The 72,089-nt window shown below is 42.4% G+C and overlaps 1 protein-coding gene across 1 annotated transcript; it reads right to left on the bottom strand.

Moving 5' to 3' along the window:
- Window positions 1-33,151: 33,151 nt before the first annotated feature.
- ORC5 (origin recognition complex protein 5) lies at window positions 33,152-59,612 on the bottom strand. The gene is made up of 5 exons (XM_086777242.1): window positions 58,944-59,612; window positions 58,501-58,835; window positions 33,912-34,313; window positions 33,478-33,793; window positions 33,152-33,386 (listed from the first exon to the last, which is right to left on the bottom strand). Exons 1-5 carry the CDS (start codon window positions 59,580-59,582, stop codon window positions 33,336-33,338), a joined length of 1,743 nt encoding a protein of 580 aa, XP_086633368.1. The 5' UTR covers window positions 59,583-59,612; the 3' UTR covers window positions 33,152-33,335.
- Window positions 59,613-72,089: the final 12,477 nt, after the last annotated feature.

Below are 72,089 nucleotides of genomic sequence, written 5' to 3' on the forward strand. Positions count from 1 at the left end.
AAACTAAGCATATTCCCTAGCGGATAAAGACTCTTAGAAATCTAAGTAGCATATCTAGCTATACCCTTTTTCTCTGTAATCTAAATAAAATTTCACATAATATCCACGCAAGGCCTAAGTGTTTAGGGGAGATAAGAGAGTAAGCACAAATAATACGAGGAATACAATTTTCATTAAAACTAAAGTAGCTTATCTTTTAGTGCAACCAAACTCAAATTATTTGCTTTACTAGAATTACCATGCATAACTATTTATTATCAACATGGAAAGCTTCACCACTAACATGATGTTGTCTATTCAAAATTAAGTACAATAGTCATAACCACCACTAGGATGGAGAGCATTAAAAAGACCCTATACAAAGATAAATATAAACTTGTCTATAAATCTCGTCTCCTAGTAGCTAGTTTGTCTTTACATTCAATTCACGATGATGCAAATTCATATTTGTGAAAAAAAAACTTTTGTGAACTTGTAAAATTACTACTTACACTCAATACATAATTGAAGACAAATTAGATGTGTTTGCATGCCATGTAGACCTTCAATTGACCAAAAAGGGCTAAATAAGAGTAAGTGTCCCCTTTGTTCTCATGCCCCCCTCATATGAGGAGTCACATCCTCATGCAAAACAAACCCCAAAATGAGCATCTTCGCTCTCTAATTATGTAGATCTTAACTTCTTTATGATATTCTAAAAGCAACAAGATCCATTCCCAAAGTTGAATGGTCCAAAATCCAAAATCCAAGTGTGACAAAATAAGCTATTACGTAAAGTCCTCCAATCTCAATCCATTGTGATGTTATCTTCTACCTTTAAGGCATGACATGGCTAGCATGCCTTGTGCTGCCTTTTTCCAAGTACTATTATTGAAGTTCCATAAGGAGCATTGGTTTGAGCCAAGTAACCTAGTTACGTAATCATTTTATTGGACTCTAGCCTTCTTATAGCCTAATTAGAATCATTTTCTCCTATCATTCATACATGCCACATTCGTGAATGCCTTTTTATCTTATTGAAGAAAGTTTCCTTTTATCAAATGGCCCCCTTTTTTGTCTTTATTTTAATACTTCTATCATCAAATAGTTTCTTCTTTATCTCAAGGGACTCCATGTAAACTTCTTCAATCATCACCATGTGTGTCAAGTCTACCAATTTATTTCTTGAAGAATTTAAGAATTACCAATCTGAGCTTGAAAGAGAGCCCCCAACTCAAGAAGACTCTAGAATACCTTCCCCACAGCCAACAAACTTGACCCAGTCTCCAGTAGTTGGATCCTCGCGCGTGGCCCCAAAACCATCCACACCACTGTCATGAGTGCCACAATCACACCAAGAGCATACATCTACATCGTCTCAAGTGCAACGTGAGAGGCGAACAAAGAGACGTCTTGACATTATGCATGATGTTCAAGAGGGAGACCCCACAAATGAAGATAAAGACAGAGACCCTCCAGAGCATCTTCAAGAGGGGGAGGTGTCAGGAAAACGTGACATCATGGACATGACTAGTAAGAGTACTTTCCATCGCAAATTTATTTTGAGAAGTGTGTGCTTTCGAAATACATCTCATTTTTTGTCTTGTTTACTTGCACGTGAGAGATGTTCTTCACACATATTGCTGGTAGATGTCCACACTCTTTCGGAGGGCTCAGATAGGTAAAAAGAATAATTTCACCATATAATTAGTTTTCCAAGTTATACTTACCAAAACCAAACATCATAAATCTTTTTTGTAGTGTGGAAGGATTCTTGATGAAGATTCCCAAGGCTCTATCTCATAGAGGTGCTCCCTCAGATACAGTGGCTTGTCTCGTAATAACGGGCTGACTTTCCTACAGGTTTACAGGTTGTTGATGTAGATACAGATGGGTGTCCCTCATGGAATCAAGTTTCTTCATCATTGATACGTGCCACACTCAGTTTTGTTGGTTTGTTTGTGGCTGATGAGGGTTGGTTTGTGTGTTTGAGTCTAATGGATCAACTTCCTAAAATATTCCATGGGAAAGAAAGTTGGATTTGTCATGCATCGAACAATGTCTGTTCATGTGGAATCAAGTTATTTGTATGAGAATGGAGAACGGGTAAGTCATAATCTCTCAAATATTTCCCTTTATGTATACATGTTATGTGGTATGGATATCCAAACATAATGTTTTCTCGTTATGGTAGGTGGATACATTGGCACTTAGTATGTTCTATTGATTTTGAGTAAATTGCCATGTCCCTATTATTGATCGTGAGGCTGGGCAAAATGTTTCAAAGAAGTTATTCAACGCTCAACAAAATTTCATTTTTGAGAAGAATAAGAAGCATCCATTCCAATGCATGATGGTCTTGGAGCGCTACATTCAAGGTGGTGCAGAAAGATCTCCTATGTTCTTTAGGTGAGACAATTTTCATTATGTTCATTTTCATAGCTACTTTTTCAAAATACTTAGATGCACGTTTATGATTGCATTTCACTGTAGGTGGCTAGTGGAGACCTTCTCAAGTGAAGGAGATGGTTTCTTGGACGTTTTTGGGAGATGTGGAGGCTTGGGACGTGCATGCCAAGAGTTAAAAAGGCACTATATGGGGATAGAGAATGACATGGAGGTAGCCAAAGCATGTCTGGGAGATTTCTCATTAGGTCGGGATGACACGTAGTTATAATTTGTGGATCAAAAGACTTTGTAATCGAGATTGTCATGGTTTGGAAGTTTAAAGATCAATATATACATTTTTTATCTTTAAAAGATTGTGTTATATATTTAAGTAAGTAATAAAGTATGTATGTAATGTATGTATATATGTTAGTGCTGCGTAGGTAGCTCTTGTATGTATGTATGTATATGTATATGTACGAGGTGTATGAATTTAGGTAGATATATGTATATATATAATTATATCAATAAGTATGTATATATGTATGTATGTATATGTATATGTACGAGGTGTATGAATTTAGGTAGATATATGTATATATATAATTATATCAATAAGTGATGTGAATCAAAAGACTTTGTAATCGAGATTTTCATGGTTTAAAGGATTGTTTTTTATATTTAAGTAAGTAAGAAAGTATGTATGTATGTATGTATGTATATATGTTAGTATGTAGGTAGCTCTTGCATGTATGTATGTATATGTATATTTTGTATGTGTATATGTATGAGGTGCATGAATTTAGATAAGTATATGTCTATGTATATTTTATATGTTGATCTTTCAAAGCTTGTTATTTATATGTAAGTAAGTTCTTGGTCCTTTACAAAGCTCATAGTAAGTTCATGGTCCTTTGCAAAGCTCCGGACTCCTTGTTCATTGCTCCAAAAAGCTCGGCAACGCAAAAAAAAATCCCCCTAATAATGATCACATGACATATGCAGAATGTAAAAAACGAGCTAAAGAGTGCATGCTTAGCATGGTTGAATGTCTTATAGGGTCACCAGTTATGATTGAGCCCCATAATGCCAAACCTAAACCAGTAACCAAGATACAAAACCTAGAGAAGTACCGCTTTCCCTTTCAAGAGGAAGACATACTCTCTACAGAAGAGTTAATTGACACAGACTATCCAAACTATAGGCTTGAGAAAGCACGTAAGGAATTCGATAATTTCCTTTACAAGATTAAAACAATCTCTCAAAACCTCAACGCTCTTCTCTGATGAATGATAAAGCCAAAATCACATCAACACTTGCACCTTTAATGGCTCAATCTGAGTTATACAAGGACATAACGAACTACATAAAACATGACTGTCAAGATTAACAAGTTTCCAAATAGCCCTCATTAAGAATTGTCAGAGGGCCAAGTGTGCCATTGTATGCATTGGTACTCTTGAAAAAGCTGAGACCCAAACAGAGGATGAAAGTGAATGGGAAGATGAAACAGACACAGGATCTGAAGCTGAAACACTAACCGAAACACCTATGGTTCCTTTAGAAGACTCTATCATGGTATGGTTGGATTTCCCTACAGGAAATGATGTGCAGCGCAAACGCACATTGATTAGCCCTCGAGCGAGTCATAACATCATGAGACCACACCTGGGTGTTATTGGAACAACTTGAACTTACCCCGACAAGCAATAGTCTTACAAAAGGACCCAATGAGAACAAAACATTAAAGTTCCAGGTTACTTTAGATACACTACTCGAACAATCGATGGCGATATGGAATTTACATTTCATGTCACCCTAGATTCCCTTGAGTATGATGTCATCATTGACGGACCTTGAGTATGATGTCATCATTGACAGACCTTGGATAAGTGAATCGCTGTATTCACTAGATGAATCCATGCAAACAGTCACCTTGAACACTCTTGCATGCAATGTACAATTGCTATTACGGGAGGAAGAAACCTTGCAAGAGCTAAAACTTTCAATATATCTTACTAAAAAGATCCCTAGGATTCTGATTGGATTGGAAATTTCAAATGAAATCACCACAGCTCAAGCACAACTTTATCCAAAATGAGAACACAATCTCATGACCCTCGAGCTATGGGGTTTGTTAGGTCAACCAACACTCAACGGCACATCCTGAAAGGATTACCTTTACACAAGTTTGGGGCACTTTGAACATACAATGTATATTGAAACTAACCCCCTCACTTGCAAGTTTTTTGTGGTTGAGTATGTGTTGGAAGCAAATTTGATCTTGGGGTATAAATGGACTATTGCTACCCAAGCACCACTGTGCTTTGCTAGCGATTGAGTCATCATGATGGTCAACGACAAAAAGTTGCTAGTACCATACTGCAAGAAAGAGGGTCCAACTTTAATGGATATCTATGATGCTGAACGCAAAAGGATACAAGCCTCTTCCACAAAAGCCCCTCTACACAATGACCTACCATATGTGTCAATAACTAACTCTGATAAAGCGTCTACTCCATCAACCCCATCCTCACCTACAAAATTCGATGCCGAAACCTCACAATCAGTAGCTATTCCTGAAGAAATTTCCAGAGCCCAACCACTTATCTCTAACAGGGAACTCAAAGGAAAGGCCCCAGCTCCTATGCATCCTCATCAACAAACCTCACCAAAGGGGACAACCACATGCTCAAAGGCCTCGTCTCATGAGTCTCAGACCTGTAGCCTCCGCACCAACCAAAGTCAAGGAGGGCCCCAAACCTTCCACATCATCCCAAAAGAAAACTACACCACGACAACCACAATCAAGATATCTTAATAGTATCAAAATGTGGGTGGAAAAGCAGCTACTTGTAGCTCAAGGTTACTATAAAGGTGCCAATCAAATTTGGGTGCCTCGACAGTCAAAACCTCTTCCTCAACGTAGCACGAAAGCCAAGGAAGATGAGCAGTACTCCACAAAAGCTTATGCAAGTTCCTCAAAGAACTCCACCAATGCAACAAGTGTGGGTACCAAAAACATTGCTGCAAGCACAAGGGTACTACCAAAGAAATACCAAAGCTTGGTTCCCCAAGCCCATCACAAAGTCCCCTAAGCTTGCACAAAGAAGGAAGCCTCAACACCAAGCACATCGACAACCAAATTATAGTGTTCATCAAAGATGGGTGCCTGTGCATGTACTTCAACAACAAGGATACCATGATGGTAATTCCATCATATGGTTGCCAAAATCAAACAATGTGAAGAAAACCTCACCACCAACTTTAACCCCAACAACTTCACCTATAGTTCGACAAGAATGGAGGCCCAAGAAACAGCAAGCAAATCCCTCAACCACTCTCGTGAAAGAGCTTGTATGTTCAAGCAAACAATCAGCAGTCTTCCCTCAACCACTCTCGTGCAAGAGCTTGTATGTTCAAGCAAACAATCAGCAGTCTTCCCTACTGCCTCGACATCATTTCAGCAACAAATTCAAGATCAAATACGAAGACTTAAGAGCACATCAAGAACAAAATAACAATGCTCTTGTCACCCCTTTGGAAATGATAATTGATCCATCCTAAGCAAGTGCAAACACAGTTGTAAAGTCACGGCCCATGTCAGCCCCTACACTTTCATGTCATGACTTTCACGTCTACTCTTTCATGTCATGACTTTCACATCTACTCTTTCACGGCCCATGTCAGCCCCTACACTTTCATGTCATGACTTTCACGTCTACTCTTTCATGTCATGACTTTCACATCTTAGATCTTCACGTCATGACTTTCACGTCTTCTATTTCATGTCATGACTTTCACGTCTGGTCTTTCATGCCTTAGTGTTTCACGTCTTAGCAGTTCACGTGAAAAAAAAGTCAAAATTTACAAAATCAAGGAGTTCCTTCTCCTGGCTTAAGAACCTACACTTTTCACGATTAAGTCTCATCATGGATTAAGCCATATCACACAATAGCCACTGTATATTTGTTAAGCTTATTGCTTACTATTCTTTTGGCTAAATTAATGTAGCAGCAGCTCCATGAGTTCGAATCCATACTCGTGCACTGGAGAACATTTGCACCAATGCCTTACCATCAACAACTTCCAGAGGTACATCTCTAGATGGGGGGGCCATGGTGGGCGGAAGCCTGGTTAATGGTACAACCCATCGCCACCTGGAATTTTCCTTCAATTACAAACCTCTCCAAATGATGCCACCATCTTCACAAATTAATGATCTTCACTCAGTGAAGATCTCTATATTAGCAAGTCAACATAATTCTTTCAATCCTCACCAACAAGTCGCTACTTCAACACCAGTTCAATAAGAGTCTATATGACTCAATTCTTGTACTTCATGAAAATTTGATTCTAAGAGCACTTAAATATACATAAAAACATAAAAAGCACATGGGTAGAAGAAGACGAGATCAAGTCCTACTACTCAAGAACATTTGACAAGAATCCTACCACACAAAGGGACATCATCACAAGCCAATTACTTCAAATGATGAATGTCGTTTCAATGAATCAAATGAGGAACTGAGAATCACCATCTCGTTCTTCTAATGGGTAAGTCTATGTTCCTCTGGATCCTTCTCTCTCCTCTCCCATTATTAACATCTCTTAGTGTCCCCACTAATAAAAATCAAATGTAACCTTGCGAATGACTGCCAAAAACAAAGTGAGCTATTAAAAAAAATGGCTCACACAAATATGAAAATGGAATCATTCGCAAAACCCCCCACCCTGTTAGGAATTCCCAATACACCATTAACCTCTTCATTCATTAACTAGCTTTTCTTATTTCCTCCGGAGGAACAAAGACCATTGAACATCATTCAACATCAAAGCCATCGAAAAAGCTTATTCATTCTCCCCACACAAAGGTCTTCAAAAATGATCACGAGGATGCGATCGTCATCAGGGAAGGGGGGAATGTTAATCCAATTCTAGGATTAACAAGAGCTACCGTCATTATCTTACAGCATCAAGGAGTCACGGTAGATATACCAAAGGGTCATACATTCATGATATGAAGCAATAATGTCCAAAGCTCTACAACCTGGACGGGCACCCGTAATGGTATAACGGAGTATTTATGGCGATTCCCGCTTCAAGATCATGTAGTAGAGCAAGTTAGGATGATGTCCTAAGTGATGTACTTCATGGATATATTGTGAGAGTAGTCATTGTAATAGCATTAGGCCTCTTATGAGCCTAAAGTGCCCAGCCAGCCATAGTTTAAGTGAGTGTGAACACTTATGGCCATGTATATAAGTGAATTTCTCTCATAATATAGCATACTCTCCCATTGTGCAATTGAGTCTTGCTCTTGCTAATCTCTCTCCCTAATGCATGCTACTGAGTGTGTGTGAGTGAACTGAGGTGAGAGGAGGGACGAAGACCTGTAGTGCAATGCGGCGGTGTGACAATGCTCGTAGGAGACACGGTGGAATTGCTTCTCAAGGCATTGTAGAGCTTGGAGACCTCGAGGGTTACGAGCTCGGCCATTGTTGGAAAGATCCTCTGACAGTTGCTGTTCACCAGGTAATCTCTTTTTGGATGTATTTCAAGGAGGGTTAGGGTGAGCCATAACACTCCCATTAGTAGCAATCGCACAATTCCTACAGGAGTGTTCAAAGTGATTGTTTGCATGGATTCTTCAATTAAATACAACGAGTCACTTACCCAAGTTCCACCAAGGATGACATCATACTCAAGGGAATTTGGGGTACCATGGAATCTAAATTCTATATTTCCACCTATTGTTTGAGTAGCATGGCTAAAGTAACGTGGAACTTCAATGTTTTGTCCATTGGCACCTCTTGCAAGACCATTTTCTTTAGGGATGATTTTAGGTTGTCCCAATGACACCCAAGTATTGTCATGATGTTATGACTAGCTTCAGGACTAACCAATGCGCGTTTGCGCTCAACATCATTGCTCGTAGGGAAATCTAACCATACCATGATAGAATCTTCAAGTGGAACCATGGATGTTTCAGTTTTTGTTTTAGCTTTAGTCTTTCATCCTCTACTTGGCTTTCAGCTTATTACCCAATGTGTACAATGGTTCTCTTACAATTTTAGCTGATGTCTATTTGGAAACTTGTGAATCCTTACAGTCTTATTCTATGTAGCTCTTTATGTCTTAGTATACTCATGTTTATTCTTTAAAGGTGCAAGTGCCGATAATATTCTGGCTTCACCCACGAGAGAAGAGCACTCCTCCAAATGAGAATTTGAGAGAATGCTTTAATTTCATAAGGGATTCATCAAATTCCTCACGTACGTTTTCAACCGCATCATTCGTGCAATCTGCCTCTAATGACTCTTCTTTCGAGAGTACATCTTCCTCTTGAAAAGGAAAGTGATACCCCTCCATTTTTTGTATTTTGGTTGCTTTTATAGGATTGGCATTATGAGGTTCAACAATTCTAAGCATGCTCTCCTGAGCTTGCTTTTTGCATTGCTCATATGTCATGTGATCATGATTTTCAATTTGGGGTGGCTAGGTGGGTTTTAGTTTCTTGATCAATCTATGAGGTACACTTAGTGATGAATCAGAACTTGGTTAACTAAGTGACGTACTAGAACTTATATCATTTTCTGACTTTCCTTGGATTCTATGTCTTACTCGTGGGTTTTGTGGTTTGAGTGGTAGCCTTTAAGGTGGATGCTTCTGTAGCATCATGTGTAGTTTTTTGCTCTATTGGGATTAGGTGCTCTACAGGCTCCTTTCCCTTGTCCTTTATTTCAACTTTGGTTTTGACAGTTTGGTTGCCCTTGTTTTTCTTGGGTTTAGAAGGTTTTGTTCCTCTTTTGGTTTCTGATTTAAAATATGCTACTCTACCCATTTCAAAGTATTTTATTTTGAATTCTTTTTATTGTTTCTTGTGCATTGGCTTGTAAGCATGTAAGCACATTCAAGGGTACTGTGGACAATTGTCAACACATTCAAGGGTACTGTGGACAATTGTAAGCACATTCAAGGATACTGTGGACAATTGTAAGCACATTCAAGGGTGCTATGGACAATTGCCCATTTTACACACTTAAGATGTTAAGATTTGTATTTTGTGAGGCAGGTTGCAGTAGTGAAGTAACTCTCCTTCTTGGGCAATCTTGGAATAGGTGATCGATGCCACATTGTTCACATATGGGTTGCAAAATGTCACTGACTGTGGACATGGAAGTATTCCAAACTGTGCAATCTGCTACTTTGTGTGATCCACGACAATAGAACCATTGAAGTGTTCATTGAAATGTTTTTTAAGCAATTTCGACCCTTTAAACTATGATTGATTGGGGCACGAGAGATGGAGTTTTTGAGTTAACTGTAGGTGAATTGGGACATTGGGGACCAACGGGGATTTGCAATATATGCAATATAGAAAGATAGGCCCCTTGTATGTACGATGGGGATTGGGATGGGCATTGAACACAAGGCATCTCGCCCATCACTTGGAGAGGCATTAAGGATGATTGGTTTCGAGGGGGCTCATCCTCTCTTGGAGATTTTGGTTCAAAACATTTAAGCAAGGCTGTGTAGAATTCAAGGAGAAATGACAATTCCAAAATCAATTTTTCTTAAGCCATTACTTCACTTGGTTTAGATGAGGGAGGACATCTCATGTCATAATTATCCTTCATCATGTTGTCATCTAAACGTATTGCTTCTTTTCAACATTGATCAAATTTTTTCGAATTGGATACAATGATCAAGTTGTGTAAGCTATTATTCTTTATGCCCATCATGAAACATCTCTTCAATTAAGCATTATTTAATTTCTCCCATGGCTCACATCGTGAGTCCAAGTTTTTTATCCGAAGGATAAAATCCCTAATGGTTTTGTTTTGTTTCCACTCAATTGAATAGAGTTCTTTCGCTACACTCCACCGATTACCTTGTCTTAAAAAGCCATGGGATAAAGGCTGCTCTCAAGGTCCTAAAATTTGTTTTGATCTGGCATCAATGTGATAACCATAAACTAGCCTTTCCCACTAAGCATAGGTTCATCAATGCATGTATCTTGATGGGGTAGTTTGGATTTCCAAAGGCTTCACATCATTGTTCAAACATTTGTATGAATTGAACAGGATCAGTCATTGATGGGGCAGTTTGGATTTCCAAAGGCTTCACATCATTGTTCAAACATTTGTATGAATTGAACAGGATCAGTCATTGCATCGTATTTGCCCATGATTTTGGAAATCTATAATGCTGTATTTTTGTATGAGTCACTGAGGATGCGTGTGAGTGCTAATGTGGGTAGGGACTCACTTAGACCTTGGGCAATCCCCCTTCCTCGATTAGTCAATACGTCTAAGGTGTGGGTATCTAAGGGTTGCAAAGGGTTAGTACCTAGCATGTATAAAGGCTTAGAACTTGTGATAGTGCTAGGCAAGGGACCAAATCCTGGAGGGATTAATGTGACAAGGGGTGTAAAACTCGATGATACACTTGTTATAGGCATGGCAAAAGGAATGGGGAGATGCATTTGGGGCATGGACCTGAATGGCTTGAAGATATTAGCCCATTGGGGTTCAGTCTAGAGGTGTAAGCCCTGATAATCCCTTTATCATTGCCATATCTTGACGTTGTCAATAGCTCCTTAATGAGCAAGCACAGTTTTTTTTTGGCTATTTAGGTTTTCTTACAGCCCATTACAACCTTAGGAGGCTTCGCATACCCTTCATTATTAGGTCAAACGGGTGTTCTTTTGCCCTAATTAGCTTAGGCGCTACACGCACAACTGATCCAAAAGTTCATCAATCCTAGGGATAGGATACTTATTTTTAATTGTTAATTGATTCAATCCTCTGTAGTCAATACAGAGTCTTAACGTTCCATCTTTCTTCTTTTGAATGAGAACGGGTGCACCTCAAGGTGAGACACTGGGTTTGACAAATCCCTCCTCTAACACTTGTCTTAATTGCTCCTTAAGTTCTATGGCTTCTTCATGGACTCGCATTTTGTATGCACGCTGCAAGTTGCATAAAGCCTTATATGGCTTGAAAGAAGCACCGAGAGCATGGCATGATAAGATAGAAAAATATCTTATTCACCATTGGTTTTCATGTCGCAGATGCTAATCATTCACTCTCTGTGCAGAAGAGTGATAAGGGTCTTGTGGTCATCACAATCTATGTGGATGACTTGATTGTTGGGAGTGATAGTGGAGAGGAAGTTGAGCGTGTGAAATGTCTCCCCAAGCAAAAATTTGACATGAAGGATTTGGGTGAGCTGAGGTACTTCCTTGGCATTGAGGTTATTAAGACGGCCAAGGGCATATGGCTGTCACAGAGGTAGTATGCATTAGACATGTTATCCAAATATGGTATGACTGGTTGTAAGACAATTTCTATGTCATTAGATTGAAATGGCAGTTGAGTGTAGTTGCAAAGCAAAGCCTTGATGATGAGCTCGCACACGTGAACGATCTTAGAGATATTTTTCTGGAAAAAGTACATGCCACTAGCATCCCAGATGGAAGAGGAGGTCTCAAAACCTATTTTCCATCACGGTCTCAAGATGGAAAAAAAATTTGGAAAGATTTTCCCTGTCTCAACCTGTTTTTTAATGTGTTCCAAAAGGGGTTTGGAAAAACTTTGTATGAGAGAGTTGTATTTTTGGAGTACTAAAACTTTGTCTCTCTGAGTTTTTCATGATTTTGTCATTTAGACCCTCAAAAAGTAGCTCGAATATGCTTCGCAATCGTTTTCGAGCTGTTTTGGGTGATTTTTAGTGCTTTGAGGTCTGTATTTTGCCTTGATTTCTGGGTTGAATTTTGAGGCAACATCGAAGGCCAAAATGATGGTTTTTCCCTCGGACACTCAAGACCAATTTTAAAGAGCTCGACGTCTACTTTTCGATGAGCACTAGAGCGCGTTCATCAAATTCACGGTTTAAGAGATATGAGCCTCCAAACAGGGCTATTTTCCAAACACTTTTTTTTGGCCAACAGACCCCCTTTCACGACATGAACTAGCAAGGTGTGGTCCATGACGTGAAGTGGACTTCATGGATTTTATTAAATTTGAATTTTTTTTAGTGTGATACCTTAAGGCGTGAACCGCTTAAGGCATGAAATCACTATTCCGGTATGGGAGACCAGAGATGACAAAGCAAGAGCCATCATAACTCTTGAGTTGGGGATGATACATACATTCACTATGTGAATCTTCCAAGGCTTCATGGGATCAATTGGATATCCTGTTTGGGGCTCAATCTAGGAGCTCTAAGTTTGGTTTCCTTATTGAGTTTTTTAAACTTTATGTGAAGTCTACAACTTCTCTTGCATCTCATCTTAACTATATGCAAAGTCTTATGACCCAACTTGCAAGCATCTCACTAAAGGTGGATGAAGACATTGCCATTGCAGTGCTACTCAAGTCATTGCCTCCCGACTTTGACAACATTGTGACAACTTTGATCAACATGGTATCACAGCTTGTCGCTCTCCTCACCTTGCTCTGCTTGTCGTCTGCTCCTGCTGCCTGATGTGTACATACTGTTGGGTTGAGCCAAGCCAAGCTCTTCTTAAAGCCTCTGCGTGCCCGAGCTCACCATGGCCCTTGACCAAGCTGCTTTGCTGCCATGTCCAAGCCAATGTTACCTCTGAGCCTAAGCCGTTGTCAAGCCCCTAAGCCAAAGCCATCGTATGACACTACAAACTCTGTCACGTTATTGTCGTCGTGGAGCCAAGTTCAATGCCAAGGAAGGTGTTGGAAGAGCCATCTCCTTAGCTGCCACGTGTAAGGGAATTCCCACATGCATTGAAAAGGGTTAAAAACCCTTATTATAAGGGTCAAAGGACCCTTAGGCCTCCCTCATCCTTCAACCACCCTTTACGGGTGAGTGGGTTAAGGGATCAGTGGGCTCTGAGGGAAGGTGGCTGGTAGTGGCCACTCTGCGTACACTCTTGCTCCTTCAACATGGTATCAGAGCGGGTCTCTCTCCTCACCTTGCTCTGCTTGTGGTCTGCTCTCGCCTTGTGTACACGCTACTGGGCTGAGCCAAGCCAAGCTTTTCGTTAAAGCCTCTGTGCCCAAGCTCGCCACCATGGCCCCTAACCAAGTTGTTGCTGCCATGGCCAAGCCAATGCTACCTCTGAGCCTAAGCCACTGTTAAGCCCTTGAGACAAGCCATTGTGTGAAGAGCATGTATTGCTACAAAAGGGTCACCATCATTATACTATACACCCTGAGACAAAGCATGTTATGCCAGTTCCTATCAACCAAGTAGGAAAATTTTGTGAGGACGATCAGGGAAATGCTACCCTCCCATTAGAAGTGCAAAAAGTAGCTTCAACTGCAATACTTGATAGTGGTGCAGGAGTGGGCATTGTGACAAGGTCCATTTGGAAAAAGTGGGGAAAACCAGCTATTAGGAGTACCAAGATGCGCTTGCAGCTAGTAGATGGAAGCTTAGAACATCCCCTTGGGCTGCTTGAGAACATATTGGTCACCACATGTGGGATTGAATATGAGCACACCTTTGCAGTAGTGGATTTTGGAAAACATCCAAACTATGAAGTGATATTGGGTAGACCATTCATGCGACAATTTCAAATGATTCAAGATTGGGGATACAATTATTTGTACCTCCAACATGATTCTGTCATCACAAGGGTCAACCTAAAGAATCACTCATATCGTGATGTAACAAGGTCTCCAATAGATGAGTTTGATTCTGCTTCATCTGAGGGCTCAAGAGTTACATTGTCAGATGGGCGAGAAGATCTGTGGATGTGTGGAGACTCATGTAGGGATTTTAACATTGAGAGACTTAAGGGTAATCGTCGAAGTGTATCAGATGAGGCATACATTCCACAACCCTTCCTCCCCCTGAGCACTTAATTGATCCACTAGAATGGAGCCATGTCCTTGTGCAACATTATCAACATGTGCTTTACCTAAGCCAATTCAATTTTGTGACTCAGATGGATATGACATTATTCCTATACGAATGGTACAACCACATGACCTTCTAGATGTTTTGTACTATGGGGATGCATCCACAACAGCATTGCATGTAGAGGAAGTCTCAGTGGAGGATTTAACACTCGAATCTGCTAATGATGCTGATAAGGAAGATGGATGGGACTCTGATTTTGATAATGATGTGATAATCCCTAAGGAAGAGTTAGGAAAGGCACGCCTACTCTTGAGAGGAAGGGAGGTTCAAGTAGAGATCCCTCGAAGCCGACCTAAACGTAAATGCTGTAAGAGCCATAAGAGAATCCGTAAACAAGATGAGAGGGAACGACGTGAGAGACTACAAAAAGAGAAGGGACCACCACCTCACTTCTCAGGAAAGAATGGATATCTATACTATGTCCAAGCACAAGATAATATCAAAGACCAAGTAAAACGATCAGATGGATTCCAACTAGGAGAAAGCTAAAAACTGTTAGCAAAAATCGCAAAAAAAATGAAGAAACAAAAACCAAAACTCAAGTCTAAAACCGATTCAAAAGAGAATGTCGAAAGTGCAAAGATAACGGTTGAACAAAAAAATCTGGGCAAGATTGCAAAGGAGAGCTCAAAACCGCATGGTCTTCAATGAGTGACGACTCAAGTGGACAAGAACAAGGTCTCAATGTTCCCCCCAACTTCACACAGTACACTCTTCAAGATCGGAAGATTGTTCTTCAACAGCCCATGCGACAAAGATTGTTCTTCAACAGCCCATGCGACAAAAGCCAAGCATGCCAGGGGTTTCATATGATTTTCCAGAAGATTGTTGAAGATTGTTTTTCAACAGCCCATGCGACAAAAGCCAAGCATGCCAGGAGTTTCATATGATGGTCCAGAAGATGCAAAAAAAATTGATATCGCTAAGCCAGGAGAAGAGCCTCGCTATGTGTGGATTGCCACAAACTTGTCCTTAGATGAGGAGAAGTTATTAATTCAAACAATAAAGGAGTATTGCGTTGTTTTTGCTTGGAGTTATAAAGACCTCAAAGGAGTTGATCCAAGCATATGTCAGCATACAATTCCATTGCAAGAGGATGCAAAGCCTTCTAAGCAACGTTCTTATACTTACAATGAGAATTTTGCACGAAAGATAAAAGAAGAAATAGACAAGCTCTTAGAGGCAGAATTTATCTATGAGATTGAACACACTGAATGGGTCTCCCCTATTGTAGTGGTGCCGAAGAAAAATAGAAAACTTCGAGTATGTGTAAACCTCAAGAAGGTAAATGCAGCTACTGTACGTGATCATTACCCACTTCCAATCACGGATCATGTTCTGGAACGAGTTGCAGGGAAAAAGGCATATAGTTTCTTGGATGGATTCTCCGGTTACAATCAAGTGTCAATTGATCCAAAGGATCAACACAAGACTGCCTTTGCTACTGAAGATGGCATCGTTGCCTATCGTGTTATGCCATTTGGTCTAACAAATGCACCAGCAACCTTTTAGCGGTTAATGAGTCATGTATTCAAGGAGTACCTTAGGCAATTTCTTGAGATCTTCATGGATGATTTATGTGTTCACTCACAAGAGCGTGATGATCATATAGAACACCTCAGACTTGTGTTTCAAAAGTGTCAAGTTTATCGTATATGCTTGAATCCTGACAAATGCAAATTCATGGTAAGACAAGGAAAAATTTTGGGCCATATTGTTTCTCGCAATGGGATTTCAACAGATATGGATAAAATTAATGTCATTGTCTCATTACCTCGGCCTATCAACCCTAAAGGGGTACAAATATTCATGGGACATTGTGGCTATTATCGTCGATTCATCTACATGTACGCTGTCCTAGCCAGACCATTATATGCTCTTCTTGTAAAGTTTAATTGGACTGATGAGTGTGAGGAATCCTTTGAAAAGTTGAAGCAAGCATTAGTGACTGCACTCATCTTACGGGCACCAGATTGGAACCAAATCTTTCATGTCTATATTGATGCTTCAAACTTTGCAATTGGATGTATTTTGGCTCAATCGGGAGAACATAATAAGGATTTCCCAATCTCATATGCTAGTCGACAGTTGAACAATGTTGAGAAGAATTATACCACAACAGAAAGAGAAGGTTTGTCCATGATATATGCAGTGAAAAAGTTTCACACTTTTGGCAAACAAATTCATATTTTTTGTGGACCATCAAGCATTGCTATATTTGGTGAATAAGCCTTGTGCAACTGGAAGGATTGTGAGGTGGTTTGTCATCCTTCTTGAGTTTGATTTTGAAGTGGCAGTCCAAAAAGGAACAACTCATCTTAGGGCAGATCATTTGTCTCGAATCACCTCTGGTGAAGCTCCTGTGGGTGTGGATGATGATATGTTAGATTCAACACTTTTCCTTGTAGAGACAGCTCCTAAATGGTCTGAATCCATCTTAGAAATTTTGACAAGTGGGCAGATACAACTAGCGGGTCCTAATGTGGACTATGGCGACCATTCAAGTTAATCTCAGGGAGATTATATCATCAGGGTAATGATGGAGTGTTGCGGCTTATACCTAACCCTGACCAATATGAGGAGATCTTGGAATGGGCACATGCGGGTATCGGGGGAATCCATGCATCAGCTACTACTTGTGTGTGCGACGTATATCTCAGGATGGGCAATGGTGGCCTACCATGCATGCGGATGCTGAAAAATTTGTTCGTAATTGTGCTTCATGTCAAATTCAACAGCCAATTCATAATGTCACATTATTCCAAATTTCAACTACACCAAGTTGGAGTAAGTATATTGTGGACTATCTTCAGCATGGTCATACTGATCAAAAGATTCCTAAATATCGAAAGCATGCTATTGAAGTTGAAGCGGCAAACTATATGCTGATAGAGGGCCAACTCTACAAGAGGGGCAAGGATGGCAACTTACGCATGTGTGTATGTGAAGCTGACTACTTGAAAATCTTGACTCATGCACATGCAGGTGTTGGGGGTCAGGACTCAGCAAAAATATCCAACAGCCAAGCTATGCCTAAAACCTATCCCAAATGACTCTTCCTATTTCTTCAACTTCATCCTCCTCTTCTTTGCTATATGGTATGCCGGTGTTTTCTCCTCTACACTCTTGAATTGCACATATAAATAGCACACAAAAGCTACATCTTCTACTAATAAGAGTGCACTTTCTTCCGTGCGTAGGCACCACATCTTTTACATTCTGATGCGAAGAAAGATCTCTCTTGTTTTTTTCGTGCCAAGACAACCCAATGTATTCTATGTTGTTCGTTTACACATGGTGATGAAATGCCACTAGGCTCAAACTCCTCTATATACTCATCGTAATAATCTAATGTCTCACTAATCAAAGCACAAAGGCAAACTTTTTGATTACGCAAAGATCTTGTTGTCTCAAACTTTTCATGTGCTTGAACTTCATAGAAAAGATCACAAAGAAAAATCTTAGAAAAGTACAATATAATAATAAACATTGATAAACTAGAGAGAGAGAGAGAGAGAGAGAGAGTGTGTGTGTGTGTGAAGAAGAGTAGGTAGGATGGATGGTTCATGGAATACTTGGGCTCAATGTTGGTGACATAATAGTGCCTACTGTTCTATTGGTTATACAAAAGAAATCAGTCACACGATTGATCAAACATAATTGTAATACCTTTCAAGACAAATTGTCCAAAGTAATCATGCTAAAGCAACTTGAATGGGACAAAGAATCTCATGTCCATGTGGATGCATGAGATGTAGTTATTGGTTGTGTGGTATTGTTGGAAGAAAAGTTTACATGGGTAGATGAAAGGACTAACCAATACCTTAAGGAACATTATAAGTATGCCAGTATATGTATGAAAGGACTAACAAGCTTTTCCCATGCCTTTATTAAGTGGGAATAATGATGGCACCTATATTCTCATAATTGGGAGAGATGAAAATGAAACTATCTCCATTTTGACACAATTCCATTTTTCTTACATAAATTCAAGGTAGGCCATAATAAGACCTTGCTTGGAAAAAGGGTGCCTCATCAACAATTCTTTATGCCTGGGCGAAATCTTAAACCTGCTGATTGAATTGTCATTATAGCCAGTTAAACCTTTAACTTGTGTTAAGGAAACCTTACCCTAACGTCGTATCGTGGGAAGTTTCCTACCCGTCGTCGAGCTCGAACATAGCTCAAGAGCTCCACCGTAGTCGCTCATTGTGGAGTGGAAAAAAGAACATGGGAACAGGCCTCTATAGCTTCCCACTCCCCCAACCTTAGAATCACTAGCACAAAATAGGGGCACCATAATCAAAGCAAACACCCAGCAAATACATACACTTCCACTGTGTGCATGACGAGGTAATCGAAGGCTGGCACAAAGTGCGTTGTGAGAGTGTAAACCTGTGGACTACACCACCAAACACGTCAATCACGCCTTCTCCTACAAATCAACACACACAGGATACCAACACACAACCATAGCCAGATACATCACTAGTATCATTCATCCTTGAAATCCCAGTCAACACTTCCATACAGCTTCTTCCGACACAGAAGCTTTTGCTTCACACCATCTTACATACACGACACCTTCACATCAACACACAAGGTGTATACTCACAAGGCTGTCCCTCATTCATCTTGGCTAATCCCCCTCTCACTTCCTCTCAACTTCGTCACCTCAGCCCTCGAGCTGCCTTCAGACACGAGCTACAGCTAATCAACAAAACCAACACCCCTGCCCTGAGACACCAGGAGGTAACCCACAAAAACCACACGCACACACACTCTCTCTCTCTGCTCAGCCAGCTCTGTGTAGCTAAACACAACAAACCTCCTTGCCACCAGCCACCGGCAACAAAGCAAACCACTCTTCTATCATCACCAACGTCTCCTTTGCTGGACTTCTCTGTATCTGACCACAAACAGACAGCCGAGGTCTTCGTTGCACTTGGCGGAACTGAAGTCAATGTTTTCTCTCCTTTTCTCTCGACGTCTTCCTCTCCTTCACTCTACCTACTACAGTCGGCGTCTTTTTCCTCCACGGCTTCACTGCTGCGAACAGCTACATCTCCAAACTCTCCGCTACCAGCAACTGCCAGCATCAAAACCAACCAAAGCAACACCTACCCCTCACTGCATCCAGAGGCGGCAACCACCACACAGTACATCGCTCTCTGATGTCATCACCAGCCGACCTTCACTTCACATTCAACGCCTTCTCTCTCTGCTGCTTACAGTCGACATCTTCTTCTCTGACGTCGTTGTGCTCTCCCTTTCTCTTATTGCAGTCGAAACCACCACCTTTCTCTTCTACTGCCCACACTGCAATTGACGACCTCTTCTCCTCTACTATTTTCATTACAGACAACCCTCATTTTGGAAGAACCCGCCAGCTGGCCTGATTTGGCATCTTCCTTCCGTTGAATACTCTTGCGCCACCTCCTTCACCGCCATGCACACACGTAGCCACCTTCCTTTAATGCTTTCTTTTTAATCTTGGATATTCCTCACTCCTCATACACATATCATATTGCCCCCCCCAACAATTAGTTGCCCCCATGCTTCCATACACACCTTTGAATACAACTTACAAGTGCCCATTTTACTTTTGGGGCATGCACACATACAAAGCGGCCGAATGACTGATACCATCTCCAACAGACCACGCTCCGGACAAGCCTGTACTAGCCTACTGCAAAACTATCCACTCTGTACACCTGCCAGGGCATTTAGGGCAAAGCTTTTTTACATGCTATGCATCCATATGTACACAAGCCCAAAACACTTTTGCAAAATTTTGCCTGCAAAATTTTGCCTGACACTCGTCATCATCGTCCTCCCACACCTCGTTGTCACAAAAACAAGGCGGTTGCTCTAATCCAACAGGTGATGCAAGCTCTCTCGCGAAGATTGTGTGGGATCTCCGCGGAAGAGGATCACGTTGGTTAGCCTAATCATGAGAGAGAGAGAGAGAGAGAGAGAGAGAGAGAGAGAGAGAGAGAGAGAGAGAGAGAGGGAAGCAAGAGAGAACAAGTGATTAGCACTAATCACTCCCACACCCTAATCTTAAGCACACCATACATGCTAGATTAGAGTTGCAAGAGAGAAGGAGAGAGAGAACACTCTACTTCTATTGGACAAATGGGAGAATGAGTTACAAATAAAAGAAATTTGCTTTTATAGTTCCAAGCCTTTTCCCACTAGATTGCCCAAGAGTAAGTGATCCGGGGTGCCCAAAACATAGTTACAAGGCTTTTCTCTATGGTTTGGTCAATTGACCAAGATCCTCTTGTATGTCCATTGAAGCTCAATAGTTGGGAGTGTCTTTAGGGCGTTTCCCTCATCAAATGATGGGATTTACAATATAGCCACGGACGCCCATGATTACATATGTGTGCAGATATAGTTGTCGTACGAATGTGTTAACCAATATGTGGTTAACATACTCCCCTTCCTAAAGTTGATCGCATCCTTGTGATCGGTGAGAGGTTGTCGAGGCATGCGGGGAAGTGTCGCACTTGGTTCTCCTATCTCTCCGGAAATGAGAGAAGGTGGGGGAGTTAGTATGATGGAAAGAAGTTAGTGGAGTACTGGTGTTTAAGTATCCAGGTCGGCTGATGGGCTCTGATCAGTTTGCTTTGTTGAATGTGCCCAGTAGTACTCTTTATTTTTTTTGTTTTTCTTTTCTTTTCTTTTTCTTTTTTTGAATCGCCTTTACGGTGGGACATCCTCATTAGAGGAGTCAAAGTACTTGAATGAGTAGATTAGCATGGAATACTTAATGACTAGTATCCCAGTGGTAGATGGTATGATTAAAGAGAAGTTAGTAAAACAACAAGGTTAGTAAAGTAAGTGACGAGGGGTGAATTTCGGAGAGACAAGGAGGCAACATGCATGCAAACTGCTTGCGCTCCGAGATGTTATATGTCGATGGTGATGTTCATGAAGCTCTAGCATCTTTTTCAAGACATCGTGATGGGTATCATTACTCCCGTGGATGTTGAGTCATCAGGTTCCGGTGTTCTCTCTTTTTCTTTTGGTGCGTTATCTTCTTCTGTCATTCAAGCGTTGGGATCCTGTGTGAATAGGAGTGTTAGTTGATGGTGAGAATCCATAGGTGTTGAGCCAAAAGAAGAAGTTTTGGGTAGGACAGATTAGGCATGAAGCACGTTATTTGGGGTGAAGTGGGGATGATTAAGAAGATCCAGGTGATAGGTCGTACAGATCCAGGCTTGCGCCCACCATGGTCCCCCCATCCAGAGATGTACCTGGATGGTTGTTGATGATGAAGCTTTATGCAGTGTGTGCGCATAGGACAAAGGTCAGTGAGATTTACAGGTGTTGTGCATGGGAGAGGGCAAAAGGTGTGCCCGTGGTCCTAATCACCTAGAGACTCTCTTTTTTTTCCTTTTTTTTTGACATGTTTTTATTGGTCAACACCCCTAAAGAGGGTTTTGTACTGAGTGGCCCATGTGGCTAGAGTTGTAAGCTTACCCCTAAAGAGAGTTTTTTACTGAGTGGCTAGAGTTGTAAGCTTACCTTTGAATTTATCTTTGAGTGGTTAGATAGGCTCAACCATGTGTAGCCCCTTGGTTTAGTGAGACGAAGTCGAGGGGCGGGGTGGAGCTTTGTGGTTGGGCGAATTGAGCTTTTGAGTGCCCACGCATTGGGTGTGGGAAAGTCTGAAGGATTTCGTGTCGAGGAGGAGAGGACTTGCCTGCCTGTTGGTCATCAAACCATCTTTGTCGATGGGATAGGTATTGGCGTGGTGGGTGTGGTTTGGGAAAACTGCTAAGGAGTATGGCTTGGGAGCCAAATGCTGGAATTGCCATCATGGAAGCCTTGGGATTCTAAGAGACATTTGGGCACCCAACGTTGTCGAGTGATGAAGGTACGTGGTGGTTTGGTGAGGCTTCTGGCTTTTTTGTTGACGAGGCTTTGAGCTATGAGGTGGTTGTCGCCGAACGGCAGAGAAGAGGCTTTTAATTGTGGCTTGGGAAACCACAGGTGTGTGTTTCCTTCATGGAAGCCTTGTGCTTTGAGCACATTGGTAGGCACCCAACGTTGTTGGGTTCACTACGCTTGGGGTTGCCAAACCCGTGGTTGTGGGGCCTTTTGTGTCACAGCTTCTTGGGGAGTTGTGATGTGGATGAGCACAAGCAGCATGCCTAGGTAGCCAGAGGCGAGTGTTGCCCTCATAGTAGCCTTGTGCTCGTCAGGTGGTCGAGGACTAGCCAACATTGAAGCTTTGTCTTAGGGTTGGTGTTTGTTGGCTTAGTTGGCTTTTTGCGCTTGGGTTTTAGAGATCGCCACCTAGTGATCCATAGTTATGTGTAGCCATCGTAGAATCCCTAAGTAGCAAGAAGATTCTTGGGCACCCTGGAGAGATAGAAAACTCTCTCACTTGTAGCAAGAGTAGCATGATCCACGTGTAGCTCAATCCAATGGGATTTGCATCCCTTTCGGAGCTAGGGATTCAACCCGTATCGGTGCACAAAAGCTTATCCACAAATGGAGAAAATGCTATGAACACCACTACCTAGACATAGACTTAACACACACAAGCTCAATCTTGCCATAACTCATTCACTCATCATCCCACTCATTCATGCATCCAATACAAGAAGAAAGCTAAGCTAATGCATACACAAGCTCAAAGCATACTTCATTCTCAAGCTCTTACTTCCCTAGCATGCACACAAACCTTGAAGCTTAATGGAACTTGAAATAAACATGCACACTAGAGAATAGACATGAGAAGAGAGACAAACATCATCTCATTGCATTGAATTAAAAAAGAGCATTGCTCATACAATAATGTAGATGGGGAGAGAGAAGAGCTTGCGCCTCTATGAAAAAGAGGGAGAGCTAGTCTCAAGAGAGCTCAAACATGAGTGTAGCCCAATGTGTCCATAAGCTCTCAAACGAGCCACTTTTTATACAAAAACTCTAAAACTCCCAAAACTTCCCATGTGGGATTATTCTCAAGCCCACTCCCACACTCATCTACAACTTGGAACTCTTTACAAGAGCCCTAAATAAGAATGTCAAGTCTCTTGTTTTCCTGCTTGCATCTTTGTGTTGCATCCTTGCATTGATCACCACTCGTCACCGCAACACTCCCCCCTTCCTATTTTGCACACGTCCTCGAGCGCGGTAGAAGCAAAAGCTGCAAAAAACAATGGATACAAGTAAAGCCTTTTATTGAAAAAAAACCAGCAATGACAATCTCACACGTGAGCATACAAGTGAAAGGCTTATTAGAGTTTTAAAGAGTGCTAAAAGAGGTGAGTAAAGACTAGTCAAAGTGAGACTAAGTGGTAGATAGTGCTATGCAAAGGCAAGTGTGCTTGTACACCGCATGTTATGACCGCAGTCTCAATGTTCTACAATTGTTTAAGTTATTCCTATACATGGCAACCCGACTCCTAAATATGAGCAAAGGTGATTGGACCTCCTTTTTGTGTGTGTGTGTGTGTGTGTGTGTGTGTGTGTAAAAGTTGAATAACGAGGAAGGTTCCATCCCAATGAGACCTAAGAAATGGCCAAGAGACCTCCGCCAAGAGAATCTAAAGGCCGCTAAGTATCTCAAGGGCGACAGACTCTTTTCTTTCTTTTCGACATAAGGAGTACCCCATGAAGATGATGGCATCGGTCTCGAGGGCCCATAATATATCCCAGAGTCCTACCAGCATCCATCAAGGCGATAGAGTCCTTGAAGGTCTTTCTTAACCTTTTAGACGTCAGTGTTCACCCCATGGAAACCAAGGCATCGGCCCCAAGGTGCTAAGACAACCCAAGGTCCTACCAAGCATTCCACATGGCTGTAGACATGTCATATCTCGATTCACTTGTATATATTTTTTAGGGCATGATTTTCATAAATTTTTTATTAATGCTAGCACCTAGCCCATACCTAAGAGGTAGCTACCACTAGGGATAATTAATATACTTCGAGAGCATAAGAACTTGGCATACTCCGTTGGTATATATCCTACACCGTCTTCAAATAGAAATACCTTCTACTAAGTCCTCTAAGAATCTAGAAATCACTCACCACATTTTAATAACTAATTTAAAACTTAAACCAGCCAACTGTGTGTGAACATGCAAACAATATATCCAAAAGTTAAAAGCACATAAAGAACAAAAGATTATGATTTGAATACACCTGTTGTAGTGCTCATTGATGTTGTGCGTTTGCATTGATGCATTGCTGATGTTGTGCAGATTGCTTCTCTTTGCTCTTTGTAGGCATTGCATGTCTCCTCCCTTCCTCATTTGTGTGTACGGTAGGTGGACTATTGGGGCGTGTTTGTATGCTCTTGTTTAGCTGAGATCTCTGCAAAATGTTTATTAACAAACAAGAAAAGAAAAGAAAGGAATAAAATTTGTTATTAGTGCCAATCACCGAATATAGCCGAGGGGAAAAACCCAGTGGGAGAAAAGTGCCCTGGCTTGTTGATCTTATTGTGGAGTTGATATAGCCGAGGGGAAAAACCCAGTGGGAGAAAAGTGCCCTGGCTTGTTGATCTTATTGTGGAGTTGATAAGCTTACCCTTGCACTGGTGGTGGATCCGTGTCCACTTATGCTGGAAAGATGGTATCAATCACTTCAGGATGCAAGGACAACCCTGTACAAAAACCGGCCTCTGGAGAAGGTGGTAGAGGAAGGAGTGCTTCCTCGCTAAAATATAGCATTGGTTCTATGGGAAGGTTAAGCAGACAATTTCGATTTTGGAGTGCTCAATATAGGTACTCATAGTGATCCAAAATTGACATGTTGAGGCTGGGGGAAGGAGGGCTTGCAAGATAGGTGGTTGCAAATCATGTATGCATGTATCCCTCCATTGTTGTGCTTGAACCTCCTCAAGTAATCTACGTTGATTTGGTCCTCTCTCTGGTACTCTCTGTCTCCACCTCTAGCCAAAGAGCTTTCTACAGTGTGTATGGCCATGGGCCCTATTGGGATACCAATTAACTAGCCATAAGGCTTGTACATATGAATAGAGATAGGCAATGGGAACCCACTTAAGTTGGGCAGTTGGACAAAATCCTTGTGTATATATACCACTTTTAATAATGTTAAGAAGGAGAAGGAGAATATATACCACTTTTAATAATGTGAAGAAGGAGAATCAATCATTTCTCAAGTGCAAAGTTTTCTTCTTCTCTTGTGCTCTTACTTCTTGCTTGCTTGTTGTATGCATACTTGTGTGATTTCTTGGAGGTGTGATTGAGTGTGCATGCTTGATAGCTTAAGTGAGGGAGTGATTAAGTTAGAGTGGAGAGAATAGTGGTTCAATATTTCTAGCTTAATCGTTGCCTTTTGGAAGGATTACCTTTGAGGATTGAGAGTAGAAGAAGAACGTAAACAAGAGGGATTGACACACCACTTACCCTCTTTAGCCTCTCCGAATGGGACTTTCATGATCCAAGATAAGTGGTTTGTCCACTATCCTATGAGTCCTTGCAACAAGAAGAAAGAATTTGGTTCTTGACATAAAGAAATAGTAGCCACGTTGCTGGGGATTGAACTAGGTGTTGGATGAAGGAAGGAAGTAGATCCATCTTCTATTGAAAAGCTTCTATTTTTGTCACCTTATCTTACCCTTAGATGCAAATCTTTGGTTTAATGCTGGGGAGAAGTATTTTAGAGTAGGGTATTGAGTATATTAGAGAGTTTGTGTGTGTGATTTATGTATTTGGGAGTGGATTTATGTGATTAGAGAGGGATTTCTTTCTAACATTAACCTTTTTGTGTTGTTAATTATTAAATTGATCTATTCTTTGTCTCACAGGAGTAGTGGAATGAGTAACAAGCTCTCCCAAGTGCGATTGAGGTAAGTTATCTCTCTATTCAGTTGATTTCATCATTACCATGAGAATTAGTCTTAGATTAATTAGAAAATTAGTATACATTACCTTTTTTGTATTTTTTACCACATCTAACTAAATTTAGCCATTTATCTTAGTCATAGTTATTTTTCAAAGCATTGAGTTGATAATAATGGCATTAGAGTGTTGGTAAGCGCATCACTGCAATGTTAAAAACCTAAAAAATATCCAAAATACCTTGAGAAAACCAACACCCCCCAAAAAATGTGTACTTTAGAATTTCAGTGTCGCAAATTTTTTTTATCGTCTCTGGATCATCGGTCCAAAATCCGAATCGTGTGACTAGAATTGAAAAATGGATAGTAGAGGGGCATCTATGGTATTATCTTTATTTCCACACGCTTAAACTGACAAAAAGGGGACTATGAAGGATACAAACCAAGTATTCTCTTGTAAAGAAGGAATAAAGCAGTGTAAAGAACCTAGCCACACATGACACTGCATCGAGTTCCACGCCAGCTACTACTGCATTAAATGTGCTTTCGAATTGTCAATCCTTGTGAAGTTTTGATCGCCAATCCCAACTCTTTAGTTTGGAATGCCGATTTCAAGTCTATCATTCATGTTCCACATTTTGGATTGTCTCTATTTTGAATAATTTATTTTTAGATTGTGTCACTTTTTGAATCATTGCGTTTCAAATCATTGACATTAGGGAGTGGTACTAGACTACGCGTAGAGTTAATCTCCCTAATTATGCCAAACACTAGCTCAGAAGAAATCTAAGAGTCTTTCATAAACGGAAGAAATTAGATCAATATTGTGGGATATAGACCATATAAACAATGAGTCATAAAAAATGTGCACGAGTCGTGAGTGCACATTTGCAAAAGGTCATCCACATTTGCTTAAGGTTTTGAGAAGTGGCTATTTTTTGAAACATGTACGCACAAAAGTACAATTAGCTCTTTAAATTTTTTGTTTAAGGCTATATTTTGGAAATATAAGAAATTTCACAAGTTTTTCTATAAACAAAATTTCAAAAAGCCATGATAGATAAACCTAAAGACAACAACTTCTCAAGTATACAAGAAAACTAACCATAGTGTTAATGCGTACACAGTGAAATCTGAGCACAACTTAGAAAACTACAATCTTCTTACAACCATTGATCTTGATGTGTCAATCATTGAACAAGCAGAAGTTCAATATGAACAAGTTTCACATGTTGCAAATAAGTAACTCACTATAAATAATCATGCTTGTAATAAAAAAATCCAAAAAAGGGAAGCAAAAACCATACAAACTATAGTGTATTGATAGCTAGAAAATGGAGCACCAAAATGAAGCAGAAGTTTACATGTCAAATAGACCATGACAAAACTCTTCTAGAGTGAAATGAAAACCATTTTCCTAGGTACAATAATTTCTAAGCACAAGAAAAGAACTATCTAGAAATCTGTGAAAGAACAGACTCTGTGTTCTGGCTTAGGCTCCTCCTCTGCATTCTTTTCCTCTTCTTGCATTCGCTGAGTTTCCACTAGAGGAGTACTTATGACTCCTCTAACATGAGGCTTGTAGTCCACTAATCATTTGTCAATGCACAGAAAGCTTGCATTCGCTGAGTTTCCACTAGAGGAGTACTTATGACTCTTTCTTTTGTCTCTCTAACATGAGGCTTGTAGTCCACTAATCATTTGTCAATGCACAGAAAGCTTGCATTTCCTCTTTATAATAGTCCTTGAAGTGATCAATCACTAAACTCACTTCCAATAATCTGACATTGAAAGCTTCCCTATAGCAATCAAATAAATTTTTTGCACTTGCAAGCTATAGGAAGTCAAAGAGTCTCTCTTCTAGTGTTGGATTGATCTAATCGTGTTGGTTAGAAAGACAGCGCGATACGAGCAATCCACTTTGTTCGGATTGATCTAATCGTGTTGTGTTTCCACTAGGGAAAATCTTCTATGATGGGGCCATATCAGGGGGCTGGGTAGCTAAGGAGCCTGAGGGGGGCAGCACAGGGGGCTGGGTCAGCTCAGGAGGCTGGGGCAGCTTAGTGGCAAAAGGAAAATTGGGAGCAAAGTATAAGTTGGAAAGACAACATAGCGGTAGCAATCTGGTGTCAGGAGATCGATGCTATCGTGCTATCCTTCCTAGGTTGGCAGATGGGGTAATCTCACAAAACTGGGGCATCTCACGGTGTTGGGGCAGCTCAGGGGGCCAAGCAAAGGGCAAGCAAAGCTCAGTGGACTACAAGGAAACTCAATGGCATAGGGCAGCTTAGGGGGCAAGGAAGGGGAAAGAGAAGCTACGGGCAGCTCAGACGCATAGGGTGCTCAAGCAACTCGGAGGCAGATTTTTTAAAAAATTAACAAACTATTTATAGGCACATGACGCCATGTGGAAATGGTATGGATGCCACGTGGCCATGCCACCCATCCACACGTGCGAAGCCACATGTCGATGTAGGGTCACACATGTGAAGCCACATGTCGATGTACGGTCACACGTGTGTATACACATGTGCATTAACACTTGCACGTGTGGATACATGTGTACCCGTAGTATAGTTCAATTTTTCATACGCCACATGGCATAGTCAAGGTCGTCTATAAATATATTGGTCGGGATAATTTTTTTTGACTATGCGTGCATGCATAGGTGTCCTTTACCTCAGCTCCTCCTCTTGGTCTTCACCCACACATGCTGTGCATCCTTACCCTAGCTCCAATGGTGTTCATATTAGCAATAGGATCCCATCTTTACCACAGCTCTAGTGGTGTCCAGCTAAGCTTGTCCCATTGGAATAATGACATGATAATCACAGACCTGAGTCATCGAAATTCAATATACATGCCGTTCTTCCACAATGTTAGAGGTGTGCTTATTCTAATCAAATTCTCAAGTTTCATGTCTGTAATTTACACGATTGCTTATTCTAATCAAATTCTCAAGTTTCATATCTATGATTTACATAATTTGCAAAGAAATCAAGCCCTCTAGGCCTATTTCTGCGCACATGAAGGGCCAATCAAGTTCTAGTGACATTCCAACAGGCTTCCCATCAAATTGTTCTAAACCATTGTAATAGGGTAACTCAAGATTTAGGAAAATTGGGTGAAGAGTTTCTTTGCAAGAAGGAAGAAACCCCATGAAATTATTACTAATCATTGTAATAGGGTAGCTTAACCTCACATGTGTAAGATAAGGTTTTAAATCTAGCCAAGTTTAAAAGGGAGGGATAGAAATAGCACAACTAGTAGCCCACCAATGCGGCATGAAAGACGGTGCAAATACCAACCCCCAATAATCGAATTTTTGCATACAGCTCAATTGGCGCCAGGAGTATATCTGACGATCCTACAATACAGTTTTCAGTACCAGTGCTCCCCGCCAACACAACGAGTGAATCCATTATTCATTCCCATCAAAAGACGACTCACTTCACTCCAATTCCACGACGCAAAGCAACGAGACTCTCATGTCTGTTACAACTTTCCTCACTTCTCGACATCCACATTCCATGATATCACAAGTCAACGACAGCAATTGCTCACGTGGATACGAGCATGGCGAAGAATTCCAGATCCCGATATAGTACCCGTCAAAAGATTCATGAACTTGATCGTACTTCTTATCGATCAACCAAAAGAAAGGTATGTTGGATTTAAGGCATAGCAGCTTTTCTTCAACATGAACAGAGGCCCAATTAAAAGAGCCATAATACTTTGTTATCATCTCCTCAGGTGTCTTCCGGGTTACATGCATGTCATGTTCGAAGACCTGGTCGACACGAGGTTCTGGACGTCCCACTTAGCATTTCAAAGAACCCTTAAAAAGCTTCAATCCCACCGAAACTTCTACAGACACGAGTTCGACGATTAGGTCTTTCAACCTAGGTAAAAAGTTTTGAGGACAAAACCTACATCATGTAGGGAGGGATGTTAATCCCATTTTAGATTAACAAAGATACTCCTCCAATTAAGGACATCAATAAGTGTTATGTAAAGACACTATGAAAGTTATACATTTTGAGATACTGGCCACCCAAGGCCTTAGTTAGTAAGTTTTGAGCACCCAAGTGTGAATAAGAGCCAAATGTATAAAAGGCAATTTCTATGAAAGAAAACTTGGGGAGCCTCAAGGGACATGAGCTCAAAGCATTGGTAAGTACCCAATGATAGTTGTTGTCTACTGCTTCTCCCGGTTGCAGTTGTGTGGAGTTTCCTATTGGGAGGTGTGGTAACCCATAACACTCATATGAGAATGATGACTGTAGTGGCTCTGAGAGCAAATTCTTAATAAAGGAGCTAGGCATTCTGTCTGTGATTATTCATGGTGAAAGGAAAACCAAGGCTGCTTTGAGGACACTTGGCAATGATCCAAATGTACACATGGCGAAGAGAGTTTAGTACCATGTTGAGACAAGCTAAGATATGATGGTTATACAACCCATCATTATGCTTACATAGTTAAAGCAATACAAGAGTTAGACCCCACTTGTTTTGAGTAGACACTTGAAAATTAAAAAAAGAAAGAAGCCATAAATAGGGAGATGGCAAAATTGGATGCAAATGCAACATGACAGTTAGTGCCTTTGCCTAAGGAAAAGAAGGCAATTGGATATAAGTGGGTGCATAAGATCAAGCATAATGCAAATGGTTCAATAAGCAAGGACAAGAAGATTGGTTGCCAAGGGCTATGCACAGACCTATGGCATTGACTATGTTGAGACATTCAGCCCGATAGCCAGAATGACAACCGTGACAGCTATCATTGCTACGACTATTACCTTCTTGCATGGTGATTTGCAAGGAGAAGTATACATGATGCAGCCACCAAGTTATGAGAATGATGCACACCCAAATTTTGTGCGCAAGTTACGCAAAGGTCTATATGGCTTGAAACAGCAACCCAGAGCATGGTCAAACGAGATCGGGGGATTTCAAATATCCAATATAGATTTTTTACTTTATGTGAAAAAGGTAGATAAAGGAATCATGCTATTAGTCATTTTTCACTTTATGTGAAAAAGGTAGATAAAGGAATCATGCTATTAGTCATTTATGTGGATGACTTGATTATCACTACTGGTAATGATGCGACATACATGATGTCAGGAGGATTTTGAAGCAGAAGTTTGAGATGAAATATTTGGGTGAGCTACGATATTTCTTGGGCATAGAGATGGTGAGATCACCTCATGGCATTTTGTTATTACAAAGGCAGTATGACTTGGACATGTCCAAGTATGGTGTGACAAGCTGTAAGCCTATTTCAATGTCATTAGAGTAGAACATAAAGCTTTCCATAGATACAAGTGAGGTTTTGGAGGAGCCCACATACAAGCATATAGTGGATAGCTTGATCCACATGACCATTACTAGGCCAAACTTAAGCTACATTGCTGGACTTGTGAGCCAATTTATGCAGGTCCCTAGGAAGCCATACTTTGATGTGGCTAGACATATTCTCAGGTACATAAATTCCACAGTTGATTTATGGACCTTTCAATGAGACTAGTACACAAAGATACAGCTACATGGGTACACAGATATTGATTGATCTGGTAGTGTTTTCACATAGGTCTACAGTGGCTTTATGTTTTCATTTGGGAGTGCTGTTGTGAATTGGAGTAGTAAGAAACAACCAACATTTGCTTTGTTGAGTACAAAGGCAAAGTGCAGGGATGAGGCTATTGCAACTTGTATCCAAGGTCATTCTTTGGACGCTCATTCAAACCTTGCAAGTTGACGACTAGGTGTCCCGAGAAGATCTCCTACCCAAAGAGTGTTGTCAAGCATCCACCCACTTACATGCATTCTACTTGGCATGGTTTCGCGTCTACATAAACCGTCTCCTAACCATCTGAGCACCCATGGCCAACATCTCCAATGTCTAAACTAGGAACTATGGATTGCTCAACACAATCAACACAAAAGCTACTCTCCTCACATTGGAGAGTTAGGGGGCCTTACAAAATAGAGCAGCATGCCAACCGCATAGTGATAGTGTGATGACAGTTGAGCATTGATTTTTACACAACCTTCCTATAGTCTAATCCCTTAATGCACACCCTACTGGATTTGAATCTTGGTGGAGTGACAATGTTAACGAGTGTAATTGATGACTAGCTTTTCAAAAAGAAGAGGTATCTCAAGGCTAGAAATATATCTTCTCAAAGAGTTGGAAGAAGGGAAGAAGGTGCAATGAATGGATCAACCACAAAAGCTACTCTCCTCACATAGGGTGTGTACACAAACCTAATTTCCCAACCAGATTAGCCTACCAACTATCTTCCACTAGTAGTCCCATCTCCTCTGCAATGTTGACAAACTCTTGTTCCCCAATGAAATGTAAGGAACCACCTTCTTGCACTAGTGCTGCCATTAGGATTTCTTTTGCCACAAACATTTATACCTTCCTTGCCTCAGCATTGCGATTCACCCCTACCACCATGGACACCATTTGCCTTGTCCTATCAATTAGTGCCTTTGATGTGCCTGCATATACATTATGTTGATGGGTGCCGATGTGTATCAAAATAGAGCAACATGCCAACCGCATAGTGATAGTGTGATGACAGTTGAGCATTGATTTTTACACAACCTTCCTATAGTCTAATCCCTTGATGCACACCCTACCGGATTTGAATCTTGGTGGAGTGACAATGTTAAGGAGTGTAATTGATGACTAGCTTTTCAAAAAGAAGAGGTATCTCAACGCTGGAAAAATATCTTCTCAAGGAGTTGGAAGAAGGGAAGAAGGTGCAATGAATGGATCAACCATTAAAGAAAGAAGAGCCAAGAAAAAGTGTAGTTATCACCTCAAGTTTGAGAGATTTGTTTATTGAAAATGAAGCTATTTTAAGTCTTAGATTTATACCAACCTTGTAAAGGGGTTGAGAAAGAAAACAAGAGTATGGCTTAGTAATGAATAAACCTTTGCGAGTATTGCTTAAGAACATACAAAGCTGTGGAGTTTGCACCAGAACTAGATGGACACGGATGAATTTCCTACTAAAGAAGTGGAAATTATGGCTTTTAATGGAGAGAGCGAACTCCAGAAGTCAATGTAAATTAAGGACAATAATATCTTCAATACCACAATGAGCTTTGAGCAAAAAAAATTTCTAAGATTCAAGCCATTTTGGATGGAATGGTTCCCAGCAAAGAAAGTAAAGAGTGTCTTTGTAATGGAGAGCCCGGTCATTTGAGTGAAGGCTATATGCGGTACAAGTATCTTGAAAGAGGGAAGTTGATACTTCTAGCAACCTGCACCCCAAAAAAAGGCGTCATTGTGTATGAGCCACAGTCAACATATACAAGATAAAAACACCTACTAGTCAAAGACTTTTTGGCATACCATTTGGACAAGCTCTTCTTTTGCATTGCAGCGATATCTCGGTGCCCCTTCTAATGGGTCACTAGATCCCTTATACAGAAGGTTGGCATTGACAAGGGTGGATACCTGCATGAGAACATCAGAAGATATCTCTACCCCATGCTTTGCCTCTGAAGCAGTCAGCGTGTTTATCTCCATCTCATCTGCATCTTCAACGAATTCTGCAGAAATACAGCAGAAAATCGCAAGAAGCCGCTCAAGTGGGAATGTCCCGGGACCTTTCAAAAGCTTTTCTTGCCTTTCATGATCTTTTTTCTCTATCGAAACCTGGGAGCTCCTGATATTAATAGATCCAAAGCGGCAAATCAAGAGTTTGTAGAGCTCAGCTTACAAGACGGCATTACTCAAAAGTTATGAATCCAAGTGAGTAATAATTCAGTAATGCAAGTTCTTACTTTCTCCTGCGTTTTTTACTGCCCCCTCCACTGGAGTCAAATAAAGTAGCATCCAAAGTAGCAGGATTCCTTGAGCAAATGTAAGCTGAAACTAATAGATATTTGCTGCAAAGTGAAACCTGGAAGTCTAGCTCCATTTGATCTGTTGAGCTCTTCCATTGTCCATTAGAAAGCAACCCTGACGACTGCGATAAATGTGCAGAAACTGAAAGGCCACAGGTCGTACGGAGAGCCGAAGTGACATGTGGCTGTATCAAAGAGAACAATTTGCGCTTCCCTTGCTCATCTAGCTTCACAATCCCACGGCGAATAGGCTCAATATATTTCTGGAACAAAGGTTCAAGAGCCTCCGCAAGCTCAGTCACACGCCTTGTCACTCGACTAAAGGGCTTCAATACTGCACTAAATGACGAGGGTGCCAAGCAATCAGCATTTTTTAAAAAAAAAACCTGCTATCATCTGTACATGCCATACATAACATGAATATCAATTGTTCCTTAATCTGTTAATCATAAACATAAAAAAACATGCTATACAAACTCTAGGCAAAGACACCATGTACCCACACCAGACAAAGATATTGAGCTCAACTAGAACTACGGACATTGATGACCCCCCTGGGTGATAGCTTTTGATACCACTGGCACGACACGGTTGGTGAGATTATGGTTGATATATCGCCATTGGATGACAAGCTGTGTGACAGCCACATTTGGATTACTAGAGTGTGACATAGTTGTAACGCTAACTCATATAGTCAGATTCACACTATGGACTGACCATTGTAAGTTATAGTAGGAGAGTACTTTCCCTTATGGTTGTTCTCTTATCTCTTTAGTTTATGGTTGTAAAGAAGAGAAGATAGAAGAAAATTCAATCATCCCTCTTTCTCGTGTCTAACTATCTCTTGTGTGTGTGTTTGCTTGCAAAGAACTCAAGCTCTCCCTCTCCCTCTCCCCCGGTTCACATATAAGTACATAACAAAATCTACCCCCCCATGTCTGTCTATTCGTGCTTCACCTATCATTCTCGTAGACTAGTACCTCGAGGACTTGCAAACCCTTCAGAGGAGACAAAGTAGCTAATCTACCAGTGTGCATCCCTGTTCTGCACTCACACTTACCTTAATTAATGGGAAGTATAAATAACCTAGACTCTCATAATTCCCCACTATATATCAAATCCATCCATGCTAGGAATGATGCATGTGACATTATAAAATGCACACCATGAAAGCCTAGAGAGTGGGAGTCCTGCTTTGAATCTAAACTGAGACAAATATTAGGATGTCCTCCTACCCTTATTTGGCTTCTATCAACAAAGCATGGCACACGCTTTTGTTTGTCTACAAATGTCTCTCCCAAGCACTCTGGATGAATAGACAGGCAACCAATCATGTGAAATGACTCCAGACATAACACAATGGAGTGGCCCTTGGGAGCTAGTGGATATATGCAATAGTCCATACATATAAAAAAAGAACGTGAACTTCAAAAGCCTCCTAGAGGGAGAGAGCATTAGGTGGCAATTGTCTCTTGGCTCAAAGTATTTTCACACCCATGTATCTGTGCCACTAGGATTTATTGGAATGCAGATGATGATCATAATTTCATGGCAGCCCCATTGGCCTAGCCAAAAACGCGTTTCACCCTTTTGCGGCAAATTTTGGCACACTAAATCACAACAGTGTGAAAGCCTTTGTCAACTTGTCTAAATGTCTACAAACACTTGTTGGCAAGCTATTTTCATACCGCTGAGAATGAGCCATGAGGTCAAGTAACTTCACCCACGTGTGCAAAATCACATAAAAAGTACATGTCTAGGAGACGTTACACAGCCACACAGCCGAAAGATGATGGTCAAGAAGGAGCCTTAGTTGGTGGTGAGAACCACATACTTATCCTCTAGGAGCATCACCTCATGATGGGCTGTGCCAAATAATAGGAGAAGATTCTTCCAAGGCACAGCGATACATATTAGTCCCAAGCCCTAGGTCCTTTGGGCATCCAAGGGGTGTATTCATCTCAATGAGCAGCCAATTCCTAGTACCTTTCCTAGGTCTTGGATTCCAAAATGTTTATCCCATGACAAGCCTTATGGATAATCATCCACATTGAATATTGTTGTGTCCCGACAAGCCGAGGATTAGGGCTAGGGGTGTGTGCTAACCCAAGGTTAGGATTAAGGCTTAGTTGAGTGGGGACTTGGAGGGTTTACACAGGTACTAAGGACACTAGCAAGATGAGGTCTAGATTGGCTAAGAGCTTATAATTAATAGCCTAAGGCTAATAATGGCTAAAAGCTTATAAATAAAGCAAGAAAGCTAATAAACAAAGCAAGAGCCAATAATAGCCAAGTTATTACTATATAAGTGACCTTGGGCTCATTATTAGACACAAGTCAAGTAGTCATGCGGTGGCATGGGACTACCAAGGAAGCGTGCAAGATCTGGTGGTTCGGCTTAGTAGTATGGGACGCTTAGATTGGGGCGATCGGTACCAAGCAAGCTCGCAGTAATTAGACCTTAAGCTCGGGGATGGTTCGAGGCATTGAACCTATGGCTAGATGGTGAGTTGTAAGCCACAATTCGTTGAGTCATGCGATGCACACAACGATGTTGGGTCTATGAAACCTTGTTAGGGTTTTGGTTCTAGGTCGAATAATCCTTGGCATGGGCGTGCACGTGACATAGCAACATCAGTAGTATTACCATCAATAGCATTAGCATCACATCATCATCAGCATGGGACAGCATGGAAGCTTGTCGGCGGCTGGCAACTAGGTCTTGTCGACTGGCAACAAAGGTTCCATACATCCAGTTGGCCATGTGCTATGGTAGGGGCAACAGGTTTGGGCAGCATACCAAATGAAACGCAGAAGATCACAGCACTTAATGCTTAGTCATTTGTCCAAGCAGCAGCCGACAAGGCGTTAGCTGGCCGACTCGGCTCCCAACCATGTATAAAGCATTAAATCATTTTTTAGCATTAAGTCAAGTGAGAATTCAATCATCATTCATTATGGCATATAGTAGAGCATAAGCAGAAAGGCAAAGGGTCAGCCCATAGGTTGACCATAAGCCATGAACCATGTAAAAGCATCAGTTACCTTTTTGTAACATAGTAACACAAAAAACCTGAACACTGATCTCTCTCTTCTTCTCTCTCCTCTATGTCTTAATCTAAGTCAATTAGCATCAATGTTCTTAAGTATGCTTAGGATTGTGGATCAGTACAGCAAGGCTTCCGCAATATTGGTATCAAAGCATGGATATGACGACAAGTGCTAGAACTTGAGGCATGGAAGATGTACGTGATAGTGCCCTCATGCTGGCTGTTTTGGCAAGAAAGCCATGGTTTCTCTGTGTGGATGTGCGGAAAAGCAAGAAAGAAAGAAATCCCTCGCATGGATGCGCAAGGATCTGAGAGATTGTGAAAAAGCACCCTTGGTGCGTGCTAGACAACAACTCTCAAGCGCACAAAAGGTATGTTTTTTTCCTTGTGATGTTCTTATGGGCCTGCAAGATAAGCAAGCAATGGTTTGTAGTCCTAGAATTCACCATGAGGTCGGGAACCTCTCTGCAGAGGTCCAACAAGGCGTAGACACGCTCAAGTGAGATGGGGCGGCAAACAGCAGAGGGAGAAGCAAGGCCGAAATGTGCACAAGAAGGCAGCAAGCAGAGCAGCCATGGTGCAACGCCAAGGATGGCAAGTTAGTGCTAGGTTAGAATGGCCTCAAGCCAGCCCATAGCCAACCCTAGGACCACCAGCCATGGGTGGCCCAACCAAAACAACTAAACAAATCCCAACCAGCCCTTGTGGCTAGGGCCATAGAGCGGCCAAAGCACAACCAAAGAGCTTGAAACATGCCTTTAGCTTATCTTCAAGAAAACAACAATTTCACGCATAAAACCTTGAAAATAAACAAAAGAGAGTAGAGAGAGAAGACACCACACTAGGGATCGAAATAGCCTTGGGTCGACCCCCCTCTCGCCCCCCTCCGAGTTAATATTAGATAAAACTACTTCGAGGAGTCTTGAGTACAAGTTCTTAGGGCTAGAGAACTCTCTTATCTTTTTACATGTAACATGCGGAAGCTTCGGGTCGAATCGGTAACTTCAATGCTCAAAATTGAGCAATCTTTCACGATGAAAATAACGCACAAAACTAAAGTAGATGTGCAGAAAATAGAGAGAGAGGACACAATATTGGGCCCCAAATACCCTCTGTAGGGCCCCCACCACGAGTGGTGTATTTGCTTTATTAGAATGATGCAAATCAAAAAATAAAGACTGTACTTTGACCTGTTTTGGCTGAGATAAATCTATGTCCTTGACCTTCAACTTTTACCCTTGCGTTAGCTTCTCCCTTGGCTGTTTGGGCCCTTGAGTTGCTTCAGCACTTTGTGAAATATGAGATGGAATGTTTGAAAACAAGGCTGGCCTTTTATACCCTCAGGTACCCAATCGGCCAGCAGTAAAAAGCCGGGCAGCCTTAAAATACTCCACGACTTGTGCAAAATACCAAATAAATGCTGAAAAGGTGTTCACACTATCTGAAAATTATCCTAGCCGCTTGTGCATAGGCTATGGGCTCCTGGGCAGCTTGTGTGGGCTGCCCGACAGCCCCTTTAGGGCATGGGGCCCAATCGGCTAGCTGCATATAGGCCATAGTGCTGGCTGACAGCCCCTTCTAGCCCATCTCATGGCTGATGGGCATAGCCAGGGCCCTCCTGGCCCCTTGGGGGTGGTTCTACACCTCTCCCATGCCCACATTAATGATCTTGGGGTAGCCCTATGGGCTGGCCCCATCTCTACATGCAAATCCTACATGCCTACACAGAGGTCTGGCATCCAATAGCATACGAGATACACAGAACCACTGACACCATAGACTCACAACCCGGACTGGCATTGCTTCATGTGCAAGACAATGCAACCTGACCTCAAACGCATAGAGTGGAACCCTGGCTAACTCGTGCCGAACTGGACTCACATGGGACCACTTTCCACTCCAGGTCTTGCACCTTGTTCAGATATGTCCACGTGGCATCCAAGTGCGGGATGCACGTGACATTACATGTCTCAACAATGAGAAAATAGTTGAATTTATAGTTCTTACCCAAAAGCACCTGAGAAAAGCGTTTTAAAACTCACTTATAGTCCAAAAAGCATCTTTTTAATAATAAAAGCTCCTCTTTTTAGTTTTTAAAAAGCTTTTAATCTTTGCTTTCCAAACGCTAGTCGCATCATTCCAAGCTTGTAAGGTGACCTTGCATTGCTTTCATGCCACATGTTAGTTCCATGTCATCATCACCACATCATCAATGCCACACCACTTTTTTTCAAATCTTTTAAAAAAAATAACTTCTTTTTTTTTAGCGCTCGCATTGCGTTTTTGCATATCAACAACCTCTATTTTGATGCTTCGATGACATCTCCCCAACTTATTAAACAATTGTCCTCAACTATAAGATCTTGCTTTTCTCTGCTTTTTTTGTGGGCTCAGCTCTTCTCTCTCTGGCTCTTGAGACATGGTTATTCATGCGAAATGTCCTCTCTCTTGTGCATGGCTTTGGGGAATCTTGCCCTCACGGTTTTCACCCTTCTCATAGAGTGACCTTGGGTTCGACCTCTCTGGCACATACTCCCATCCCTTGCACCTCTAAAGTCGCCCTCAGGCAAGAGTTTCCCAGTATGATTGTCCTCCTCTCTCTTGTGCATGGCTTTGGGGAATCTTGTCCTCACGGTTTTCACCCTTCACATAGAGTGACCTTGGATTTGACCTCTCTGGCACATGCTCCCATCCCTTGCACCTCTAGAGTCGCCCTCAGGCAAGAGTTTCCCAGTATGATTCTTTTCCTATCAAGATCAACACGCACCCGGAAGACAAAAACATGCACACACTCGTCCTTGGGTTTAACCGAGCGTCCCCAACCCTTGACACACACACAAATATGCTCACAAGCATAAATCAAATAAACAAATGAATGCACAAACAATTCCTTGATTTTAACCATAATCACAAGAAACATCGTTCCTTGTGGTCTAGAATGACAGAATGGCATTTTCAATTCACATGGAACATCGGAACGGTTGGGAACGGTTGATGACATGGCATACCACTGGGTACAACTAATGTCATTTCGAGAACGGCGTTTCCATTTTTGAAACGACCATTAAATGAGACAAACTTGCGTCATCCAGGTACCAAAGGTACCTAATATAGTACCTAAGGTACTAATGTACCTTCAAATGGATACTTTCCCAAGATAAGAGTGAAAAAAAACGAGCTGTAGGCTACTACTATATGTGTGCTCGCCGCTGGCTGCCCCTCCCTATTGACATGGTGTTCTCATTCTTGTTTCCTAATCCCTATATGCCATTCTCGTTCCAGACGACATGGGACGTTCCCATTCCCGTATGTTTGAATACATGTGCCCAAAAAAACCCTTGCCACCATGTGGTCTGCCTTGATGGTCTTTCTCACTGGAATGAAATGAGCTTGCTTACTAAACCTGTTCACAATGATCCAAATACCATCATTCCCAAACTTTGACTTCGACAAGTCAAAAATGAAGTCCGTCACTATACATTCCCATGGCCTCTCGAGCACGAGTAGAGACATAAGCAATCCTGGAGTCTTTTTACGATTATAATTAACCTTTTGACAAGTCGAACATTTGGATACATACTTGTCAATATCATTTCTCATGCTAGGCCAATAGAAGTACCGTTCCAATGCCTGCGTAGTAGAAGAAATACCTCTATGCTCTGCATTAGGTGGTGCATGTGACTCTTCAATCACTTTTTGCCTCCAATCCTTGGTTGCGCATAACCATGTATCCATCATCAAATATTCCCTCTCAAGAAATAGTGATTAAGTGTTTGACCATCCTCTAGCTTTTGCACAATCCCACCAAAGTCTTCATCATGCACATAGTTATCTCTCATGGAATCCAACTCTCTATGATAGGCAATGGTCACTGAATATACCTGTGGTCTCCTAGATAGAGTGTAAGGACAAAAGGACGAAGGACCAGATGTACGAGAGATCAGAGCAAAACCACACAACATGAAATATGTGAGTGAATATATATATAAGGGTGAGTGCAAATATGTACAAGAGCCCTCGAGTGTGAGGTGACTCTGAGTAGAAAGACCAGTGCAAAAGCGAAGATGATGTCGGAGTTGAAGCATGGTCGATGACGAAGGCTCATGTCAATGACAAAAGCTCATGTCGATGTGAGGCAAAGCACTTCGAGTGGTGGTCAATGTGGAAGGCTCGCGTCAGTGGAAGCAGAGGCACTCCGAGGTGATAGCGACAATGGAAGATGAGGTGATGCAAGCTCTGATGACAAGGGTGTTGTTGTACCTAAGGTGGTCGATGAAGAGCAGAGAGGGCTGCCGTCCCGAGTGCAAGACCTGAAGGGTGCAAGCTCTGATGACAAGGGTGTTGCAAGACCTGAAGGGTGCAAGCTCTAATGACAAGGGTGTTGCGTACTTGAAGTGGTGAGGAACAGAGGGCTGCCGTCCCGAGTAGTGCAAGCTCTGGTTACACGGGTGTTGCGTACCTGAAGCAAAGAGGGTTGTCATCCCGAGTGGTGCAAGCTCTGGTGACAAGGGTACTGCGTAACTGAAGCAAAGAGTGAGCTGCCGTCCCGATGTAGCAGAGAGTAGGTTGTTGTCCTGACGTAGCAAAGAGTGGGCTGCTGTCCCGATGGTGAGAGCTAAGGCAAAAACGCTGATATGCTCTATGTATGGCAAAGGGGGCTGCTGTCCCATGGTCTGTGGCAAAACGCAAAAGATATGCTGATGTAAGCATTGATGTGAGCCCTGATGAAAGCGCTGATGAAAGGTTGATGTAAACGCAGATGAAGTGCTGATGTAGGCGCTGATCTATGCTGATGTAAAATGCAGATGACAGTGCTGAAGTAAGCCTGATGTAACCATCGATAAAAGCCTGATGTAAGGCTGATGTGAGCCTGATGTGAGACTGCTCTAAAACGCTGATGTCAGCCTGAGGTAAATGTTGAAGATAGCAAAAGAAAAACGCTGATGAAAAGGATGTAAAGCTCAGATGATAAACTCTGTGGTAAGCCTGATGGTGTGCTGAAGCAAACGCTGATGTATACCTGATGATGAAACGCTGAGGTCAGCCCTGATGTAGGCGCCCAGCAGATGATAGCAAAGAGGGCTGCTGTCCCACGGTGGCCTGTAGCAAAGGGTGTTAGTAGTCATGTCTTGTCTGTAGGGCCTCTGTTGTGGGTGTGCCCGCCCGTATTTGGTGTCTTCCCATTTTTCCTCACTCTCCATATTTTTCCCCATTTATTTGGAGCTGTGTATGGGCTGTCGGCTGCCCCCAAGTGCTGACCAACTTTGTATGTGCTGCCCGGCTGATCAAGTGATGCACGACTGTATTTTCTGTGCTGGCCGACTGGGCATATGCTGGTTGTGAGCTGTTGTCGGCTGACTCTAGGCTGGCTGACCAGCAACCAAGGGCCATATAAAATGGCCCCTTGCCCCCACACTCCAATATTGTTATTTTTAGGGATTTACTAGTGTATATAGCAGAGTTACACAACCTTCGCTCTCTCTTTCATCTGTGTATTGCTCTCTACAACAGTTGTCTTCATTTCCGCTGTGCATCCCGACATGGTATCAGAGCCCCAGGTGGCTTGAAGCTTGGAGACAGTGGGACATCGAGGGTTTGCTGATTGAGGTGCTGATTGGAGACTGTTTTGGACTGTACGGGACTTGGAGATCGAGTAGAAGGCGGCCATCACCGTTGGACAACCACCTTGCATTCTATTTGTAGCCTCTTCTTCTTCTTTTTTCCCACCCACCTTCCCTTCACAAGACCTTGTGAACCCTTGAAATGGCAGATTTGCTTGAGATGGCAGAGAAGCACGTGAAGATCCCAACTAGCATATGGAAGGTAATGACGAAATCTGTTTTGGAGTCCTATGACTTGGCTGATTTCATTGTTGTTGGGGTTCCACGACCGGAGTTGAAAGAAGGGAAGTTACCCTCTATTCGAAAGGGACGGGAGGCACAAACAATTATGGGATCGTGTTAATGCCCGAGTCCGTTCTTTCATCTTCCTCAATTGCACACCACAAGTGATCACATAAAGCATATGACGCTGGCTAGAGAGATTTGGCAACATTTGGCTTTTCTCTACACCAAGGTATCACCCATGAAGAGAATCTCCTTGGAAGTTCAGATGCGAGTGATGAATCTTGCAAAGTCGTCAACGATGCGGGAGCACATCAACAAGCTACAAGCTCTTCAATAGGAAGTTCTCCAAGCAGGGAAAGAGATATCGACAGAGGATATGGCCATAACGTTGTTGTCACATTTGCCCTCTCATTACTCAATCTTTTACTTCTTATTGATCACCAGTGGTGGCAAGCTCAGCACCATCACATGGGAGGAGCTTGTGCCCATGGTCTTGGACCAAGAAGAGCGATTTACGAACCCTCCACAAGGCAGAGGTTCTGAGACCTTGACTAGCCAACGATCGAAAGGCCGTAACAACGACAACAAGGACAAAGGAAAGTCTTCCTCAGAGAAGTCTTCCTCAGAGAAGTCTTCTGAGAAGAAGCCCGATTCAGACCAAGAGAAAATGAAGGCCGAGAGGACTTGTAATGATTGTGGCGAGAAAGACCACTATTGGAGAAAGTGTCCCAAGCGGACTCGGAAGAGTGCTGATTCTTCAACTTCAACTGCAAAAAGACTCCAACCTTTGTGCACTTGGAGATGTTGGACACCGATGCTTCATCTTCTTCAAGCGAGGAGGCAATTGGCTTCACCTCCAAGGATACTCAGGAATGGATTCTTGATAGTGGTGCTTCCAAGCACATGACTCCTTCCCGTGACTTTTTTCAAGATCTCAAACGACAGTCAGGTCGCATTTTCATTGGCGACAATTCCACCATACCGATTCACAGTGAGAGCCAGATAGAGATATTCCCGATGGCAAAGGAAGGAAGCACTCCTCTTGTGTTCTTTACGTCCCTGCACTTGGCTTTCATCTGTTTTCAATGCATGAGGTGTGCAAGACTAGCTTCCGAGTCAAGTTTGAGGAGCATTATGTTGCTCTACAAGACCGCGAGACTGGCCAGGTTGATTGGGAAGGCGGCGTGGAGAATGGTGTATACAAACTCTCCGCACTCTCCTCTTTGACAGGTTCTCGGATTGGTGATTTGTGGCACTTTCAGTTTGACCACTTGAATGTGGATGCGCTACGCAAGCCTTTCGAGATCAGATGATGGTTGGCTTGCCAAATGTTGGCAGCAAGCAAGGACGGTGTAGTTCTTTTCCGAAGAAAGCTTTCAACCGGGCTTCGAAACCTTTGGAGTTGGTATACACTGACTTGTGTGGCCCTATGCAGACAACATCCTTGGGAGGTTCTTTGTACTTTATGCTCCATATTGATTATTGTAGCAAATTCACATGGGTTTATTTTCTCTCACAAAAGGACCAAGCTTTTGCTCGGTTCAAGGAGTGGCATGTGATGGTGGAGAAAGGGTCTGACTTGCAGATAAAGACTCTTAGGGTTGACAAAGGAGGAGAATTTTCTTCCAATGCTTTCGTGCGGTTTTGTGCAAAACATGGCATCAAGCAAGAGCTGGCCAATACAAGTTCGCCGTCAGAGAATGGAGTAGTTGAGCGTAAGAACAAGATTGTGGTGGAGATAGCAAGGACGATGCTGGAGCATCGTGATCTTCCTCGTCCACTTTGCAAAGAGGCTGTGGCTATGGCTATCCATATCCTCAACCGTTCTCCGACGACTTCAATACCGAACATGACTCCCTTTGAGGCGTATTTTGACAGGAAACCTAATGTCTCCCATTTTCGTGTTTGGGAGTGATGCATATGTTCACATTCCAAAGAAGCAAAGGAGGAAGCTCGACTCAAAGTCCCAAAAGCTTGTCTTTGTGGGATATAACTCTCTTTCCAAGGGATACAAGTTGTGTGATCCAAAGAGGAACGAGGTTGTCATCAGCAAGGATGTGGTTTTTGATGAGCATGTTTCGATTTCCAAAGTTGATGAGCCACCACTTCTTGGACACCCAAATGATTCTGATGATGATTTCCAATCGATTGTTCCAACTAGATAGCCTCAATCAATTGACCTCAATCAATTGAGGAGCAGGAGACTCTGCGTCTTGTTCGAGTACCCAAGTGGTTGGTAGACAACCTTTCGAGAGTCAAGTGTTACAGAGTGTTATATAACCGTAACGCCGCTACGGGCGTTACCACGAGAGGGGACGGCCTCTGGCTCACCACCCAGCCATAAAGGAAGAATGAGGATTGCCCCTCATCCCCCAGGCTATATAGTGTGTGGCCTGCCGTCCACACTAGCCTGGCCGCCCATGACTCCGCATGGACGTCCTCTCCCACTGAACCCCGAACATGGCCATCCGGTCTGCCGTCGGTCACAGGCATTACAGCCTACGTGACATTACCCCCCCTTAAGAAGAGTTTTCATCCTCGAAAACAAACTGGGGAAACCTTTTGGAAATTGCACTACGGCGTTCCCAGGTTGCCACCTCCTCATCCCTATCTGTCCATTTAACAAGTACCTCCTGGTACACTTTATGTCGGGTTTGTTTGTCACGATACTCTAGAATCTTTTCAGGTTCATGTGGTATCTTTGGTGGCTCTATCAAGTCCACCAAAATCTCTGGAGAAACTGCGTTCTCTAACCCGTGAACTGATTTCTTCAGTTTACTGACATGGAAGACAAGATGGACTTGAGAACTCTCCGGTAACTCAAGTTTATACCTACGTCCCCAATCTTCTTAAGGATTTTAAAAGGACCACAATATCTCGGAGAAAGTTTATCACACTTTCCCGTTTTCATGGTTTCTGACTGCACAAGAACTTTGAGGAATACAAAGTCACCTTCTGCAAAGGTCACCTTTCTTCGTCCTTTATCCGCATAAGTTTTAGCGCGATCCTGAGCGCTACGAATGCTCTCACGTGCGGCTCTGAGCATATCATTCATATCTTCAAAGAAATCCTTGACAGATTGAATCTTCTCCTTTTCTAGGCCTACAGCCATCGGAGATCTCGGCTGGAATCCATACATCAACATGAATGGTGTAAATCCAGTCGCTGAGTGTTTGGAGCTGTTATAGGCAAACTCCAATAAGGGCAAGTACTCTTTCCAATTAGATTGCTTCTTACTAACATAAGAACGCAACATATCCTCTAGAATTTGGTTAACTCTTTCAGTTTGACCATCAGACTCCGGATGATCTGCCGTACTCATACTCAGAGTAGTATCCAGCTTTTTGAAGACTTCTCTCCAAAAATGACTGTTGAACTTTCTATCTCTATCTGACACTATATCTGCGGGCAGGCCATATAGCTTGTAGAGATGTTCAATAAAGAGTTTTGCCAACTCTGGCGTTTTTACAGTTTTCTTCGTGGCGATAAACTTTGTCATTTTAGTTAACCTGTCCACTACCACCCACACTGAGTCATTCCCTCGACTCGTCTTGGGTAAACCGGTAATGAAATCCATGGAAATGCTTTCCCATTTCCCTTGAGGAATCTCCAGCAGATGGAGTAGTCCTCCAACCTTAAGACGTTCATGTTTATTGACCTGACACTTACTGCATTTCAGCACATAAGTCTGGACGTCCTTAAACAAACTAGGCCAATAAAACTGTCTTTTTACTAGTGCATAGGTCTTCTGAATCCCAGGATGACCCGCACTTGGACTATCATGACTTTCTTTAAGAATTTGGGCTCGAAAGTCCCCAATACTTGGTACACATTTTCTACCCTTGTAGAGTAAGTACCCGTCGTCAATGGAGTAATTAGCATATTTCTCTTCCCAACGAAGTTTATCACTCCCCTTTGAAGCCGTGGCAGTCAAAGGTGATGAAGGACCTACGTCAGAACTCTCCGGCTCCAAACTATACCCAGAAGACACGGCTAGTCTCTCCGGACTAACTCTCGCTTCTCTTCTCGTTGCACCTTCGGCCAGTCTCTCCGGACTAGCAATATGTGCCAACGAGGGAGGTGGTCGCGTCTGTGAAGAAGTGCGTACGCGTACAGCGCGCCAGACCTCTGTAAAAGATGGATCGTGCTCACATAAACCATGTAGGGACTCCAAGAAATCATTCTTGAAGACTGTGAAACTAAGTTCATTAATCTGTGGCATGCGACTAAGTGCATCTGCCACCACGCTATATTTACCTTTTTGGTAACGTATCTAAAGGTCAAACTCCTGTAGAATCTCCGCCCACCGAGCTTTTCTACCCGGACCTCAAAAGTAGCACCATATAAATAGTGTCTCCACTTTTTTAATGCATGAACTATCGCTAGTAACTCTCGCTCGTAAGCCGAGTAGTTACGCTGCGCACGATCTAACTTTTTACTCTCAAATGCAATTGGGCGTCCCCTTTGCATAAGTACGGTCCCAATGGCCTCATTACTAGCGTCTATTTCCAAAACAAACGGCTCATTTGGATCCACAATAGTCAAAATAGGTGCAGCTGCTACGGTCACCTTAAGCTTATCAAAGCTTTTCTGTTGGGCGTCCCCCCAACTAATGTTTTTAGTTTTTGACCGTAACTGGTCAGTCAACGAGACTGCGATCTTCGCGTAGTCCTTCACATACTGTCGGTAGAACCCCAACATGCCAAGAAAAATCTACAGTTCCTCGAGATTCTTCGGCACTGGCCATTTAAGAATAGCCTCTACTTTTTCTGGCTCCATCCGCGTACCATCGACGGATATAATATGACCAAGGTAGTGAATTTCTGTTTCAAAAAATTCACATTTGCTCTTCTTTGCAAATAGTTTGTGCTTTCGCAACAACTCGAACACTAGACGCAAATACTCTATGTGTTCTTTCTGTGTCTTACTGTACACAAGAATATCATCTAGGAAAACTACTACGAATTTTCCCAAATATGGACATAAAATACTGTCCATTAACGTCATGAACGTCGCTGAAGCATTGGTTAGCCCAAATGACATAACCAAAAACTCAAAATGCCCGAAACGGGTCCTAAATGCTGTCTTCGCAACATCTTCTGCTTTTATTCTAACCTGATGATATCCTGATCTCAGGTCTATTTTTGTAAAGTATCTCGATCCATAGAGTTGATCAAACAACTCATCCATGCGTGGCATTGGATACTTGTTCTTAATCGTTATCTGATTAAGAGTCCTATAGTCTATGCACATCCGCATAGATTCGTCTTTCTTCTTTACTAGAAGAATAGGCGATGCCCACGGACTTGAACTAGGCCGAATGAAACCTTTGTTCAAATATTCCGTCAATTGTTTTTCCACCTCCTGTGCCTCGGAGTGGCTTAATCTATAAGCAGGTTTGCTTATAGGTTTTGATCCTGGCATAACTTCGATGCCATGGTCTACTTCTCTAGATGGTGGTAAACCATCTGGTAAATCATCAGGAAAAACATCCTGAAATTCCTCTAATAAATTCATTAAAGTATCTACGTACTTTTTCTTTAATGTCTCATTTACCTTGGATTTTTTCTTGTTTGAATCACATGCATGCCAAACACGGTTTTCAAACAGTGGGTCTCGTCCAAGGTTATTTTGTTTTTCTTGTTTATCTACGCAAACATCATTTATTGTTTCATCTACGGAAACAGAATTCAAAAGAGGATAACAAGCATATACCTCTGCTATCTGGTCTCTGCGGACCGCTGTACACAGCTCCATGGCGGAAATAAGTGGTGTGGCAGGGACAGTACGATCGCCCTGCAGGGTAATGACTCTACCTTCGTGCTCAAAACATAGCGTATTATGTAAGTAATTCCGAGCTAGACTAGTAATTCCGAGCTAGACTAGGGCCCAAGCCATACAACCACTCCCTGCCTAGATATACGTCTGCTCTGACTAAGTGCATGACCTGAAAGTCAAGCGGAGCCTCGTAGTCCTACATAGATAATGGGACCCCCAATACTACGGTATTCCATACCGTTTTGTCATATCCGTTGGCTAGGCCAACAATATACTCATGATCACTCCGGGTCTCAGTCAACCCCAACTTCTTGACTAACGAGTAGTTCAAAAAGTTGTGGCTAGCTCCATCATCAATAAAAACTGTGACTCTACGGCCACCTATGGTGCCATACATGTGCACCATGTCATGCGGACCTACAGTAGGCTGCCACATCGCTGGTGTCACTGAACAAGCGTGATGCTCATCACAATGACACACTGTCACCTCTCTGAACTCTGCGGAACTGAGAGAGAGTCTCTGCACTGTATGCAACTGCCTAGAAGATTTACCATCTTTTTTGGGCTCGTTGCCACTCGTACTGGCTTTAGGCTTTGGACACTCAGCTTTCGTGTGCCCTACTTCATTGCAATTAAAGCAGCGATTTTCCTTTCGCGCTTTAATATACTGCTCTTTCTTTTGGATTTCGGTGTCTCTTTTTTTCTTGGATGGTCGCGGTTTTTTAGACCAATGACCACCCTGTCCTTCTTGGTCCGTCCTATCCCCTTGTTTCTCACTGCGGAACCCTTTTCTTTTGAGGCCTGACCTCCTCTTTTCACTACCCTCGGCCCTGCTAGAACCACCACGCGCACTACGGCGCTTGATGTCATCAAATATCTGTGCATATTGAATTGCCTCTGCTAAGTCTTTAGGCTGTAAGGGCTCTACGTACTCAAGGTAATCATCTTTGAGGCCTCTCTTAAAGCCTCGCAATGTCTGGAATGCATCGATTCCCTTTAGCTTGAGTACTATCTCCCTGTAGTTTGAGATGTACTGAGTTAGGGATTTGTTCTCCATCGAGCACTTGTCCCATAACTCCCAGCTTCTCTCTGCCTCATTAACAGGCCAAAATTCTTTTCGAAACATTGTTTCAAATTCCGTCCAAGTGGCAGGGCGAGTTGTCAAACTCATCCACCACTTGTACGCTTTGCCGGTTAATGAGAGGCTAGCCTCTACGGGCTGTATACGACTAGGCTGCTGTCGCAACGCGTGCAAATCTGACCACTTCGCTAGAAACATATTGACTGAGTCCTTGTTTCTCTCCTTTTCCTCGCCACCAAAACTAGGCGGCTTTAAGTCTTTTAATAACGACGAAGCTGTTGCTACGGACGGCCCCGCAGGCGCATCGACCTGTACTCCTACAACCACTGGCGAGGCTACGCTCACCCATGCTGTAGAAGCTCGGCTACCACGAGGAGTTGGAGTACTAGCCGAGGCGGCTGTCAGTGCATCTAACCGTGTGGAGATGCTCTGTAGCATCATGACTAAATCAGCCTGGACTTTACCCATATTGTTTAGTTTGGCATTAAGATATTTAAACAGTCCACTAGAGAGCTCCGTCTCTGTTAGGACATCAACAGGGTCCAAAAGGTCATAATCGTCGTCGTCATAATCCAAGAGGTCCTCCTCGGTCCCCTCGGGGCGACGTCGGTGTTCATGTCCTATGGCTCGTCGGCCAGAAAGGGGTCATCTGCCAATGCGGCCGCTGCGGGCTCGTTGGGTCCTAAGGAGGGGTCAATAGACGAGGAGGACGCTGGCGGATCACGCGTGATCGACGAGCACACTCCAGACCGAACAACAGTCGGGCGTGTACGGCCTGACAATTCAAACCCGCGACCGAGGACAAGAGACTGGAAAAACCTAGAGAAGTAGAAGGCGGTGGAGACACACTACGCCTAGCAGACATCTTTAATTCTTGCAAAAAACAATGCGAGAACTCGGAAATTACTTTAAAAAAACGCTAATAAAAATGAGCAATGGTGGTGGAGAGAGAATAATAGTCACCCCCCCTTACAGTTGCCTGTCGATTTGTGTTGCGCTGCGAGCCTCTACAAGGACGCTACTCCGGGATTCTCCGATCCGAGAGAAAAAAATAATACCTGCAACTGATAACAAAAATTAAAATGATCGAGAGGCTGTGCCTTGCCGGGATTATTTCTTGCGAGGATTATCCCTCCTCCCCAGCCGAGAGAGAGGATTTGTTTGAATTGAGTTTCATTTTTAATTTCATTAAAAATGAATAATAAAATATATATTTAAAAAATAAATATATTTTTTTTCTTTTTTTTTCTCCTGTCGCTGGTTGCCTGCAACGCTGGTAGCTGGCCGGCCCCCTGGCTTGGCTGCTCGCCCGGTTGGCCGCCTAGGCCTGGCTGGCCTGGCCGCTTGGGCTGGCCTCAACGCAAGCCATTTTGTTCACGCAGACGACGCACGCAGACTTTTGTTCACGCCTCTTCTTCGACGACGGCGCTCACGCAAGGCTCTTCGACGGCGCACAGGTCAACAAGTCGCCCCCCCCTCTCTACACACGTGGGTTTCGGGTGGCGCACATAATGGCTCTTCGCCCTGGGTGCTCTTCGCCTCACACACAGTAGCTCCCACACGGAGCTTTAACGCAACTCGTGGGACTGCCATTTCCGGGGGCTTGCTCTTGCCCCCCCACACAAGCTTCTCTTCGCTGACAATTTCAACGAATTCTTTCGCAGACAGTGGGATTGGTGTCCGCCCCCCCACACACAAGCTTCAACAAGCAGACAATTTCAACGCAAAGAAAAAAAAAACAAAACGAAAATTGCTTTTGCTTACTTGCGTTTTTACTTGCTGTGTGTGACGGGGGAGAGAGAGAGAGAGAGAGAGAGAGAGAGAGAGTTCTTCCCTTCAAAAATGGCTTGGTCGCCTCCCTCCACACACTCCCTTGTGGAGATAAGGGTGAGAAGATGAATGGTTGAAAACCATCGAGTGGGCTCCGGTCCCCCGTTCACGCGCGGACTCTCACGATCCCCTCGAACCACGCTCTGATACCAGTGTTATATAACCGTAACGCCGCTACGAGCGTTACCACAAGAGGGGACGGCCTCTGGCTCACTACCCAGCCATAGAGGAAGAATGAGGATTGCCCCTCATCCCCCAAGCTATATAGTGTGTGGCCTGCCGTCCACACTAGCCTGGCCGCCCATGACTCCGCATGGGCGTCCTCTCCCACTGAACCCCGGACATGGCCATCTGGTCTGCCGTCGATCACAGGCATTACAGCCTACGTGACATTACCCCCCCCCTCTATGGTCCGAATAGACCATAGAGAACGGACCTCAAAGATCGCATAGAGTTTGTTATAAAAGTCATTCAACGAAGCTTTTACAAGTAAACTATGCTTTGATGTCTCGTATCATGCGAGACAAAGAGCCCACTTCTATCAAGGAAGCCCTTGCACAAGATACTTGGAGGAAAGCCATGCAAATGGAACTGAATGCCATTGAGAAGAACAACACTTGGGAGTTGGTTCCGAGGCCGTCGAAACAGTGTGTCATTGGTGTCAAGTGGGTCTTTAAGACCAAGTATACGTCAAATGGGTCGGTGGACAAACACAAAGAAGGAGCCCACGATCATCCAATGCAATAACCAAAGTTGTATCGCTATTGCTCGAAACCCAATCTTTCATGCCCGAACCAAGCACATAGAGATACAATATAACTTTGTTCGTAAGAAGATCTTGGCTGGTGACATCTTGCTTCTTTATTGTTCGACGGAGGACAATGCAACGGACCTCTTCACGAAGTCTCTACCTCAAACTATGCTCCGACGACACTCCAACTCACGGGTTGGTTCCACATCCAAGAGCTGAGAGGGGGTGTTAGCAATCATCTCCTATCTGTACACTATGTCAAGGCCTCTGTTGTGGGTGTGACACCTATATTTGGTATCTTTCCATTTTTCCTCACTCTTCGTATATTTTCCCATTTATTTAGAGCTGTGTATGGGCTGTCAACTACCCTCAAGTGCTAGCCGACTTTGTCTGTGCTACCCGATTGATCAAGTGATGCACGACTGTATTTTTTGTGCTGGCCGACTGCTTTTGTTGGCTGACTAGGCATATGCTGGTCGTGGGCTACTGTCGACTGCTGGCCAACCAACAACCAAGGGCCATATAAAATGGCCCCTTGTCCCCACACTCTAGTATTGTATTTTTCCGAGATTTATTGGTGTATATAGCAGAGTTACACAAGCTTCTCTCTCTTTAATCTGTGTATTGCTCTCTACAACAACAATTATCTTCATTTCCACTGTGCATTCTGACAGAGGGTGAAATGTTGTCCTTGGTAGTGGCCAAATGGTATCAGATATAACAATGAAGTGGTACACCAATGATAAAAGATAGACAAGGCTATATATACTGAGATATAACAATGAAGTGGTACACCAATGATAAAAGATAGACAAGGCTATATATACTGAGGAGAGGGTGTTGGTCGGTCACCCTAAAAGGTGTAGGCTAACAACCAAGACAAAAAAACCCCAAATAAAATATAAAATACCTAGAAAAATCCCTTTTTAGGACTGGGAAAAATATTGTTTTCTTCACATAGAGCATCTACAACCACATTCTTCTTTCCAAGTGTGGAAAATCTAGAAATGGAACATGGACAAAAAGTTTATCCACCTCATGCTTCTCGAAAAGCTTAAGTTTCGATCAAAAAATATCTCAAACTTTGATGATCCGTCTTTACCATGAAATCAGCCCCACAAATAATGCTTCCATGAAGTAAGAGCATGAATCACAGCTAGAAGTTCTTTCTCATATATCTGCAAGTGTTCTCGACATGTTTCAATCTTTGGCTCTCAAAGGCAACCACATGTCCTTGTTGCAAAACTGCCCCTATACAATTCCCACTTGCATCACATTCCACCACAAGGTTTCACCATGTCTGGAATGACCAATACCGATCCAATAGTAAGCTTCTGCTTCAATAGGTTGAAGGCATGTCGCTAACGCTCACTCCATTTGAATACTACTTTCTTCTTGGTTAGATCATGCAATGGTGCCAAAGTTTCTAATGAACCTCCTATAATAGGAGCATAACCCCAAGAAATTGTGCACCTCATGTACGAATTTCAATTCTCACCAATTCTTGATGGCCTCAAGCTTTGTTGGATCCATCTACAATCCTTTTGACACACTATGTCCAAGGTAATGTATTTCTTCTAAGAAAAACTCACTCTTCTTTCCATTGATGAACAACTTGTGCTCTTGCAACTCTTGAAATGCCTTAGCTAATTGCTTTCTATGTTCCTCTTGGTCTTGGAAAACACAATGATGTCATCAAAGAAAGTACATGCATACTTCCGATGTGGTCTAAAGATCTGATCCATCATGCAATTGAAGGCACCTGTAGCATTTGTGAGTCCAAAAGACATCACCAAACACTCGTACAATCCAAGGTGGTACAGAAGGCAATCTTGTGAATATTTTGTGATTGGATCCGAATCTGATGATAGCCACTCTTCAAGTCAATCCAACCAAAGAATGCCGCAGCTTCCAACCGATCCAATATCATCAACCCTTGGTATAGGAAATCGATTCTTGATTGTAATCTTGTTCAAGGCTCTGTAATCCACGCACATGCGAAATGAGTCATCCTTCTTCTACACTAGAAGCACTAGAAAACAAAAGGGTTAAAAACTAGGCCGTATCAACCCCTTTGATGTACTGCACTCACACGGTAAGAAGGTCGATTCGGAAGTGAACTCCTTGGAATCAACTCTCATACGATCCTTTGCTCGCTCAAGAGGCAACTCTCTTGGAATAGCATCCGTAAAGCAATCCTTGTATCCCTCTAGAAACTGTAGACTCTCCCTCTCAAGAGAGTTCAAATCTTTCACCGAGTCTTCACTCTTATCCTTTACAAAGATGACATACGCAAAGATGGAAGATTTTATTGCTTTGAAAATAGATACATGGGATGAAATCTCCCTTCTTCTTTGCTACAATAGTGATATCCTTATTCTTATGCTTAAAAGAAAAAGTCCTCTTGAGAATCTAGATAATAGCACTCTTTCTATGGAACCATGGCATCCCCAAGATGCCATCTGAGTGCTTCAAAGGTGAAATATAGAAATCCTCATAGTCCACATAACCTTGGACATGAATCCTCAACTTACCAATGACAAACGTTACTGTCACTACGTCACCATGAAACACTTGTTCCGCATGCAAGGCTAGTCCCATCTCCTCAAGTTTGATACCTAACTGTTTCGCAAGCTCTACGGAAATGAAATTATATGTGGCTCCCATGTCAAACAACACTAGATCATTCTTGTCCTGCACTTTGCTCCCAAAAAAAAAAAAAAAGCAAACAGTCCAAACCAATCCTCACGCGTTACTCTCTCACCACGAGGTCGTAAACGTTGAACCTCATGCGTGAGTATGTCAACCCTATAGGTGGCCTCTATCAGAGTAGAACCTTCAATCTTCACATGAAAAGCAAGACCTTCACAACAGAACAGTCCCAAATCAACCCTTGTGGCATCTACTATGCATGGGACACCTAGAAGGCACCACAAACACCCCAGATACCTACCAGTCGAACACTTTCTTCACGATGAAAGGTGCTGTCCAGCCCTGAAAAACCTGTTTCCAGCCCTCTCTGAAACCAAGAAAAAGGCCCTGCCTTGCTTGTGTACTTTCACTGAGCAAACCCTAGCCTATGTGTGGAAGAGATATAGAACACAAGAAAACATGCCACAAAAGACATGCCAAACGACTGTTACGACCAGTTAATCAGCAAGTGACCAGCCTTGTAGCAAGCACCTGCATGAAGAGAATTGCCAAAAAGCATAATAGATTGACAACCAACAAAAAACACCAGGCAAGGATGACCCAACGGCAAATACAAAGCTCTGATGAAGATTTTGATTGCACATAACATCTTCAAAAGGGGGGTAAAACCAAAGATACCTAATAGAAAAGGGGCCAAGATCAATTGGCACGCAAAACGAGGTATTTTTGCAAGTCTTGTTGTCCCCAAAAACTATGCACGATGAGTAACGATCTACTTTTCATTGAAGATAGAGCTCTTTTTTTAATAAAACTGCCAAAAATAGCTAAAAGTCAAATTGCTTTTTCTCTCTTAAATGGCCCAAACTTGATAATTCCACGCACAATCTAGGTGCCTGTGTCCTATGACCCTTCCAAATGGTAGTCCCCCCCCATCATAGTGCCCAACAAGGTGATTTGGTCCTATCCTGGAACATCTCCAACCCCGCCGGTGTGAATCCCATACGACCACCGGTTAGTCCCAACAAACAGATGTGTAACACACACATCCACAAGGGTACCCAAGCATCCCCGGCCCCATGACAACACACAATAAAACCACACATCGTCCATACAACCAAAACAAGTCACACAAAGTCGAATAAAATCATTCATGCATATGCATGCATTGAAGATTGGAAAAATTCCCCATCGACTCATTTGTACTCCAAAAATCCATTACAAGCCCCCCAAGTATAAATACCTATCCAGACCAAAGATATGTACAAGCCCCAAGTAGAAACACATGTACAGATCATGAATAGATATTGGCCTCAAGGCATGAAGACCTGTACAAACCATGAATCTAGGTCCCAACACAACAATGTCTATAGTGACCACATATTTCAAAAATAATCATGTCATGTCCTTCGCCTCCAACAAGTGGCATATGCTACCACAAGATCCATACACATGCCCAAGATTAACATAAGAAGCTCCGCAAAATTAGAGATTGGTGACATTCCTCCCTGGCTTCTAAATAGTTGTCCACAACTGAAATGCTTCAAGATAAGCTTTCAAACGATCTGGATAATCTTGAAAGTACTCTTCATCCATCCACTTAACATCCATTGCTAAGTAATTCTTGAATTTCACAAGATATCTGCGTACTAGCTTGCCTCCTGCAACTTTCCACTCCTTATGAAAAGCAATCAACTCTGGCTACAATACCTCCTCAAGCTCATCCACTTATGGTGGATCTTGCACAACAGGCTCTTTAGGAGGCAACCCTACATAAGGCCCCAACAAATTCACATTTGAGATCGATACAACTGAGACATGCCAGACTCTTAAGTTTGTCCCAAATATCATCAATCCTCGGAATTGGAAATCAATTCTTGATAATTAGGTGAACAACATGGCGAGAAATTGGGCTTAACCAATCCCTTCTCCAACAAATCCGTAACCTATGTCATGATTTTCTCTTGTTGTGCTACACTCACCCTATACGGTGGCCTATCGGGAGGAGAACTTCCAAGGATCACATTGATGCGATGATCCTCGTGCACTTATACCTTTTCTAGGCTTAAAGATGGACCACAAGACATTAATTCTAGATGGTACACTTATCCTATCCACTCATAAGAGTAGTTTCACACATTTAGACACGTACACACAAAAGTGAGTGTACACACACTGACACAAGTGGGTACACACACGGGATGGTACACACACATGAAGCTCCATAATACCCAAATAGCCCCATTTAGGCGCATGACAAGGGATCAAGCATGCCGACTATAAAAATTGGGGTGAAAAAGGTCTATAAATAGCACACACCCCCCCCCCCAAAAAAAAACAAAAAAACCCAAAACCCTCCTTGTTCTCCACTCCAGCCTCAGTCCACTCTTGAGAAAGATTGGTTCCAATAGAACCCTGTGAGTAGTTCCAGCCTCCCACCTTCACAGCAAACGCACCCAAACATAAAGAGGTGGATGCAAAAATTGCAGTGTTTCTTCAGCGGTTCGATAAAGCACCGGGAGCACAGTGAGGTAAAGAGTGAGCATTCAGCCATTGTACTTTCATTCTCATTATGTAGAGTAAATACTCCACGGAGGAGGAGACCATCCTAGCCTTTGAGGCCCAACACAATGTCCTTGTGCACAATTTGTACCGATTCTACCAAACTCTTTGACATTTGCACCAGTGCAAGGCTAAACAACAAAATATTTTGTCTCCTCCCAAAAGAAGTCATGTTGCTAGCAGATGTGCACCGTGGCTAGCAAGGACACCATCTATCTCTGCAATAAAGTGCAAGCCACTTGCCATCAGCTCAAGACCACTAGCAACAGCAATGTTGAGCACAAGATAAGCAAGCATAGGGCTAACAGACACAATGGCCTTCCATGTGGGCACATGTTGATGAAGTCCATGCACAAGCCAAGAGTAACAAGAAAATTCTGCAAAGGTAAACGGTTCACTTGCTGTAACCATTGCCTTCTGCAATGCAAGCAGCAGCCCGGCTATTTTACTGATATTGTGTGCATGAGCAAGAGCTTGATGTTAGGATCAAGCAAGGGCAAAGAAATTGCCAGTATGCACATGTGCCAAGAGTAAGAAGAAAATTCTGCCAAGTAAATAGTTCAATTGCTACTTCTGTTACCTTCTGTAATGCAAGCAGCAGCCCCACTACAGACTTTGCTCTTTTGCTGATATCTGCAAGAGCTTGATGCTAGGATCAGGTAACAGCCAAAGACATCAGACACTGCCAGTATGTACGTGTGCTCCACAGAACAAAAGGATGTACTCCTACAGGCTTTGGCTCAAAGATGCTTTGAATGATACACACAAATGCTGAAATAAATGAATCCAGCTCATCTGCACAATGGTTAAGAAGGTAAACAAATGATTAAAGTGAGGTCCTTCATTGTTCAGAAGTATAACGTTTAGTTTTCTAAAGAACAGGCCCTCAATGATACACTAACAATGACCAAATGCATGGCCAAAACTTCATTTTTGAAAAAAAATGAGTGCCCCTGCTTGATCAGAGAAAACCACTCACCTCAGGAAAGAAGAGTACAGCTCTCCCTGAGGTTTCCTCTTTAGAAGGATTTGATGCAGATCATCATCGGTGTAATCCCTCATGTAGACTGGCACGGGCTCCAACATGCCCGTACATGAGAAGAATGCATCTGGTCCCAAGCTGCTGACAAAGATTACGCCCAAGTTTGCAAGGCAGGAAAATTCAGAAAGCCTTAACAGTGCAGAGATTAGCCTGTTTCCACCTGGCCAATCTAGCAGAATCTCCACATTGTCAAAGATCAAATAAACCACTGGATGTGAAGAGATTCTGGCAGGGGTAGAACGGCCATAATCACTTAACCCTTCACCACAGTTCTGCACAGCAACATAACTTCACTAAAGATAGAATTTACTCTTTAAAAATAAATTCGAAAAGATGGCCTCTGCATGAACAAAAATTAATGCTCTTGTTAGGGCTTCTACCTTCTTGTGCAGTCTAGGCAAGAACTTGCCGATGCTTCCATCTTTGGCAGAAATGGCCGAAAAGCTGGCATCGGCAAGAAACCCTAGGAAATCAGACAGTTTATCGCATTTCTTCGCACATCCAAAGTTGTTGGCAGAGCTCCGGGCATGTCCAAAGAGCTGGTTAAGGATGGATTCGAACAGGATGCGGGGGGTATGTGAAGACCTGCAGCTGGTGTAGGCAAAGGGTCGCTTGATCTGTCTGAAAATCTCTAAGAGGATGGAAGTTTTACCTGTAGAAGCCCCGCCGTAGACGAAGAGGGGGAAGAGGGGGTCGCAGGGCTCTCCAAGCAAACCGAGAAGCTGCTTGATCTCGCCGCTGCGCGCAGGGAAGAGGTCCACGAGGTGCGAGTAGAGCATGTCAGAGGCCATGGGAGCGTCTTCCTCCTGCTGCTGTTGCTCCTGATGAAGAAGACGATGATGGAAAGGGGGTTTTGAATTAGGAGACGCAACACGGCTTCGAGTCCTGCGGCCGCCATCGCTAGGGATAGAGTTTGGGAAATTAGGGTTTTCAAGTAACTTCGCCTCTGCTTCTTCTGCTGCACCACCAGCACCTTCACGCTCGTACTCTTTCTGTGTTGGCTCCATGTGGCGCCGCATCAACAGTTTCCCACGCTTTTTTGTGATATAGCTCCATATTACATTTAAATTCATGCATCAACAATTTCCCACGCTTTTTTGTGATATAAGTACACCAAATTCCAATACCAAATAATATATTGCACCCAAAACATTTTTTGGAGCATTCATTAATTTCTGCTCGCACGGACGAAATATTATTTTTGCATTCATGCATCAACAATTTCCCACGCTTTTTGTGATATAAGTACAGCAATACCAAATATATATGGCAACAAAATTTTGTAATTGCATTAATTAATTACTTGAAGAGAAGGAACCTTAGAAGTTGAATAAACCTTAGGTTGGGGCCTTAGCATGAGGACCTTAGGGAAAAGAAAAATATCGAATTCTCATGTTTTCTCTAGATTTTTCCTTAACCACCTGAGGAAGCAATAAAATGGAAAGAGGCTAAGGCCATTTTGAGGCTGTGGCCTCTAGCGCGCGTGCACGAAAGAGAGAGAGAGAGAGAGATTCGTCTTGTGTTGTCTGGGAGAGAGAACGATCTGCTTTGATCTTTTTCCTTTTTTTTCGAAAGGTAGTTTAAGTGAATGAATTCGGGCAGAGAAAGAATGCAAGACAACTTTTTTTTTCCTTTTCCGTTTTTTGTTTCGCTGCGCTAGTTGTTTTCTTTTGCATGTGCTCTGCTTAGGTTAAAACCTTAAGACTCTAAGGTTTTAACCTTACAGCAATAATAATTATTTTCACTAATTAACTATTATCACTGGAACCTGAATATGGAGGGTGAATATAGGACTGCTTTCAAAACATTTTTTGGAGCATTCATTAATTTATGCTCGCACGGATGAAATATTATTTTTCGCATTCCTTCACACATGTCATTTCAATGCTATTTTCGTGGACTCACTAATTGTTGCGTTGTTGGACCAAACATGTGTCGTTTGACCTGCCACATGACTGTAGACGTGTCTTATTTGCATGGCATCACATCATTGTTCGTCGTGTCATGCTTGCTGGCATCGTTGTTCGTGTCATCGCATCATATTTCATCGTTGTGCTTTTGTTGGCATCGTTGTTTGTGTCAACCGATCGATGATCAGTCAATGGTCCACTCTACTCGATGCCGCGATCTTTGGATGTTCTGTCTTGCTCATGCTCGTAGTGTCTCCTACATGTTTTTTTCTCATTGGCTTCCCTATTGATGGACTATCAACTCTACACCAGCATGCTTCTGGAGTTCTTCTACACAACCTTCAACGACTTGCGTCTAGATTTCTTCTTCCCACACCGTCCTTGATGGTTTCCGATCCTCATGGTTGTGCATCCACTGCTGTGATGTATCCCTCCTTCGCATGGCAAGTTTTACATCGACATGCATGTCATTCTATCATTAGTGAATGTTTGTGTTCACCATATTGTACTGTGTCTTTGGTTTGTTAGTTCATATGCTTCCTTCAGATGCCATGTTGTACATAGGCATGTATGACTGTATGATTGGTATCTCTTCGTTTTTGCCATACTGTGGTGTGCCCTTCTTTTTCTAAACTTTACGTTGCTTATTTAATGACCTTCACTGCTTCTTTGTTGCTCATGTAATGACCTCTATTGATCATGTGTTGTCCTGATCATGCCTCCTAGAAGGAAACCGCTTCATGACATTAGCAATCTCATGAAAGTCGATCGTCGTCCTTGTTATTTATCTTTACTCTATCGTGAGGTAGATTGTTGTCCTTCTTCTGCATCCTTGCTCCGTCACGAGGGCAAACCGTTGACATCCATTGTACAGAGAGCTCACTGCAATCAACTATCATCCCGAATCGTCACGCTCCGGAAGGTGCATTTACTGTTTGAAACCTTCTTGCAGTGAAGCACAAAGCGCGGTCATCTGTCTGTATGTCTTCCTTCAAGTTTTCTCGCATGTTTTTTTCAATCGTTTTTTTTTTGGCTTCGTTTCTCACCTTGTTTATTGGCAGGCTCGTCAGAAGCTGCCAAACAGAGGTAAAAAGCCAGCATCAAATCCGTTTGTGGAGCCTTTAGCAAATGAAAAAAAACACCGAGTTGGAGCCATCTATACACAAGATACCTTGTTTTCCACCAGAGAAACTCTTCGAAGTGCCACTGCTGCTATCAAAAACAGAGACATCAATGTCTCTTTGCTGGGAACCACTTGAAGAGTTCGTCAGAAATGGAGTGCTTGAAGGGTTTGTTTGCACTTGAGAAAGGAGGTACTTTGAATCATTTACACTTTTAGATGGTGGTCACTCTCATGGCTCCATGCTAATAAGCATTAGCAAGGTCATGAAACAATACATGGGTTGGGACTTCTTCAAACCGAAGGGTGGTATAGTCATGTGCAGAGTTTTATAGCAAATAAGAATGCATACATTCGAAGGTATGGTTGGCTAGAACATGAAAGACTTGCACAAACTACATTTCAAGTTCCTCTCTCATAACATCTCTGCTGAAGAGATAACAAGATGGCAACAACTTTACGCTCTCTATGGACAGGCTTATTTTGAAGAAGAAGAAAAAAGTTTGCTCTCATCGCCCGTTAATCTTTTTGAACGAGCTTATGTTTTCATGGAACTACATTGCTAAAAAGCTTGGTGCCTCAATCCAAAGCACACTTCTAAGAATGGTCCACACTGGCAAATATTATCCAGCCACATCCTGGATAATACCGAAGAGGAAATGGAATGAGTAGAAGAAGGTCTTCTACAATTTGGAAAAGTGATGAAGCTCCCTCACCTTACACAATGTGTAGACATTGATGAAATTTTCTTCACGGACACTCATGTTGCAAGATATTCAATTCACTACATCGATAATCTGGGATCGATGAAAGATGACAATGAGAGAAATGAAGAGTCACGTGATGATGATTGTAATGACCGTGATACATAGCAAGGAAGTCATAGCTATCCTATCATTATTGATGATGATAATGAAAGCTATCATGGCCAGCAAAACTACAGCGCATCGTATCTGTTTGTCTGGGAGAAAACATAGAAGTTCAAAAAAGCCATTATGGATGGTGACTTCGTGCCGCTATCACAGTCTACTGTCAAGAAATTTGTTGGTCTTACAGAGGAAGAAACAAGCTTCCTGTAGTTTGTTTATAGTAATTTGTTGAGAAGAAGTTTGTGCTCTACTTTCATTATGGTGTTTGTTGCTACATGGTTTTCTGCATGACAATTGTTTATCTTGAGCTGTGTCATAGTGACACCTATAAAAATATGGTATAATAAACTGCTTCTTCCACATCATCAACTTCTTAAGTTCTTAAATTTCTAATGTCCATTAAATTACACGTAACCTCATTGATTAATTTGGTGCTCGCAACTGCAAAATTAATGCATGCCGGATGAAAGATGACAATTTCTATTTGTTTATCTTAAATACAGGAAAGATGCTAGAATATATTGCCAAAAATCCATGATAGAGGCTACCTAGCTTTGGGTTGCATAGGCCTAGGGCATATTTTAGCTTACTGTCAGATCACCATCGCATGCAGGCACATGCAACTCACCACCATATGCTCTTTCTAGCAGGCTCAGTTGTCCACAGCAGCTCACCTTTGAGGCTTTCATTGCCAAAGAGCAGCTGCCATGTGCTCCAATGCTTCCATCGGGAAGCTACTGCCAAATATAACCTCCAAGCCGTGAAGAACAGAGTCTGCACCAACAGTCCACACACAACAATCCTAAAGGTTGGGCCTAGTCTTTAAAGGCCCATTCATATGAGGAGATGGACCCTCAAACATGCCAAGAGATCTCAATGGCACATGGATGAAGAGGAGGAGGGATTTTTTAAAAAGATACAATTCGTATTTTGTGTGTGTGTTTGCAGGAACTAATGATTGAGAAAGGATCAATGAGTTTTTTGGGTAGCCTAAGTTTGCCACCATATGGTGATTTTGGCCATATGGGACCATCGAACCTTGTGTTTTGGGCATTGAAAATTATCCACTTTTCTAACCTTGTCGGAGGTTACAATGGAGACAAATTATACTAGAGAAGCATTATAGGAGATTACAATGGATATACTATACAAATAATATTGAAGAAGTGTTATGGGAGGTTACAATGTATATACTAGACAAATAATATTGAAGAAGTGTTATGGGAGGTTACAATGTATATACTAGATAAATTATACTAGAAAAGTGTAATTCTCAAGCATTATGAGTATCTCTTTGAGATTTCTCTTTAAGGAAGTAAAGAAATTGAAGCAAACTTATTTACTTGTACTATTTGTTTTTATAGGATTTCCAAGGTTTGAAAATTTGAAAAAAAACGCTCATTTTTTTAAGTTAAAATTTGCAATGTCCATGCCCCTTATGGCACTAAGGCTCAAGCTAAAGTATGGGATAACATTTCTCACATGGTAGATGAGAGAGTTGCAATGCTTGTTGGTTGATTTTCATATGGTGAAAATGAAAAAGACAAATCCCATTCCATGCATGGCAAATGGTCAAAGAAGGAAGTGGAAGCTTGGAAAAGCACAATTGTCGGCTCAGTGATGGCGAGGATTATAAGGTGGAAATGACCTAGGGCTCTACACTTGGAAAAACCACCAAACTGGGGTGGACTAGAGAGCTACCAGTCAAGCCCTAAGAATCTCTCATCCTAGCTTATATCAAGCAAGCACCCCTCTAAAACATGCACAATCACTCCCATGAAAGCAAGCTATTGAAAAAATAGAAGAAACCCCAACATGGCAGAAGTTGAATTAACCTCCCAACCTTTTTATACCAGTTAAACTTTGAAGAGTTCACTTGTATTTTTTCCCATTAATTGGTCCCAAGAAAGCAAAGTCCCATTGGTGTGGACCCTTTATCATCATGAGGTGGTTAGTAGAAGCGGTCCGCACCCAATGATTAGCAAAATGAGCACCAGGACCACCATGTAATGATTTGCATGGGTAGATGGCAATCTGGAACATTATGGCATAACATGAGAGGATGTCTCGATCTCGGAGTGTGATGCTGAGAGATGAGGCATCTTCAGGGCAAAAACATCGGCTAAGGCAAGGTTGTGGTGGTGTGGAGGTGGAGTAGGAGCAGAGGTTATGGACAATGAATCTCTTAGGAGGAACCTACAAGGTCAAGGGTTCTCTAGGCAATAGGTCATACCATGGGCCAACCTTGTGCCCGCCATGGTCTCCGCATCCAGAGATATACTTGGAGGGTTGGTGTTAACGAGATTAGTTATAGGCGCATGTGTTTGTGTGTGTCATGAGCTGTAAGAAGTGAAAAAAAATTGTAATGCTCGTAATGAAATATGCAGGTGACGTGCATGGGAAATGGGTGGAAGGTGTGCCAATGTGTGTGCACTTCTCTAACATGAAGACTTTTCCAACTCTGTTTATTGCTCTCTTCAAATTGTGATGCTTCCTGTAATGAAATATGCAAGTGACGTGCATAGGAAATGGGTGGAAGGTGTGCCAGTGTGTGTGCACTTCTCTAACATAAAGACTTCTCCAACTCAACTGCTTTCTCCAACTCTGTTTACTACTCTCTTTGACATTCACTTGACATCCCTTTTTATGGGAAGTCAAGATTATTAGATTGTTTAAGTCATGTGGTAGCGGACTTTGTGCACGAGCTGGGCGACCTCTATGGCTATGGCTCGATGGATTTAGGATTGCCTCGCACAGGCACTGGGGATATAAGCAGGGTGGAGCAATGGGTGGTGTGGTCAAAGACAAGACGACGGAAGATTCCTGCTGATTTGAGAAAGGTCCATGTGGTGATGGGTCGTACCATGGGCCAAGCATGCACCTGCCATGTTCCCCTATCCAGAAATGTACCTGAAGGGCTATCGGGGTGATGAGGCTTAATACAAGTTTGTGAACAAAAAGTGCCTATGTGTCTATTACATACAAAGCTCGAGGATATATTATAGGTGGTGTGCATGGGTAGTGGGCAAAAGGTGAAAACTCCAACACTCTGCTTTCTTCAACACTTTTCATTTTTCCTTCTTCGACTCTTACACATGAGACAAGGAATTAGTTATTGATGTGTAACGAGGTTGGCCAATAAGGCGAGTGTGTGAGGTTATCCATGAGAATGGAAGAAGTTAGGACACCCGTTCTGGCAAGTACATTGGTAAACCGCAAACTATGGATGGCTTCCAAGACATGGCCGAATGGATCCGGGCGCTTTTTGAGCCTCTTTTGGAAACGTTTTGGTGACTATTTGGTCAACCTGCTTTCTTGAAGCATGGCGATGTCGATGGAAAGAAGAGAAGCATTACATAGCGTATGTGACTCGTATGTGACTAGGGGTGAAATTTTTGGTTTGCCATGGACAATGGCGACCTTGGGCATGTAGTGTTGCTTAGACCTTTTAGGCATCTCTACCTCACCGGCGGATTAGCAGTTTTGTGCCTTGGAGGGATAGGCAGAGTGTGGTTGAATTGTCTAAGTCTATGTGCCAAGTGCGGGTAGTGAAAGGATGGGAATGAAGAGGTTTGAATGCCCACAGAAAACTTGTAAGGGGCTGGTCGTATGTGGAAACTAATTTAGGTTTAGTCTTAGCGTCTTTTCTTTTTTGGATTTGCGGGTTGTCTAACAATTAGACAACTCGGATGATGTACTTGCAAACAAACCCATATGTACTAGCTCTACCCTCCGAGGGGAGTGCTCTACCCACTCAATGGAGAGAGAAAATAAGCAGTAAAAGAAGGGTGAAGTGGTTTACCTACACTTATTGGATGTCGGGGAAGAGCATGGGCGTTAACATTATGTGCATAAAAATAAGCTATAGTGAGGGGTCCTTGTTGAGATCTAGAAGAAATGACAGTGGTATCATCATCTGTAGAAGTCGTCTTGTGATTCGGGGGGCTTAATAATGGTCATTTGCTCAACTTTGTTCTCTAGCAAAGCTGACTCATAGCTCTCCTTGGTGAAGAGGCGGCTATGTTTTTGCCCACAAGGTCACGGCAAGAGGAGGCCTCTCCACTTAAGATCAGCCCCATTAGAGCCCTCTGCACCATTGGGAGACCTAATGATGGCATGTAAGAATGATGACGATATAGGCAGTGGGTCTGAAAACCTTTACTCTCTGGCCTCTCTTTTCAAGTCATGCATGTCTGCCTCTGCGGCTCATACTACAAATCGGTTCGCTTGTTGATTTGGTGCCTGCGTGGCATATAAGCCACGCTGGCAGTCAACACAGCTGGCGAACCGATTTTACCATGTCTTTTTTCAACTGCCGAGCAAAGCGCCGCGCTCAACGTCTGCCACGCAGGCGCCAAATCTGTTACATCATCAATGCTGCCGCGCTCGTCTGCCACTGTTGCATGACGAATGAAGATCAATACAAGGATGCAATGTAAAAAAAGACACTTAGGGCTCTTGAAAAGAGTTCCAAGTTGTAGATGAATGTGGGAGAGGGCTTGACAATAATCCCACATGGGAACTTTTGGGAGTTCTAGAATTTTTGTATAAAAGGTGGCCCATTTGATAGCTAGAGCACTCTTTGGTCATTTGGTTGAGAGGCTCATAGAGAGATCTTGCTCCATAGCTCCTTCTCATGTGCTCTCCCAAGGCTCTTCATCTCCATTCATGCTTCAATCTTGTACTCTCTATTCTTTACATTTTTAATGATATGAGGTTATGGTCTACACACTTGCTAATCTAGATTTCTTAATGATGTTTTGATGCTAAAATCTGATTTGTAGAGTGCATGTGATGAAGCTTGTGCATGAAATGATGTGTAGTTGAGGCTTGTGTGATAGCTCTTTGCATGTTAGGTTCTTTGCATAAGTTGCATTTGTGTGCTTAAGTGTAGCCTAATCTTGATGCTTTGATTATGTAAGATTGATTGCTTGAGTGATGAAGAAGGATTGAGTAGGACTAGAAGTCATTAGTGTGTGGTTAACTCATCTTCTCCCATTCGGGATAGCCTCTATGCGCTAACCGGGTTGCATTCACGGATTGACAAAGTGTGTGGGTTGGAGTGTAGCCTCCGCTATGCTATGATGTCCCAAACAATGGCGCCGCTGCTGGGGAACGCACACCTAAGTTAGTGAAGGGTGTTAACCATTACTTCTTACTAAGTGCTCCATTGATTGCAAAATCGTGGATTAGGGTAGATTAGAGTAGAGTTTGCAAGGGCATTGAGTGTGTGATCTCAAGGGCACCTTGTGTGTTTTCGTTTTTTTGATTAGAAGCAAAAAAAATTAAAACCCCATTGCGGTAGAGTAATCCTGCCATTAAGTAGGTTCCAGTGATTTCTGTTTTTGTATTTTCCGACGTAGGGGCTGTAGGAGGTGTGTCGTTGGAGGCGCAGCAAAGAAAAATAAATAGATATATAAATATAGATATATATATATATATATATATATATATATATATATATATACCTTGTAGAGGTTAGGCGGTCGGTGTATAGCGAGGAGGAAATAAGGAAATATACATATATATATATATATTTTGAAGAGGCTGTGGGCGGCCAGTTGGAAGAAGGCGAAGGTATTGTGAGAAGCGCTGTGGAGGGAATGTCTAAATAGAAGCAGCTAATATATATATTTTTACGTTGACATTCTAGCTTGCAGAGGCGCTGAGGGGGACGTCTGCAGGTGACGTGGCAGCAGAAGCAGTGTGGCGCTTGAGGGAGCTGGAGGCGGCTGGCAGTGCAGCTCGCGAAGGGAGAGAAGACCTGCATGAAGAAGAGCTTGGTGCTACTGTGGCCAACGCAGGCAGCTGACAGAAGCAAGCAAAGGCGGCTGAAAAATTAAAAAAAATAACCCTCAAGCTTTGAGGAACTGAAAGCGCAAACACCTTAGGTGTCTGATGTCTGGGCAGCGGGCTGCATCCAACCCTCAAGCTACTCTCGCCTCGCTTCTCTCCAAGAGGGAAAAGCTGCAGGAGGAGCTCCGTCAGGTCGAAAAGCAGGCAGTGTAGGCGGCGCCACAGCTTAAAGCAAAGAAGCGGCCGGCTGTAGCGGTGGTGGCCGTTATAGAAGGCCAGAAGGCGAGGAAGGCCGGCAGCTGCTAAGCCCAGCTGTGAGGCGATTGGCAGCCCAGGCGGCTACTGAGAAGCAAAGCAGCGGTCGCGAAGGTGAGAAGGCGCTGAAGGGCTGCGTAGAACAAAGCGGTGGCTGTGAAGGAGTTGGCGAAGGTGAGAAGGCACGTGAAGGGCATTGAAGGCGGCGGCTGCAGCTGTAGTTGCGGAGGAGCCAGCAGGCTTTGAAGGTGGCAGAGAAAACGCAAGGAAGCACGTGAACGTGGCCGGCAAATCAGCAGAGAAAGCGGTGGAGCGTGGAGGATAAGGTAGGTGCATTTTCCATTTTTTTATTTTTTTTATTTTTATTAAATTTTCATGTTTTTTTTTATATTTTTAAATAATAATAATAATAATAATAAATATAAAAAAACCAAAAAAATATTTTTTTTAAAAAGAGATAGAAAAAAAAGAAAAAAAATATTAAATTTAAAAAAAAAGAAAAAAGAAAAAGAAAAAGAAGAAAAACAATTTTTAGTTTTGGTAGTTTGAATCCATTTTTGAATCCATTTTTTAAAATTTCTGTAAAATTTTGCATAAGTAAAGTAGCGTGCATTTTTTATTTTTATTTTTGTAATTGCGTGCATAATTAGTAGATTTATATTTTTTGTAACTAGGCAGGAAATTTATTAGTTTAAAAAAAAACCAAACAAACAAACAAACAAACCAAAAAAAACAACAACAACAACAAAAGGAGAAAAAAACAAAAGAAAATTAAAAAAAAATTATAAATTAAGTGTTTTTTAGGAGTCTACTTTTTTGCATAATTTGTAATTCTTTATTTTTTAATTTTTTTTGCATAATTAGTGTAACCTGCATTTTTTAATTTTTGTAACTTTGTGCATAATTAGTATTTTTTTAGTGGGATTCATAATTTTTGTGTAAATTTAAAAAAAAGTAAAAATATAAAATCATTAAATCATTAAAAAATAATAATAAAAAAATAGGATAGATAGTTACGCCACACATACTCATTTTAGTTGCATTTAGTGATTAGGTAGGTTAAAAAATATAAATATATATATATACATATATATATATATATATATATAAACAAAACAAAACAAAAGCACATAAAAAAACCAAAAAAATTTGACCTTATGCACTTGCGGTCGGGACGTCTTATAGATTCTGCCATAGGGCCTAGGGCACCTTCTAGAGTACCTACGCAAGAAAGTGGGACCCAATCGGTAGGCAATTTGGCAGATATTGCTGAAATCCTTTCTGAATCCCAATCCGATACCCTTTCCTCCAAGAACAACTAGTTCATTGTCCATGGACAATCTAGGGCCGTCAAATAGTCAGTCCGTAGCCCCAAATAGAACACCCACAAGATCCTTTAATCCATTTGAAGCCAACACCATGGGGTTAACACTCAATGTAAGACTCTAATATGTCTACACAAATGCTCAAGGAGCTGAGATCTTTAGGGATCCACAACAACGGTATCTTGTTAAGATCGCAGACATTTTCTTAGAACTTGATAGAGCACCTCTAGTCAATGACCAGGGTAACATGTACATGGGTGGAGATGGTGTTCGCTAACGAAGTCACCTACCATCCAGAAAAGGTAGACAAATTAGGGGAGCTCTCTAAAACCGAGTTCTTAGACTTATCAGAACTTTCCAGAGCAAGGGAGTCTAGAGATGACTGGCTCATTGAGCCGGACATGCCTGGACCATCCAATGCCCAGTCCTCAAAGCCATCCATAGATGATTTACTTCTTGTAGATCTAAATTTGGAAAGGGGTAGGAAAGGCAAGAGTAAAATGGATCAGGGGACTGAAAGCCAATGGGAGTTTGTACGACAAATTCCAGTGACAAAGGTCTTACAGGATGACCCACTTCAAGAGGTCTATAAGGACTCGTTAGAGGGATATTATGCCACAACTAAATTGCCAGAGCTGGATCTTCCTCTAGCTCATGTGGTGGTAGTTGAGAAGCTTGCAGGACACATGAACAGAATAATTGATAAATACCGAACCTTAGATTGGAAAGAGGTTCGGGAACTCACGTGGAAAGGACAACCATTATTCATGGAAGTGTTCTCAACAAATACAGCCAAATCGGGAGAGACAGCCCAACTCTAGCACCAAGATATCGTCCTACACCAAATGTGCAACCACAGGTCACACAACAACATCTTTTTCATTATAACAATCGGAGGGTAGGGGAGCCAACTCGGCCTCCCATTAATGCACCTCCTGAAATGCGGGTGACAAGATCTTGGGAGGGGTTTGGTGAGGTTGGTAATAGGGTACCCGCACCAAATTTGGAAACATGTGGAACAATTCCCACTGAGAGTGAGAGGCCGTAGGCCCTATGATGAGTATTCAAGACAAGTAAGGCCATCAACTCTTCAGAAACTGGTAAAGAAGTATGAAGGGTCGGGAGATCCATACAACCATGTAGCAGCATTTAGGCAAGCAGTTCGAGCTGAGCAAGTGGCTGATAAGCATACTCAAATTGAAGGATTTGGACTCACTCTTGAGGGAAAAGCCTTGGCTTGGTTTCAGGCATTAGAGGCTTCAGACAAATCTTCTTTACGAGTTTTGGAAGAGAGATTCATTGCTGCTTTTTCCTTGATGGGAATTCAACATGACACGGTAGCACACATCTACTCTTTCAAGCAAGGCAAGAATGAGAGTGTTAGAGACTGTGCAAATAGAATGAAGCAGTACATTAATCGTTGCCCAGAGGATGAGAAGCCCGCTCAAAGTCGATTAATTTCTCTCTTCTTAAAAGGACTCAAAAATTCAACACTGCATACACATCTCTATGCGAAGAAGCATACAAATTTCAATGAGTGTTGCCATGATGCTATGGATTTCACTGATAACTTCAAGTTCCAAGATGGTTCTGGCCCAGAGGTGAAACCTAGAGATCAGTGGGGTGATGACCAAAGTTCAGGGTCTAGCGCGCTAGTAAATCCAGACCAGATAGCTAACCTAGTACTACGGAGATTGGGATAGACCTATCGTCCACCCATGCAGCCACAACAACAGCAGCAGAGAGTGAGGAGTGTACTTCCTACAGGTCCTCATCTTTGTGGAGCATGTGGCGGTAACCATAAAACAGAGGATTGTAATACCTTTTCTCCTCTAGTCACAAACCAACCCACAAAAAAGTGGTGCCAAGCCTGTGCGTGGAACTTTACCCATACCACACAGGAATGCACTCGTATTGCAAGAATGAGACAGGAACGTGAGCAGCCAAGGGGTGGAGTGGCTCCACAAATGTATCAACAGTATACTAATTTTGAACGTAAGCCACCGATGGCACAAGAGCAAGCACGACCTGTTCTTGGTGCTCAACCTCTTGCTCCTGGGACTGCTCCTATGAGGGTTGTTGACTACGACAATTCAAATATGTGTAGAGACTTGGTAAACCCAGGCTATGTGGAGGAGGAATATGTATCATATTCATCCAAAGAAAATATCTTTGAAAGCCCCGCATACCCAAGCCCAGCACTGGACACTCAACACTCAACCAGGGGAACAAAACTCTTTAATGCTGCTAG

The sequence above is a fragment of the Cibotium barometz genome, chromosome 38 (genome assembly GCF_041138505.1).
Source record: "Cibotium barometz isolate CiBa-2024 chromosome 38, ASM4113850v1, whole genome shotgun sequence".
NCBI lineage: Eukaryota > Viridiplantae > Streptophyta > Polypodiopsida > Cyatheales > Cibotiaceae > Cibotium > Cibotium barometz.

Bases quoted from the DNA above. Each gene is read 5' to 3' on its own strand.
- ORC5 (XM_086777242.1), bottom strand. From the start codon at position 59,582: ATGCGGCGCCACATGGAGCCAACACAGAAAGAGTACGAGCGTGAAGGT. The intron at 58,836-58,943 runs GTAGAAGCCCTA...GTTGCTGTGCAG, and splicing joins TGCCTAGACTGCACAAGAAG to AACTGTGGTGAAGGGTTAAG. The intron at 33,794-33,911 runs GTAAGAACTTGC...TATTAATATCAG, and splicing joins AGTAAAAAACGCAGGAGAAA to GAGCTCCCAGGTTTCGATAG.